Here is a 72,089-nt window from a genome sequence, read left to right as displayed (position 1 = left end):
AAAAGACAGATATTTACAGAAGGTGTGTGTGTGTGTGTGTGTGTGTGTGTCTGTGTGTGTCTGTGTGTGTCTGGCTACTGGCACCTGGATATCATTGGAATTACATAGATAAAAAGCTAATTGTGGAGGGGGGAAGCTATACTGCCAAAGAAACCACAGGCCTGGAAAAGAAAGTCTGTGACAGGTTGACATGACCGAGCAAAAGCAGATTGAGAAAAGTGCTCAAGGAGGGCATATTCTCCTATGCCTTTGTACATGAGGCCAAGAAGGATGACTAAGGCCTGTGAAGCAGAGTTGGGGCTGAATAATTACCATCCACCCGCCCCGCGACAGAAGCCCGCTCCACAACGTCCGCCCAGTAGAATCTCTGCAGACCAAGGTCTTCCACTTTTCCGATTTTTAAATAGGATTGTTATGCCTGTTAGCCTGCCTCTATTCTAGCATGTATGTTGTATACGTGGGGACACTTTTAAGTTTGGGTCCATAAGTCTCTGGTTCAAGGGCAATCTATCCAGAACTCATGTAGTCATCATTGCATATCACTCCTAGATGTAGAGACTACCATGTATCACCCAGAGATGCTGGACTTTGAGCTTGATGCCAAGACTGAATGGCATTTTTTAAATTTTGGCTACACCACGCGGCATACAGGATCTTAGTTCCCCGACCCAGGACTGAACCCATGCCCCCTGCAGTGGAAGTGTGGAGTCTTAACCACAGGACCCCCAGGGAAGTCCCTGAATGGCACTTTTGGATTGCCTCCTTTGGGGTAAGTATGAGTGTCTTCTGCATAAAAGGAGAGTAAACTGAACATTTAGTGATCAGAATGGCAGACTGTTAAAGGCATTAGGATTTTTCCCAACATTCTGTTCTCTCTCCTTCGAGGCACACGGTAGGGTTGTGTTTCCACCTGTGTGAAGTTAGGGGCAGCCATATGACTTACACTGGCCAGTGAAATGTGAGCTGAAGTGATGTGTATCACTCTCGGGCAGGAGCTCTGAGAGCCACTGCATACTTTGCCATGTTTTCAGAGGATGGCTGCCCTCAGTCTGAGTCCCAGAGTGTGGATGGCAACAGTGTGGAGTAAGATCCCCAGTCAGCCGTGAAGACCAGCAATAAATACACCCCTCTTGCTTGAAGTCACTGAGATTTAAGTATTGCTGGTTGCCACAGTATTGCCTTGCCTATCATGACTGATACAGGCTCTCTTACACAGTCCAGGACATTCTGGCAGGATCCTGTAATCTTCCCTGATGCTTAGTGTCCAATCCTGAGAGTGACCCCCAAATCTATATCTAAACTCTCAAGTTCATGTCTCTTAGCCTTCAACTCCTCTGGCCACCTCTTGATTTGTGGGGAAGGCCCCATGGACATCCACCATACTACATGGCACACCGTATGGGAAATTCTCTATCTAAAATAAACCCTCTGATCTTGGGGAAATGTTTCCTCTCAAACATCCATCTCCTCATCTGCCCAGCTCTGCTTCTCAGAGCCTGGCGTGTCTAAAACAAAAAGCTGGGTGGGGAGGCTTTCTTGGTACCTCAAAAATGATATCCTTAGCTTTACAGTACACAAATCAATAACAATTCCATGAGCAAAGAGCTCTGAACTCAGAAACCAAGACTTTTGAGTTTAGAGTAGGGGTGGGAATAATCCGCATACCTTTCACAGAAAGAGGACAAGAACAAAACATAAGCTAATATCTCAACAGATCATTCTGACACATGTGTCATTGATAAAACAAGGGATTCAACTCGGGAATTCAGACTCACAATGGGCAACAAACTATTCCCTTGTAAGAACTTAATATACATCCTTTTAATCAAAGGTCATTGAGAGTGGACAGAGGGAAAAAGGAAGGAACTAGCATTTTGGGGATCCTACTATGTTCTGGTACTTTACCACATTTAATCCTCTAAGTGGCCATATGAGGGAACTGTTATCATCTTTCTCAGTGAAGACAGTAAGGTTCAGTGAACTTAAGCCACTTGCCTAAGATCACAGAGTAAGTAAATGGCAGAGCTGGGATTCCAATCAGATGTCCCTAACTGCAAAGGGTTTACTTACGGTTGGAGTCTTCCTTCTCTACCTGCCGCCACATCTAAATAAAGTTAAAAGAGAGAAAATGTTTACTATAGTACAGTAAGAGAAACAGGATGCAAAAATAAATGATTTTTTTCTTAATATGAGTAAAATTCTCATTTCGAACACTGAAATATTTAATCCATTATAAAAGCTGCCCATTAAAGTGCCACTTAGGTAGTCACTATATTTAGATACTTTATTTAGGAAATCTTGTAAGATTGACCCTTTGGCTAGAAACAAAATCAATAGTGTCATCTTTCAGACATCAGATAAAGGACAGTGAGAGATTCCTTACAGCTAGAGTCTGGGAAATGCATCATGTCCCTTTTTGGCCATCAAATCTGAACCTTGAATCTGTGTCCATGTAGCTCTCACCTAACGGAAAATTGGGGAGAGCACATTCACAGAATTTAAAATTTACAGTAGAATGTTTCTTGGCTAAGACCAGTGTTTGATGTGCATAGAGGTATAGCTTTAATCCCTACAGGATGGACAAAGACAAAGAGGATGAGCTGGCGGAGTGCTGAATAAACTTATAGGAAAGAGGACAAAACATAAGCTAATATCTCAATAGAGATATTGAGATATCTCTATTATATCTACTATACCAATAGGTTTGTGAATTCCCAGAGAGTAGTGACTATGTTTAACTCCTTACTGTGTTCTCAGAGCTTAACACAAATCAAGACACAATAAAAGTTTAAATTAAGGGAACAGCATGGGCTTTTGAGTCATCACTAGGGTTCAAAGCTGGGTGGATTCTCCTATCCGTTGTTAGACAGAGTTTAAGACATCTACCTTTGTTGAGATGGAGCTCCACGTTTGTAAAATGGAGAAAATAATACCTCTCTTACAAGATTCTTATAAGCATGATTCAGGTGATTCTTATGCAAATCCTTCTTTAGAAGCTTAAAGCCCCTGACCCCTATCATGGAATTATTAGTTCTTCTGTCTCTCAAGAAAAAGATGGAAATAAAAAACTGTGTCTATTAACTATTCAAAAATGAGTCCAAAAAATTCTCAGTGTTCCTTTGGCAGAAAGATATATTTCATGCTATTGCAATGAATGGAACATGTAATGCTTGCACATTCTCTGACAGGTGTCTTTGTCCAAAGCTTATGCTAGCGAATGTTCAATATTGGTTCTAAAGTATAGGAAAAGGACTTTCCTGGTGGCACAGTGGTTAAGAATCTACCTGCCAATACAGGGGACATGGGTTCGAGCCCTGGTCTGGGAAGATCCCACATGCCACGGAACAACTAAGCCCATGCACCAAAACTACTGAGCCTGCGTGCCACAACTACTGAAGCCCGCACACCTAGAGCCTGTGCTCTGCAACAAGAGAAGCCACTGCAATGAGAAGCCCGCACACTGCAACGAAGAGTAGCCCCTGCTCACTGCAACGAAGACCAAATGCAGCCAAAAATAAAATATAAATAAATAAATAAATTTATAAAAAATAAAGTATAGGAAAAGACCTTCCTTGGGACCTAATGAAACTTAAAAGCTTTTGCACAGCAAAGGAGACCATAAACAAGACGAAAAGACAACCCTCAGAATGGGAGAAAATGTTTGCAAATGAAGCAACTGACAAAGGATTAACCTCCAAAATTTACAAGCAGCTCATGCAACACAATATCAAAAAAACAAACAACCCAATCCAAAAATGGGCAGACCTAAATAGACATTTCTCCGAAGAAGACATACAGATTGCCAACAGACACATGAAAGAATGCTCAACATCACTAATCATTAGCGAAATGCAAATCAACACTACAATGAGGTATCACCTCACACCAGTCAGAATGGCCATCATCAAAAAATCTACAAACAATAAATGCTGGAGAGGGTGTGGAGAAAAGGGAACCCTCTTGCCCTGTTGGTGGGAATGTAAATTGATACAGCCACTATGGAGAACAGTATGGAGGTTCCTTAAGAAACTACAAATAGAACTACCCTATGACCCAGCAATCCCACTACAGGGCATATACCCTGAGAAAACCAAAATTCAAAAAGAGTCATGTACCACAATGTTCATTGCAGCTCTATTTACAATCGCCAGGACATGGAAGCAACCTAAGTGTCCAGCGACAGATGAATGGATAAAGAAGATGTGGCACATACATAGAATGGAATATTACTCAGCCATAAAAAGAAATGAAATTGAGTTATCTGTAGTGAGGTGGATGGACCTAGAGTCTGTCATACAGAGTGAAGTAAGTCAGAAAGAGAAAAACAAATACCATATGCTAACACATATATATATAATCTAAAAAAAAAAATGGTCATGAAAAACCTAGGGGCAGGACAGGAATAAAGACGCAGACGTAGAGAATGGACTTGAGAACACGGGGAGGGGGAAGGGTAAGCTGGGACGAAGTGAGAGAGTGGCATGGACTTATAAATACTACCAAATGTAAAATAGCTAGTGGGAAGCATCTGCATAGCACAGGGAGATCAGCTCAGCTCGGTGCTTTGTGACCACCTAGAGGAGTGGGATAGGGAGGATGGAAGGGAGACACAAGAGGAAGGAGATATGGGGATATATGTATATGTATAGGTGATTCACTTTTTTTTTTTTTTTTTTTGTGGTACGCGGGCCTCTCACTGTTGTGGCCTCTCCTGTTGCGGAGCACAGACTCCGGATGCACAGGCTCCGCGGCCATGGCTCACGGGCCCAGCCGCTCTGCAGCATGTGGGATCTTCCCGGACCGGGGCACGAATCCGTGTCCCCTGCATCGGCAGGCGGACTCTCAACCACTGCGCCACCAGGGAAGCCCATGATTCACTTTTTTATAAAGCAGAAACTAACACATGACTGTAAAGCAATTACACTCCAATAAAGATGTTAAAAAAAATACCTTCCTGTTGATCCACCTCAATAAGGGCATGGAGTTTTAGTTGGATCTCACCATAGTCAATCATTTCTGTCCTAGAAGAAATTATAAAAGGATATTAATCCTGGTTTTGAAACAGATGCCCAGTATAAGGGTAAAACCTCCTATTCCTGTCCATCCACTCCACCCCTACCTCAGGATGGTGATTTCTTAGACACGTGAAAACTAGGAGAACTCTCACATGCAAAAGGCTGAAACCAGTAAGGGTCAGAACTGGCTGCTGTGTAATATTGTTCTAAGTAGATAATAAAAGAATAAAAACACCCATTACCTATTGCCGAGATTTTTGTTATCCTAAAATTTCTACCTCTTTGCTTATATGAAAAATGAGCCCAGACTTCCAGTCCAGACAAGATTCTATAGACCCCTTTTGCCTAGCTCCTCTCCACTAAGCACAACTATAAAGCCTGGAAATTATGAGAGAAACCACTGAAGGAGAAGTCTGAAAGGTGGTAAGAAGAAGATAAACTCTTTTGAGACCCCAGGATTGGAGGCACAACCCAGTAACACAGTGTCTTACGTGTTACTTCCTCCACCCAATGGAAGAAGACAACCTAAATTGAACCCTTCCTACCCGTGACCTAGCAACAGCAGACAGCCCAAGGCTCATTCTGTCCCCGGATTGAAACTGAATTCCATCTGACAACATCAGGCAAGACATCATTCACAAGAGGTACCAATAGGGAGCCTCACCAACAATAAGCAGCCTGGAGAAGTGCCCTCCATCTTGGTCGTGCCTTAGACTCCCCTATCCCACAGAGAGATACTGAGGCTGGTGGATGGAACCAGCAAGAGGCAACTTCACTACAGCAAGTGGCTACATCCAGGAAGCTTCTTTGTCCCCCTGAGGCTGAAACTCTCTTCTCTCACTCAGAAAGACCCTGTAGTTGAACTCTCAGGCATTTATTCTAGAGAAATGGACACTTATGTCCATAGGACAACATGTACATGAATGGCAATAACAGTTTTAATCATGAGAGCAAAGACTGGAATTAGCCTAGATATCCTTCAAAAATTGAATAGCTAGGGCTTCCCTGGTGGCGCAGTGGTTGAGAGTCCGCCTGCCAATGCAGGGGACACGGGTTCATGCCCCGACCCGGGAAGATCCCACATGCCGCGCAGCGGCTGGGCCCGTGAGCCATGGCCTCTGAGCCTGCACGTCCAGAGCCTGTGCTCCGCAACGGGAGAGGCCACAACAGTGAGAAGCCCGCGTACCGTAAAAAAAAAAAAAAAAAAATTGAATACCTAAACAAACTGTGGTATATGTATATATACACATGGAATACTATTCAGCAATAAAAAGGAATGAACTATTGATATATACAACAATTTGGATGAATCTCTGAAATTATACTGACTGAAAAAAGCCAATCCTAAAGGGTTATATGATGTATGATTCCACTAATATAAAATTTTTGAAATGACAAAATTTTAGAAATGGAGGTCAGATTAGTCATTGCCAGGGATTCAGGATAGGGAAGGAGCTGGACATGTTATGAAAGGAGAACACAAGGTATCCTTGTGTTGATGGAACTGTTTGTTCTGGGTCCTGACTGTGGTGGTGGACACAGAAACCTACACATAGGTTAAAATTGAATAGAACCAAGCACAAACACACAGACGGCTTACACTTTTTTTATTCCCACTCAAAATCATGGGACCTTGTCAAATTGTCCTTCTCCCAGTATGCTATAAAACCAAACCACAGAGTCCTGTACAAACTATAGCCTTAACACTGTTGCAGTGGGTTGACTTCCACTGTCTCCCAGGACTCTTCCATAACCAGCCTGAGGCGGTACAGGCCTTGCGGCTGAATAAGTCATTGTAGGCTCCAACAGCCCTTGCCCAAATAGCCCTAGAGGTCACCAAGGAGCTCACAGCCAGTGGATTAAAAAAAAAAAGACTCACATGCAATAGTTAGCGTAACCTGATGTAAATCCTATAAAAGAAGTAGATAAACTTTGAGAAGATGTGTATAAGAGAGATTAAGGGAATGAGCTGTGGATTAACTCAGAACTGGGATTCAGTTCTAAATCTACCTAAAAGTACAAGTGTAACTTTGTGCAAAGTAAATCTCAGTTTCCACATATGTAAAATGGGGAGGACAAGAGCATCTTCTTATGTAATGTAGTTGTTGAGAGGATTAAATGAGATTTGAATGTAAAGTGGGTAATGCACTGTTCTGGACTAAATCGTGTCCCTGCAAAATGCCTATGTTGTAGCCCTAACCCCCAGTGTGGATAATTTTGGAGATGGAGCCTTTAAGGAAGTTATTAAGGTTAAATGAGGTCATAAGGGTGGGGGCCTAATCCAGTAAGACTGTTATCTTTATAAGAAGGGGAAGAGACACCAGGGACATGCATGCACAGAGGAAAGGCCGTGTGAGGACACAGTGAGAAGGTGGCCATCCACAAGCCAAAGAGAGAGGCCTCAGAGGAGAAACTGAGCTGCTGATACCTTGATCTTGGACGTCCAGCCTCCAGAACTGTGAGAAATAAATTTCTGTTGTTTAAGCCACCCAGTCTATGGTATGCTGTTATGGAAGTCTATGCTGACTAATACATGCACCATCAGACATAGAGTTATGTGCTCAATAAATACGAGCTATAATAATGATGTTTATTGTTATAATTAATGTAAGTAAATTTACAGGCCCTGTGGCAAAAGATGTGTTTCCTACATTCTTAGGGGCCCAAGAGGCTTCTGTTGGTAGATATGGGGCTGTGATCAAAAGGGTAGAGCTCAAAGGACAGAGAACAAGCAAAGTGAAGCTGGGTGTGGGCTTTTCTGACATGTGCTCATGCAAAGAGGAGATGACCATAGAGCAACAGAAGGAGCTCAGTGGAAAGACAGACAGCGGGCGAAGCAGCCTCTAGCAGCAGGGAGGACTCACCCAGGAAGGGCAGCACTGCAGTTGGGTTCTGGGACCAGAGCCAATCTAGGGCTTCCTATGGGATAGCCATAAGCAGAAGGATGAAAAGGCCAACATGAGTCAAAATTCCTAGAGAATGCTGAGATTCAATACTTGGAAGATGACATCTAAATGTCAAATCCAAATTGCTGGGGCTGGGGGAAAAACATGAGAGACAGGGACAAGGTTCAACAACAAGGAGAAATTGGAACATGTGCCATAGGGAACTGTGGAGAACAGCACTGAACTACTTGCTGTTTGCTTTCATTTGTTAACTGTGTGCTGTATAGTGGGTATGACTAGTTGAAAGTTACAAGGTTAGTGAGAGAGGTCCCAAGTCCAGGTTTTATAATAAGAAGAAACAGCTAATACTCAAGGCATCACAAGAGACCTTGAAATGAGCAAAAGGGATCACAGAGAAGGTCAGAATTCAATAGATTCTTCAAACAAACCTGAACAAAACTGACCCTAAATGATTGCTCATCACCTGGTATCTCGCACGAACAATATTAGAGTAAGTAAATAGGCCAAAAGTACCACCAGCACTAATTGGGCATTCCACCAGGTGACCCTAGGCTATACTCCTCTGAGGTAAATGAGAGGTCAGCAAACTTTTTCTATAAGGACCAGCTAATAAATATTTTAGGCTTTGTGGGCCATATAATCTCTGTCACAATCATTCAACACTTGTAGACCAAAAGCAGACACTGACTATATGTAAACAAATGCACACGGCTATGTGCCAGTAAAACTTATACGTGGACACAAATTTGAATTTCATATAATTTTTATGTGTCATGAAATATTATTCTTGTTTTGAATTTTTTCAACCATTTAAAAATGCAAAAGCCATTCTTAGCTTGTGGGCCACAAGAAAGCATGCAGCAGGCCATATTTGTCTTGTGGGCTATAGTTTGCTGAACCCAGATATAAAGAGTGCATAGCCCACCAGTGCTAACTGTATTCCACCAGGTAACCAGGGATATTTGCTCCTGTGAGATAGACAAGCAATTTGGGTTATGAATGTAAGAGGTGGCTTGGTTTTATTAGTATTGTTATGCATTTTAAACAATACTTGTTCTCGTAAAATAGCCATGTTTTGAATCAACTCTTTTGTTTCTGATGCTAATTGTTGAGGCTTAGGCCCCTTTGATGGGCTAAAGAGCATTGCTTGATCCTTTGAAGCTCTGCCTTTAGAAAATATCCTGAACCCATTCATTTCTTATTTCTCTAGCTTAGGTCACCATCATCTCTTGCCTGGACCACAATACCTTCCCAATGTTCTCTCTTCTCCCCCTACAGTCTCTTTACACAGCAGCCAAGTAACCCCTTTAAAAGATAAGACTAATAGCATCACTCCTCTGCTTAGAACCCTACAGAATCTTTCCACAATACTTTTAATCACCTACACGAGTCCTTATCAAACTCTCTGTTGCAGGCTGGATTCCCCATCCGAGATGGAGTTTAGAGGGCAGGGTATTTATTAGGGAGTGCCCTTGGGATCAGCATGTGTGGAAAGGAGGGGAACAAAGCAAGCGTGGTAGAAGAAAGCATCCAACTGCAACGCAGGTTCAACAGTAGTCTTGGCCAATCTCATGGTGAGCTCTGGAGCTAGAAAGGCCCTTTAGAGTTGTTCCAAGTTAGGCCAAGATGCTGGGCCTTTACACTCCCTCAGCGATCACTCTTTGGATATAGGCAGCGCTGGGAAGAGGCATGGACTTAGTTGACACGGCTCTCAGTAGATGGGGCAGTCCCTTAAAGGTCTGTCCACAGCACTCCTAAAGCTGGGGCAACAGGTCCATTAAAGGGAATCTGGTCAGTGCATCACGCTGCCTAATACACTCTCCCACCTCATCTCCTATCATTCTTCCACTGGTCCGTCAGCTCCACGTGAAACAGCCTTCTAGCTGTTCCTCAAGTAAGTCAAGTACAATCATACCTCAGGAACCTTGCCCTTGCTCTTCCCTCTCCCTGGAGCACACTTATCTGCTTGGATTAATTCCTTACTTTATCTAAGTCTCTTCTCAAATGGAGCCACCTCAGAGAGAGAACTTCTCTAACAACCCTACCCAAAATAGCAACCCCTGTCACCCTCTATCTCGCTACCCTATTTAATTTTTCTTCATAGTACTTACTACTACCTGATAACTAGAATATATTTCTGTTTCCTTGATGGCTTATTATCTCTTATTAGAATATAAACTCCTGAACAGACTTGTGGTTGCCAAGTGGGAAGGGGGATGGGGGAGAGTTGGATTGGGAGTTTGGGGTTAGCAGATACAAACTATTATATATAGAATGGATAAGCAACAAGGTCTTATCATATAGCACAGAGAACTATATTCAATATCCTGTGATAACCGTAATGGAAAAGAAAAAATAAGTAAAATAAATAGAATATAAGCTCCTTGAATTCAGGATTTATCCATCTCATTCATTGCTCTATCTCTAGAGCCTAGAGCAACACATGACACAAAACAAGCCTTCAATAAATGATTATTGAATCAACACAAAAAGAATGAATTGCTTCACATTGATTCCTAACACTGGCATCCGTAGGATCAGCTTCTGATTATTTAAAGGCAGGTAATGGCTTCACTGATCTGACACTGGCAGTTCTCCACCCCCTCCCCTCACTGCTGGCCAGCAGATTCCCCTCCCTAGAACACAGAGTTCAGTCCCCAGGTCTATTTTCATAACCAACACGGTTTCAGAGCTTTCTCTTACCACATCCCCTCCCCCATCCTCCTTTCTTTAACCTCTTTGACACACAATCCCAAACCAACTTCCTCTGACTTTATTATATGAATATGCTTGGGGCAGGAGAGAAGAAGGAAAGGAAGGGGGAGAGCATGCACTATTAGTCTGACAATGACATTAGACCAATGATATTGAAAATCCATCCTTTCATTCTTATTTTATCTAATTTTTGCCTGAAGGCTGCACCTACAATCAGTCTCCATTTTAGAACTGTCTAGTTAGAAAAATGGATTTGACTAAATTAAATTCAAAGCAGTATGAATTCAGTAAAATCTTTTGTTCCTCTTCTATGACGCTGAATTTTAATTTTAAGCAACTCATGTACTTTCTACCTTGGCCCGGAAAGAATGACATCTTTTTATTGAGTTATGTATGCACTGTGCTAATCATTCTTGTTCTGATATTACTGAGATAATATCAATCAGTAAAATATTTATTCAGCATGTACTCTTTTTTAAGGACATTACTATGTCCCTGGGGTTAAAAAGTATAATATAATCTCTGCTTCAAGGACCTTATGATATCATAGGAGAATGTAACATATACAGCATATAAACAGTTAAAGATACAAAAGAATATAGAATTAGAATTGCTTGTGAGTGGGTCACAAAGTGATGTGTGGAAAATGAACCATAGGATGTTTACTTAATATCTATTGTGGAGGGCTAGAGGCCCAATGTATCAAGTAGGCTTCTTAACCTGGAAGCAACAGGAATTGCCCTGCAGGATTTAAGCAGGAGAAAAAAGTTCACTGAAAGCATATTGGGGCTGTAGAATTATTCAGAAAGCCGGAAAACCAGGCTTGTAAAACAGGCAGGCAAGATCTTGTTATAGGAATAAGAACTGTGAGGGTTGGGAGAGAGGATTCCTGCCACCTTCATGAACATTGGCCACCACAGCCTGCGTTGCTAATTGCACTATCACTGCCACTCCTGGAATGGCAAACATTGCTACTGCAAATGTGTTCTCCACAGTACCTGCTTCTTACCGCTATTAGCTTCTAATAGATCTAACTAGGTCACCTGCCACTGCTCAGGGGAGCCTGGGGAAACAAGTGTTTTTTGTTTCAGCTCTTATAGTGGGCAATTTTCCAAATCAAGACTGGTCCATCATGTGCTAAGCATGAAAAGCAAAAACGAACAGATGTTCACACACCTAAGAAATAGTAAATCCTGTCACTGCCCCTTAAGAAACTGGCAGTTTAGATGATGAAACAGGCCTTCACAATTTTATTGATTAATCAACATTTTAGCCTCTACTAGGTACAAGGCATTGTGTTAAGGGCTGTGAATATTCTAAATAAGAGAAACACAATTCTTGCCTTAACTTTTTCCTCTTGAGAGGGGAAAAATAGTGTCAAAATAACAGAATTCAGGAGCAGGGCTAACTCTTGCCCATTCTTAGATGCAATAAATATTGTTTTTTTAATTCTTGTTTGAGTAGTAACTGTGAGGCAGCCATATTTTGAACAGAATTTGATATATGTTTGATGTCCAATAAATACTTTTAATAATGAGTGCTTCTGGAGAAATAACATCCAAGAATATCCTGGCAGATGGTAAAACATTTTTTCAGATTTAATTTCTGCCAAAGCAACCATCTATCTTAACTTGTGAGTGGTAGAAAATCAAACAGAAAATTAGAGACAGCTAGACAAAGCATGAGAAATGTCTGGCCTGAGCTGTAGAGGAGGCTTATTCATTTGCCATGGTTAGATTAACTGTATCTTTCCTTTAGCTCTCATGAGGAGGGAGGAGGGAAAAATGCCAGTATAAACAAGGTTATACATTGTATTATCTCTTATTTGAGTCTACAGGATCAATGGGGAAAAAATAACGACAATCCCATATTTACAATAAACTTGTTTCTTGCATGTAAAACTAATAGCAAGGAATTTCTAACATGGTTAAATTTCCATCAGGAAGCGACTGGACTCTATCCTAATCATCCCCAATTTCTAATTTACTAAAAAAGTGTTGAGGCACAAAGAGTTTGAATCTTTGTGTGGCTGAACCACAGTGACTCCATTTTGTCAGCTCCATCTTGGGCCTGCACTCCTACCCCCTCCCCTTTTGGTGTTACTGAACTTTAGCCCACTCACAAGGAATGCACCCAAGTCAGATAAGTTCCCTATCAACTTCTACCCTTGCCTTCATCTGATATGAAAACTGGAAGAGTACCTTTTGCTGATGCAGATGGTTAATTGTCATGAGATGCCCGGGGGGAGAAAAAATCCCCTCTTCCAGTTGGTGTGGACTGCTTTTTCACTTGGTAGTCAGATTCTATTTTTAGCTTTGGCCCCTTTAAATTCCTGTGTACCCCTTTCGGTGGTGTGGAGTGCAGCTGCAAATGCCTCTGGATCTTCCATCTGCCTGATCCTTCCTGCCTGTAAGTTACCCACAATAAACTTCATAATTGCACTTTACAGAGTTGCCCGCTTCATTTTTCGGTCTCAAAGTTCCTTCTCAGTTTGGAGGATATTATTCTATATCTCCACTTCCCAAAAATCATTTACTAGAGACCAGAAATTAAAACTGAATTTTCCATTGGTCCAGTTCATGTCTTTTAGATTTGTTCTGGAAAATACATCCTGTTCAAACAATTCTAAAGGATGCTGTGGGGCATGAGAAGATGGGAAAGATTCTCTACTCTATAAGTCAAGCATTAGGACAGTTGAGATTCCACAGAATAGTCTATTTTGTTCTAGTTCTATTCAACATGGTGCTGAAAGCGTCTCAGCCAGTCAGTATGATGCAGATGAAAATAGAAAGGACCCTGTGTTCTTTCCAGGGTATGTGTCCACTAAATACAGTAAACTAAGATGATAACGTGTGTGTCTGTATACCTGTGAATATGCATATGTGTGTGCTGGAATACAATATAGTGAAAATAACCCAGACACAGTAAGCCTAATACTATCTTACACACCAAGAAGCATGCGTTGTTTGAACACTGGGAAAGAAAAGGAAACTTCCACCCTGTTAATCCTGTCATTCCTTTTCTGCTCTGAGTTGGCAGTTTCTGTGTACTTTTTGGCACTTAACAAACAGTATGTAGAGAGAGGGACTGACTCCAACCTCATGACCTCTGAGTTTAGGATTCCTCTTTTCCCATAAGAACAGTTACCCTTAGTACACTCCAGGATACTTATCTTTCTTTTCATATAAATCCTCTACTCCTTCATAATTGCTCCCTCTGATTCCCATTTGGGATAACTGATGCTCAAAGTCATCAACCCATTATCTATGAGTGTATTACCTCCTGACTTTTAAATTTCAGTTTATTTATCCAAAAAGTGGGAATAATAGTTCGTGCTCCACTTACCTTTTAGGATTATTTTGTTAAGAAAAATATCCAGGAAATTTCCTTTTCATTGTCAACTGTAAGACGTCATTTCATCTAAGTTGCTATAGGTTGCCCGATATATTTCAAGATCGTAGGCATTTCTGGTGACCAAAAAGAGGTGGGACTAGGGAATCCTGTTGCCTGTTGGCACAAAGAAGTGAGGAAACCAATGTGTGTATTTCATTTGAGCCCATTTTTTTCCAAATGAAGGAGAGATTGATTTCATCATTAGCTCCTCTGAGGCTCTCTGACTCAGAATGGTTAAAATCCTCCCATATCACTCTTTTTCCAAACTAACCTCTAAGCTCCTTAAAGGCAAGGGCTGTATGTTATGCTTTTCTTTGTCCCTTGCTAGTTTCTTAACAAACATCAGTCGCCTCTAGAAAAATTAACACAAGTCATTGGAGGGTGAGATGAAAGAGCTAGATCTTATGATATATCAGTTCAGGCCTGTCCCCCTCCCCCATTTTAGCATGTAAACCTTATTTTTTGCATTAAGGTTTAAATATACAATAAGTTAAATCTCTTAAAGTGACTGTCTTTAAAACCATACAGTTGAGGGAAACCTCTCCATATCTGATACGGTCTTAATCTGAAGAGAAAGGAAATTAAACCAAGAAATGACCCCAAAGAGCATGTGACACATACTCAGAAGTTGCAAATGACCTAGAGGCAGAGCAGTTGACGTGGATGACATGACTGACTTTAGTCTGTTTGGGGTCTGTTGGGATGCATAAAAGGATACTCAGTGTGTTGAGCCTCCCCTGCATTCACCCCTAAGCACCTGAAGTCCCATTCATCTCATCATTTCCATCTTCTCATATTTTGACAGTTTTTCTCAGTCCTTTAAAAGTCTCACTGATTTCACTAATGAACAGAGTGCTGAAAATTTGCTCGTTTGCAAACCTGTGGTTTCACGGCCAAGCTGCTGCTATCTTTTCCCAGATGACATTTCCAGAATTGAAAGCGCCCGCATACAGAGCAGTCCTCGTAGGATGCAAATGCATTCATGGATGAGAAATGAAATTGCAAGTTTATGGAGTGTCATTTCATATCTAGGCAGCCACGTTGTGCCTGGGTCTTTGGTTCAAACAACTAGTAGCATTATTGCTCTGATAGAAAAAAAATTAGTCAAATTTCGTGAATTTTGGGGTCTTTCACGGCAGGCTTTTCTTTTTCCCTGATGATGAAAAATATCTAATGCAGAATTCATAGAACTGTCATCAGGACTTGAGATACAGAATTGGGGACTACTCGCTCATTCAATAACTGTGTACTTGGAAAGAGTAATGAAGCCTGAGGCACATTGCTTTGACATTTATTTCAATTATCTATTGCTGTGTAGCAAACTACCGCAAAACTTAGCAGTTTAAAACAACATTCATTTTCTTTTCTCACAATTCTGTGGCCTGAGCTGTGCTCAGCTGGGGGGTTCTTCGATTAGCCCTCCCAGTGGTCACTAGTGTGTCTAAATTCAGCAGGCTGACCGGCTGGGGGCTCAGCCCAGCCAGGATTCTGGAAGGACTGGACTTTTCTCTCTCTCCATGTGGCCTCTCCACATGATCTCTCCCTGAAGATAGCTGCTCCGGCAGAATAGTCAGCCTTTCATGATATCCCAGGCTCCCCGAGAGTATAAAGCAGAAGATGGCAGGCCTTCTTAAGGCTTAGGCCCAGAAATGGCACAGCAGCAATCTCACTGCATTCTTTGGCTAATATAAATACAGGCTCAGCCTAGATATAAGGTGGAAGAACGTGCAAAGACATGACTACCAAGTGGTTCATTTGGGACCAGCAATGCCACAGACAAGCACAACATTAGCACCAGGGTCTCACACACACACACACACACACACACACACACACACCATGTACAGGTGAATATTTGAGCTCTGCAGGCAACTCGAGATGGTTTCCAATGGCCATTGTGTAATGAATATTAACATCTATGACCTGCAGAGAGAAAGAAAGAAAAACACCTACTCTGAAGACAGGAAAACTGAATTGAAGGTCTGACATTGCCATGTTACACAATCTCTCTGAGCCTCAGTACATTCATGTGAAAAATAGGAATAATGGTGCATATACACTTACTTCAAAGGATTATTATATTAAGAAAACATCTGTGAAATTGCATTTCAAAGTGTAAGGCATCATATAAATGTAAGTTGCTATTAGAGCTGTTGATGAATTTCATGACTGTCATTTTGTGTTTTGCTTTGAGTCCTCTGTGATTTTTGAATTATGTTTGTTTGGATGAGAATTCTTATAGCTAACTTTTAGGAAGACCAGAATATTATTAATGGTTCCACAGCTCTTATTATGTTTAGTTTCTTTTTTCAGCAACCAATTTGGATAATGGCTTTAAAATCATGATAGAATATTTGGTTATTACATTACCCTGCATTGATTTTAGGGATAAACATTGTGTATCTTGTGATGAAATAATTTTTCATGCCATCTCCCTAATAGTGGAAGATTAAGAAAGTTTCCTGCCCCAAGTATTAGGGAGCTACTAATAAGTTATTTATAGTGCTCTGACTTATTATTTTTCTACTATTCAAGCTTGTACTATTTAAAAATTGACAGTAAAAGTAAAAATGACAGAATTTTAGTAGGATCCACAGTATCAAACCAGATCTTTCTCTGACAACATTTCAGCCCTCAGACTACTAAAAGTGGGAGTAGGAAGTACAGAGGCTAATTTGGGTCTTTCTCATGTGTAGTGTGGACAGCTTGAAAAAAGCTCTGTAACCGGGAGACCAAATAAGAGAGGCGGAAAGGATGTCAGCCTCTGTCTACACTCCTCCTGACAACTAGCTGGGCAGTAGCTCCTGCTGGAATCATGCTAATGCAGTCCCGTTGGGATTCACTGCTGAGAACTGCAGGCCACTCCATTTGATGCCTTCTCCTGCTGCAGGTTTCTATAGTGGCTCCCAGTGAAGCCTTAGGTGCTGACAAGCTCTATGACTTGCTGGTGTCAGTTTTACCAAAGAGGAAATTTTTCAGTGTAATGTCTTTCCTAAATTTATATTGAATTATATATGTATTTATTTTATGTATTTTTTGAAATATAGTTGATTTACAATATCATATTAGTTTCTGGTGTACAGCACAGCGATTCAGATACATACACACACACACACACACACACACACACACATATATATATATATATATATATATAGAGAGAGAGAGAGAGAGAGAGAGAGAGAGAGTCTTTTACATATTCTTTTCCATTATGGTTTATTATAGGATATTAAATATACTTCCCTGTGCTATACAGTAGGACCTTGTTGTTTATATATTTTATATATAGTAGTTTATAGCGGCTATGTACTTTGAATAGCAACAGCTGGAGGAGTCAAATTTCTAAAAACTATGAAGGTATGGAAAAAATAATTTTTGTTTTGTTTCCTTCCTTCCTTCCTTCCCTCTTTTCTCCCTCCCTCCTTCCCTCCCTCTCTTCCTTTCTGCCTTTCTCTCCCTCTCTCTCAAGGCAGATGGAGGGTGGATGATAAGGAGGTGGAGGAAAAAAGAAAATGGGAAAATATACATTTATTTATCATTTTTTAAAGTCCTTTACGCCTCTTTTTTCTATGACTATGGTTAATATACATTTCTTCTGCAACTAAAAGAATAAGACAACAAAAAACTAGTAAGGGCAAAGATGAATTGAAAAAATCTTGACCTAGTTGACATAGATAGACATTGCAATCACAACTGCACAATACATATATTTTAAAGACACATGGAACATTTACAAAAAATGACGAAATTCTGGGCCATAAACCAAGTCGCAACAAATTTCACATGATTAAAATCATAAAGAATGGGGGATCAGTAACATTTTTCTTAAAGGGCTACACAGTTAATTATTTTAGGCTCATGGACTAAATGGCCTATATCATAACTATTCATTCTGTAAAATCCTTTACTTCTTAAAATCAATATACTGACTTAAGAATCTAAAATATATAAATTGAAGAAACTTTATTTGCTCATAAAATGAAAAGTTGCTAATTAGCAACAAGATAACATATCAAAGTATAAAACTCACTGGTAAAGAAAAAAATAGTTAAATTCAGAATACTCTAATGTTGTAATGGTGGGTAAATCACATAATTCTAGTATGAAGTTAAAAGACAGAAGTATTGTAAATTGCTATAACTATAATAATTCGTTAATGGATATACAATGTAAAAAGATGTAAATTGTGACATCAAAAAACATAAAATAGGGCTTCCCTGGTGGCGCAGTGGTTTTGAGTCTGCCTGCCAATGCAGGGGACACGGGTTTGTGCCCCGGTCCGGGAAGATCCCACATGCCACGGAGCGGCTGGGCCCGTGAGCCATGGCCACTGAGCCTGCGCGTCCAGAGCCTGTGCTCCGCAATGGGAGAGGCCACAACAGTGAGAGGCCCACATACAGCAAAACAAAAAACAAACCAAAAAAACCCATAAAATATGGGGAGGTAGCATATAAATGTAGAGCTTTTGTGTACTTTTGAAGTTAAGTGTTATCAGCTTAATATAGACTATTATAAATATGTTTTATGTTAAGTGCCATGGTAACCACAAAGCAAAAACCCATAGTAGATACACAAAAGAGGACAGAATCAAAACATACCACTGCAGAAAATCATCAAACCACAAAAGAAAAGAACAAGAGAGAAAAAAAGGATCAAAGGAATCATAAAGCAACCAGAAAACAATGAGTAAAATGTAAATAGTAAGTCCACACCTATCAATAATTCTTTCAAATGTAAATGGGTTAAATTCTCCAATTAAGAGATACAAAGTTTTGGCTGACTAGATTTTTAAAAATCCAACTATATACCACCTACAGGAGACTCAGTTTAGCTCTAAGAACACAAACACACTGAAAATAAAAGAATAAAAAACACATATTCTATACAAATGGAAGCCCCAAAAAAGCAGGGGTACTATGCTTATATCAGATAAAATAGACTTAAGCCAAAGACTGTAACAAGAGACAAAGGAGGGCATTACATAATGATAAAAGGAGGAATCCAACAAGAGGATATAACATTTGCATATACTTATGTACCCATCACTGGACAACCTAAATATATAAAGTAAATATTAACAGATCTGTAGGGAGAAATAGCAATACAATAATAGTAAAGGACTTCAGTACCCCATATTCAACAATGGAGAGATCATCCAGACAGAAAATCAATAAAGAAATATTGGCCTTAAACTACTCATTAGACTAGATGGACTTAACATGTGGTTACAGAACATTCCATCCAACATCAGCAGAATACGCATTCCTCTCAAGCACACATGGAACATTCTCCAGGATAGATCATATGTTAGAACACAAAACAAGTCTTAATAAATTCAAGAACATTTAAATCATATCAAGTAAATTTTCTGACAACAATGGTATAAAACCAGAAGTCAATCACAAGAAGAAAACTGGAAATTTCACAAATACATGGAAATTAAACACATTACTGAACAATCAGGGGGTCAAACAAGAAATCAAAAGAAAAAATTTAAAATATCTTGAGACAAAAGAAAATGGAAGCACAACATACCAAAACTTATGGGATGCAACAAAAGCATTTCTAAGAGGGAAGATTATAGTGATAAAGGCCCATATTGAGAAGAAAGATCTCAAATAAACAACCCAACTTGACACCTCAAGGCACTAGAAAAAGAAGAACAAACTAAGCCCAAAGTTAGCAGAAGGAAGAAAATACCAAAGATAGAATGGAAACAAATGAATAGAGACTAAAAAGATAATAGGAAAGATAAAAAAGAGATGGTTTTTTGAAAAGATAAACTAAGTAGACAGACCATTAGCTGGACTCACCAAGAAAAAAAGAGGAAGGATGGTAATAAAATTAGCAATAAAAGAGGATACCGTACAAATAATACCACACAAATACAAAGAATCATAAGAAACTACTATGAAAAATTTTACACCAAAAAATTGGATGACCTAGAAGAAATGGGTAAATTCCTAGAAACATACACCTTACTCAGACCGAATCATGAAAAAGTAGAAAATCTGGACAAACCAATTACTAGTAAGGAGATTGAATCAGTAATCAAAAATCTAACAATCAAAAGTTCAGAACAAGATGGCTTCACTGGTGAATTTTACCAAACACTTAAAGAATTAATGCCAATCCGCTTCAAACTCTTCTGGAAAGTAGAAGAGAAGGGAACACTTCCAAACTCATTTTACAAAGGCAACATTATCTTGATACCAAAACCAATCGAGGAAAAGAAAATTTTTAAAAGAAAAGAAAATTACAGGTCAATATCCCTGATAAATATAGATGCAAATGTCCACAGCAAAATATTCCAGGGATGCAATGATAGTTCAATATCCACAAATCAATCAATGTGATACACCACATTAACAAAATGAAGGATAAAAATCATATGATCATCTCAACAGATGTAGAAAAAGGATTTTACATAATTCAACAGCTTTTCTGACAAAAACTCTCAACAAACTGGATATAGAAGCAATGTACCTATATAATAAACTCTATATATGACAAGCTCACAGCTAGCATCATACTCAAGGGTGAAAAGCTGACAGCATTTCCTCTAAGATCAGGAACAAGACAAGGTTGTCCACTCTTACCATTTTAATTCAACATAAATATCCAAAGAAATTAGACTAGAAAAAGAAATAAAGTCATCCAAAACAGAAGGAAAGAAGTAAAATTATCTCTATTTGCAGGTGACATGATATTGTATATAGAAAACCCTAACTCCATCAAAAAACTGTTAGAATAAGTGATTTCAGTAAAGTTGCAGGATACAAAATTAACATACAAAAAATCAGTTGCGATTCTATACGCTAACAACAAATTATCAGAAAGAGAAATTAAGAAAATGATACTGTTTATAATAGCATCAAGAGGAGTAAAATACTAAGTAATAAATTTAACCAAGGACATTAAAGACCTTTATACTGAAAACTATAAGACATTTGTGAAAGAAATTGAAGAAGACACAAAGAAATGGAAAGATATTCCATACTTGTGGATTGGAGGAATTAATATTGTTAAAATGTCCATATTACCCAAAGTGATCTACAGATTCAATCAATCTGTATCAAAATTCCAATGGTATTTTTCACAAAAATAGAAAAAAAATCCGACAGTTCATATGGAACCACAAGATACTTGAAATAGCCAAAGCAATCTTGAGAAAAAAGAACAAAGTTGGAGGCATCACACGTTCTGATTTCAAACTATATTACAAAGCTATAGCAATCAAATCTGTATGGTATTGCATAAAAACAGACACATAGATCAATGGAACAGAACAGATAGCCCAGAAATAAACCCATGCACATGTGGTCAATTAATTTATGACAAAGGAGCCAAGAATATAAAATGGAGAAAGTATAGGCTCTTCAATAAACGGTGTTATATAAACTGGAAAGCCAAGGTAAAAGAATGAAACTGGACCTCTCTCTTACACGATACACAAAAACCAACTCAAAATGGATTGAAGACTTCAACGTATGACCTAAAAGCATAAAACTCCTAGAAAGAAAACACAGGGGATAAGCTCCTTGATATTGATGTTGACAATTATTTTTGGATTTGATACCAAAAGCAAAAGCAAGAAAAGCAAAAATAAGCAAGGGTACCACATCAAACTAAAAAGCTTCTGCACAGCAAAAGAAGCCACCAACAAAATGAAAAAGCAACCTACAGAATAGGAGAAAATATTTGCAAACTATATTGGATAAAGGGTTAATACAGAAAACATATAAAGAATCATACAACTCAATAGCAAACAATCAAACAATCGGATTAAAAAATGTGCAAAGGGGGCTTCCCTGGTGGCGCAGTGGTTGAGAGTCCGCCTGCCGATGCAGGGGACACGGGTTCGTGCCCCGGTCTGGGAAGATCCCACATGCCGCGGAGCGGCTGGGCCCGTGAGCCATGGCTGCTGAGCCTGCGCATCCGGAGCCTGTGCTCCGCAATGGGAGAGGCCACAGCAGTGAGAGGCCCGCATACCGCAAAAAAAAAAAAAAAAAAAAAATGTGCAAAGGGAGATTGACATATACACACTACTATATTTAAAATAGATAACCAACAAGGACCTACTATATAGCACAGGGAACTCTGCTCAATACTCTGTAATAACCTAATTGGGAAAAGAATTTGAAAAAGAATAGATACATGTATATGTAAAACGGAATCACTTTGTAGTACACCTGAAACTAACACAATATTGTTAATCAACTATACTTCAATATAAATTTTGAAAAAATTCTTAAATGTGCAAAGGAACTGAAAGGACTTTTTTTTTTTCCATAGAAGACATACAAACGGCCATCAGGTACATGAAAAGGTACTCAACATCATCAGGGAAATGCAAATCAAAACCACAATGAGATATCACCTCACACCTGTTAGAATGGCTACCATTACAAAGAAAAAAGATATCAAATGTTGGAGAGGGTGTGGAGAAAAGGGAACCCTCTTGCGCTGTTGGTGGGGATGTAAATTGGTGCAGCCACTATAGAAAACAGTATGGAGGCTCCTCAAAAAATTAAAAATAGAACTACCATACGATCCAGCTATTCCACCTCTGGGTATATATCCAAAGGAAATGAAAACAGGATATCAAAAGGTATCTGCACTTCCATGTTCACTGCAGCTTATTCACAATAGCCAAGATATGGAAATAACCTATATTTCCTTCACTTGATCAATAGATTTAAGAGATGTGATATAGATATAGATATAAATATTATTTGGCTTCGAGAAAGAAAGAAGATCATCCTGCCTTTTGTGACAACATGGATGAAACTTGAAGACATTAGGCTAAGGAAATAAGTCAGACAGAGAAGGATAAATATTGTATGATATCACTTATATATAAAATCTAAAAAAGCTGAACTCATAGTAACAGAGACTAGAATATTGGTTACTAGGGGCTGGGTGGTGGGGCAAAAGGGAAGATTAAAAAAAAAGAGTGGTGGCTCAGTGGCTGAAAGTCTGCCTGCCATTGCAGGGGACACGGGTTCGAGCCCTGGTCTGGGAGGATCCCACATGCCGCGGAGCAACTAGGCCCATGAGCCACAACTACTGAGCCTGCGTGTCTGGAGCTTGTGCTCCACAACAAGAGAGGCCGTGACAGTGAGAGGCCCGCACACCGCGATGAAGAGTGGCCCCCGCTTGCCGCAACTGGAGAAAGCCCTCGCACAGAAACGAAGACCCAACACAGCCAAAAATAAATAAATAAATAAAATTTAAAAAAAAAAAAAGGGTAACCAAACATGTTTTTACTCCCAACTGTTTCCATACTGCTTTTCATTATCCTTCCTTGATTTTAGGTTAAAGAACACTTGCTCTATTTTTATCAAGTCTTTTTTTTAGTTTCCCAATTTTATTTATATATGAAAATCAAATTTATCTTATCCACTGACCCAGATATAAATTAAATATTATTTCACAATTTGTTTATTTAAGTAGATTTCCCCCCCTAAATCTCCTTTTAAAAAAAGATTCTAGGTCTCCTGAAATGTCATTCAGTATTAAATCCATCTCTGTCAGCCCTTTTGTTCAGATACCCTGCGCAAAAATGATGTATCCTTAAATATGTATGTCAACTACATTTTCTGCCTCTCAGCTCAAATAATTAGGTCCATTTCCCATTAATTTTTTTTCAGAGTGCAAGATTATCTAGATAGATTTTTTAGTAATGTAATTTTAATACTTACACTTGGCAAATTTCTCAAATGGTCCAATTTATCCTGTCATTCCCTTTTAATGTGACCTTATTAAAAGCCATTATTACATTTCCTCTTAATTTCATTTACAGGGCACTTATCTACTCTCAGCCTCTAGTTTCACACATGGACCTGTGGAGATGCTTATCCTATTACATACATGGTCATTCCAAATCTTTTGCTTGCTAAGAAATGGAAGTAGAAATTGGTTGTAAAGTAGAAAGTATTTAAAAAAACCACATGTAAAGGTAGATTCTTTGTTTGGCAAATCAATGATCAAGCATATACACATACAAGTTTTACTTGGCCTTGAGAACACGCAGACCCAGAGGAGAACTTTAGCAGTGTGTTACTCCCCAGGACTCCCTGGAGATCCCTATCTGAACCCAGCTCTGAGAGCCTTGGCCAAGCCAAGAAGTTGAAATGTCCACAGAGCCCATGTTTGGAATGAAAAACTACCCTCAGGATTTGCTCACCATCCCCTGGCCTCTATTCTCTTTCCACACTGTGTGTGGGGCACTAGTGACACTGTAGCAGGACGCTTTGATCACATTCTGTTTATATGAACTTTCTTGTGCCTTTGGGCCATTGCCCTTTGGAGTCTATGTCTCAGACATCCTTGCCACGTCATGTTGCACTCAACAACTTCTATCACATACTTGAATGACTTCAACAAGACAAAATCTGGTTTATAGTTAGGAGAGTATACATACATTTGGATTTTTCTTTGATCTTTGTCAATAATCAATTTTTACTGTGTTTTAGCTCCAATTCCCTAAAAATCAGAACCAATGATAGAAGCTTAACACTTTAACCCTTTATTAGGGAGTGTAATCCCAGGTTAGCAAGAAGGAGGGGAAAAAATGGAAGTGAGGCAGGGAAGGAAAGAGAGCAAATAGAAGATGGTGCATTATGGGACTAGCCACAGCCTCACAGCAAAATACAACTCACTCACATAGAATGGGTCCAGAGAGGCTGTATGTCTTAGAACAGTCTATTAGGGAAAAAAAGAAGAACAATGGCTTCTTCCCACCTCCAGTTTCTTATTGGTCTACAAGATATTAGCTTACCTACACTTCTGGGTTGAGTTACCGGGGCCTCCTGGGAAACCCCTAGGAAAGCAGGTCTTCTGTGGGCCCAGTCCAGCCCATGTGCTGGCATGGTGGTCTCTCATCAGTCAGCTCTGCAGGTGGGGCAGCCAGGGTGTTAAAGACCCCAGGTAAAGCATGGGCCTTCCTTAGGGCCACTCCTACTGGCAAGCAAGGGATGTGACAAGGCCCAGGAAAGACCTGGTAGGTGAGAGGTAACATAAGCTGAGTGCAGTATACTGACCATCATATTGTATGTGACAATGAGCTAGACACGGCAAGAGGAGCCCACGGGGCCAATGGATCAAGGATAGGCTTATGCTTAGGCAAAACAGGCAGCTATCTTACATCATGCAGTTTGAGGAAAACCAAGAAATCTTCACCCGCCCCAAAATAGCTCCCCAATCAAGTTGCTCAACTAAACAAGACCACAGTTTGAACCTATTCTTTGCTTGAGGCTCTGAGAGATTCTGTTAAGATGTAAGCATATTAGATAAAGGACATCATTTTGAGTCAATGTTCCTTACTGCTTTATTTGGAAAGAGTAGGGCTCTGGGGGAACGAAATTCAGGAAGCCTAAAGTTTGATTAGGGTAAAAGGAAATGAAGGCTGAGGATGATAGTCAAATCCCACTTGGTACTGCCCAAGAAGGATATATCTGGTTAGGAAACAACTAACTGAGGAGTCCTGAGTAAGTGGAGGGCAGGCTGAGGTCAGAGGGCTTGAAGTTAGGAAGGGAGAGAAGGGAATGAATGGGAAATGTTAAAGACCAATTTTCCCTACCTCAGCTTTGGCCTTGGTTCATTCAATGGCCCTTTTTCCATGAGTCAAATTACAGAGACGTTGAACACTGTGTGGAACTCTGGCTTCAGGCCTCACTCTGCAAGTGCTTCTCTCAAACTTGATTAGCTCGGAATTCCATTAAGGGATCTTCTGCCCTCTGTCACATCTACATTACGTTGGCCTCTCCTACACTCTCCAAAAATCCCTGCCAAAGACTCCCTCTCCCCACACACCTGCCATGCTGGAAAACCAGGCCTCAAGCCTGAAGAGAAGCCAAGCATTCCTAAAATGTGAAATTCCTCTCTGAAGGAAATTCTCTAAAGGAGTCCCTTCAATCAAGCACCCCCTTTTCCATTCCCCAGCACGCGCGTGCACACACACACACACACACACACACACACACACACAATTTTTTCCATACATTTAAGGAGAAAAGCAAATAACTGTTGTTTGCATAGTTCTAGAAATCCTGGCGACCTCATTGTGGCCGATTTATTAATTGTTTGGGGGTGTGAAATTCAAGGTCATGTGAAGTGTGAATCTTTGGGACTATTTCTATTGCTGTCTCAAATGGTTTTCAGACTCTTCTGTTCATAGATTCAAGTCAGGTATTTCCTCCTAAGATCCTGACCCTGATTCACTGCACCACTCACGTTCTGCATTTAAAAGACATTTCCCTATGACACTGAAATGTTTGATGTTATTAAAATCATGCTATTGATATTCATATCAATTATGTCTTGAGTGTGATGCTTAGTATATCTATTAATAAAACTTGGAGTTCCTCTTGTTTGGGCTTCTGCAAAAATAATTTATAGAGACACAAATAGTAATATTAAAGCTATCAACCATAAAAGTCAATACTTGACAGCCTCATGTAATTTAAGAGTTACATACATACGAATTCAGATCTCGTGCTTTCTAAATGTACGTACATTAGCTGCACACCAGAAATTTAGAGCTCAAGAAGCAGCGAGCTGTCAAATGATAGAGCGTTGATGTTTTGAAAATGAACTTTACAGCAAAGCAGGTAAATTGGCAAAGCTGGGTTAGTACCAAAATTACATATGCCTCTTCGTTCCACTAGACTGTCCTTAGGTATATCCATTAACACTGTTTCTTTGTTGAACATTTCATTTTGTAAAAGGTTTTCATATTAGCTTTGCAGTGGAAATTTCCCAGAAAGGAGAAAAGTTTTGCTTATGATTTTGGAAGTTCATTTGCCAACAATACAAAGCATAATCTTCAATTAAAAAGTTCACAACTATATTAATAAGATGTATAATCATCTTGTCACTATATTTCTCAACTCCAAAATATTTTCACAGTAAAAAAGGATCAACAGAGAAGAATAATTTGCTATTTCAGGAAGTGGGTCTATTCAAAATGATCTGAATTTTTGGACCTATGTGAGAATTCAAGTTCAGTTATTTGTAATGTAAGTTTCCCCACAACTTGCCATCCAATGGATACAAATGTAGGGGGAACAGAGATGTTACTTTGATTGCAATAACACTTGCTTCATTGACTTTTTTTTTGCTTCTTGTTTTTTTTTTTAATTGAAGTATAGTTGATTTATAATGTTGTGTTAGTTTCCGGTGTACTGCAAAGTGATTCAGTTTTATTTATATATGTAAATATGTTATATGTATGTATTCTTTTTCAGATTCTTTTCCCTTATACATTATTATGAAATTTTGAGTATAGTTCCCTGTGCTATACAGTAGGTCCTTGTTGGTTATCTATCTTATATGTAGTAGTGTGTATATGTTAATCCCAAACTCCTAATTTATTCCTTCCCCCTTTCCCCTTGGGTAACCATAAGTTTGCTTTCTATGTCTGTGGATCTCTTTCTGTTTTGTATATAAGTTTATTTGTATGATTTTTTTTTTTTAGATTCCACATACAAGTGATATCATATGGTATTTGTCTTTCTCTATTTGGCCTATTTTACTTCATATGATAATCTCTAGGTCCATCCATATTGCTTCAAGTTTCATTGACTTTTGCTACCCACTGTACTCAAAGTACAACCCAGTTATTTCTGCTAATCCCTTAGGATGTTTCAAATGAAGGATGCCTCGTGTGTTTGTGTGTGTGTGTGTGTGTGTGTGTGTGTGTGTGTGTATTCTTCTGGTTTATGTCCACTATCCTCAACAAAACTACATTGTTTTCCACTTAGAAGTGGGGAAATGTCCTGCTTCCCCCAAACTGCATCATTTTTCCTCGCTTGGGCAAAAGCTTCAACATCTGCCACATTCCTTTCCCCCAGGACAGGCGAAAATCCCTTTCCTTCCCCTTCAGTGGAAAATCCTCATGATAATTGATAAATGCAGGTGCCTCCTAGCAGCACCATGACAGTTTATTACTCATAATAAGTATATACTAATTCTTTCTAGGCAAATCTCACTACATATAAATAAATTAAGGACTGTTTAAGGGAAACAAGACCTTTCAATATGGATAAGAAGTGGCAGATAATCTGGCAATATCTACAAAAATTTCAAATGCACGCACCCTTAGTAATTCCACTTTGAGGAATACATATGAATATTTGTATTAGGATGTTTACTACAGCATTGTTGAAAGAGGCTAAAAGCTGAAAGCAAATTGAATGTCCATCAATAAAGTAATGGTTGAATAAATTACAGTATATCCAAAGGACAATATTCCGCAACTATTAAAATAAATGAATTAGATCTATTTTGACCCAGGGGTGTCTATGACATATTACTAAGTAAATTGGCAAGTGGAAAAGGATGGTGCATAGTATAATCATTGCTTCATAAAGACAAAACCATAGCATGGGTACATGTGTATGTATATATAGTTTAAGGAAATGGAAAATACTGGAAAGCAAATGGTATGGTATTAACACTGGCTGCCTCAAAAGGTAAACGTGGAGGTAGGTAAGGAGATACTTACATTAAAAACAAAATATTTGGGGCTTCCCTGGTGGCGCAGTGGTTGAGAGTCCGCCTGCCGAGGCAGGGGACGCGGGTTCGTGCCCCGGTCCGGGAAGATCCCACATGCCGCGGAGCGGCTGGGCCCGTGAGCCATGGCCGCTGAGCCTGCGCGTCCGGAGCCTGTGCTCTGCAACGGGAGAGGCCACAACAGTGAGAGGCCCACGTACCGCAAAAAAAAACCCAAAAAACAAAATCTTTGGATTATTTCCCCAGTTGTGATGATCCCTTATTAATGTGTAATGAAAATATTTTAATGAAGGAAAATATGGAAAAAATCGATTGAAAAGAAGAAGCAAGTTCAGTAGAGTGCTACCTTCAAGGGTAAGAAATAGACATTACGTAATTATGGTAATCAATTCAAAAATATAGATATATATTGAGTGCCTATAATATGTTTAACCTGTTGCTCAGTATTGTGAGAAATACAAAAGAAAAGTAAGTCATGTTTCTTGCTCTTAAAAACCCAGCGGATCTACTAAGGGAAAAAATACACACATTATTCTTATCTTAAAGCCACTCCTTTGTTCGAGACTGGTGCATATAATTTATGTGTGCTGGTTAACAGGAAGGAGGTGAACTGGGACTGGATTAGCTAGAATAGAGTTTGTGGGTGTAGCTGAGGTTGCCGATGCCCCGCCCCCATCTCCTGGTTTTACCGCAGCAGTGCAAGCCAGCTCAACTTCCAAATGCCAGGATCTGCATCCCTTGGTCTGAGAGCTTTCTCTGACTCCCAGAAGTTGCTCTGCCCACACACAAGGCAGACCAGAAGTACCAGGGAATTAACACCCGAGGACTGATGGCAGTTGGTGTATAAATTCTCCAGCTCCTTTGCCCCTCAGGCCACCTACAACTCAGCCTTCACATTCTGCTTGTGCAGAGCCCAAGGATCAGCCAGAGGCGCAGGCCTAAGATTATCTCGGGTCTTTTGTGAGCATGCATCCTGACCCTGGGCATGCAAGTTGCATTCTGAATTCCCCAGTATACACAGTAGCCATTCAAATCCTTGTTTCCCTGAGAATCTGCTTTCTCAGTCTTCTTCTCAGAGGTTTTGGTCTGTTTTCTGCTTGTCCCATCTTCTGTCCCTTGCCCTTGCCCTGGGCAGCTATAGGCAGTGTATCTTTAAATGTTTTCAACAGATGACACTTAGCTGCTCTAGCCCAAGGATGTGGGGGCAAACAAAGATCTGTCTCTCAGGGAAACACTGGACTGGTCAAAAGACACAACCAAAATTGTTTGAGAACAAGATCTATATCACACCAGAAAATCACACCAGGAACATGGGCCACTGTCCCCACAGTCAATGCTGAGCTGGGGAAAGGGGGATGCTGGGCAAGTAAGAAAAAATACCATAATATTTTCTTACCAAAATCTAGCAGCATCTGTCTTCATTAAGCACTTCCCTAGTTTCTGTAAGATTTTGATTAGATTTCAGAGTTCCAACATAATTGATTCTGCTGGGTTTTGCCAGTTTAATGGTTGCTTCAGCAGAGGAACCAATTCTTGGAAATCCCTAATCTACCATTTCTGTGACATCATCTCTTTTTTTTATATATATATATATCGGGTTCTTATTAGTAATCAATTTTATACACATCAGTGTATACATGTCAACTCTTTCTTGCACAAATTAAGACATTCATTTTCTCCCCAAAGGAAATTCAAGGTCCTATTAGTCACTATATCCCTTTCTGGTGATGTTAGTTTCTCTTCTAGATCAGTAAAAAGTCCACTGGGGTATTTAATATCTTAAGACTAAATTGCAAAAGTTAACTATTACTACCATTTTTTATCTAAAATAGTAGAAGGGGAGAGAATGATAAAAACACACAAGTATATAAATCAAGCAAGAAACAAAATATACACAGTGCACAAAATATGCTACAGTTCTTCTTTCTATAATTGGACACCAAGCTCTAGCAGAAATTGAAGTTCTTTGTCCACTACTTATTCCACGTTCCTTTACCCTTAGCCTTCACCTCAGATGGTCAAATTTCTTTAGCTGGCTGGATGACTCAAACGTTCTGAGCCCTTAGTGGTTCAACCCATAGTGATTCTGCATTAATTGGGTCATCTTCAATTAACTTTATTTTTCTTACATGTGAATAGTTATTTTATTACTCAAATATTTCCACACAATTATGATTATTAAAACAAATAATTATGTAAAAACATTACTGAATTACTAACAGTTTTCTGTCAATATGTATTCTCTCAATCAATGAATACTGAGAATGCAACTAATATTGTTTGTACTCTGTGAAATTTTGAATATTTAAGTGAGCCCCTGTGAACTTCCTGGAGTTATGAAAATGTTCGCTATCATGATTTGGGTGTTGGCTATATGGGTGTATACATTTCAATTAACTTTATGACTGGGAATGGAAGCACATGGAATCCCCTGAGTTCTACACATAGTTCTCTCTGCCTGCATTATGTAGAGTAATCCAGTTTGTTAATCAGAATTAAGCACCCTGTCTAGTAGAGTAACCCCCTTCTTTGCCTGTGGTAAGCTTACCGACCTGAGGAACCCAACAAGATCAGGTAGCAGTCTCAGCTTCCCATTCAACAGAACTATTGCTATGTCCCCTGGTGGAAACATTTACCCCTTTGGGAATCAATACGTCTTAACAAGCAGAGGACATAGGGATTTTGAGGGATTTTTAACAAACTCTGGGGAATGGATTATAGGTAGAATAGTGAGAGAGGTCACTCTCAACTTCACCCCTATACATTTTGGCTATGGGAAAATGGTACCAATACTGGTCATTGGTAGAAGGCATATGTCACATCCTTGAGGACAGATCCCCAGCCTCATAGATATAATCTCCCACTGTAATAGGCACTACAGTCGTATCTTCAATAGGCTATTCAACCTTCTATGAGAGCAACTGCTTTTTGAGTAGGGGAGCACATGGCAAGAGGAGTGAATTTCATGGCCAAGAGGCCAAGCCACATTTCTTTTCCCCCAGATTAGATATTTGATAGAAAGCAATTTTATGTGAAATAATTTGATAGTGAATAATTCATTATATAAATCTATGAATGATGGTGGTACTGGCAATAGTATCCCAGGCAGGGATGGCAATCTATATTCAGAATACATGTATATTCCAAGAAGGACAAATTGCTGCTCTCTCCATGATGAAAGAGGTTGAAGGTAATCAATCTCCCACCAGGCAGCTGGCTGATCTCCCTTGCCTGCCCCCTCCACCTCAGGGGAATGATGTCATCAGGGCTCAGCATTGTTTCTAGTGTTGGCAGACAGGCCAATCAATAGTGATGGTAGCCAGAACAGCCTGAGGGAGACAAAGTCAATGCAGTCGAGCCCATGCCTAACCCCCATCCCTGCTGCCACAGCCACTCTGCACAATCTGTTACAAGGTAGCTTGGGAAAGAAGCTGACTAACATCCACAGGATGGCTATTTGGAGTGACCAGCTTTGCCTGAGAAAGTGAGAAAATTGATCAGATTTGCATGAGCAGATGGAAAGGAAGAGATGTTAGTTTAAGCAAAAGAATAATGACAGGGATAATCATAGTGTTTGGCAAAGCATGGAAAGCCCAGCCTGACTGGAGGCAAGTGTGTGCTATGATGAAGTTTTTGAGAGGAAAACCAAAAGGTTAGAAAGGAAGGGTGTGGTAAAGTTCTATTAATAACACCAACACATAGTAGTACTAACATACATTTACTAAGTCCTTACTGTATACTGTGCTGAGCACTCTATATGTATTATATTATTTAATCCTCAAAAATTTATGTGAGGTAAATACAATTTGCAATGGACTGCATGTTTCTGTCCCCCCGTCCCAGGTTCATATGCTGAAACCCTAATGCCAGTGTGATGGGGGTTTGAGGTGTGACCTTTGGTAAGTAATTCGATCAGGGTGGTGGAGCCTTCATGTATGGAATTAGTGCCCTTATAAGAAGAGGTCATAGAGCTACCTAGTGCTCTTTCTACCCTGTGAGTATACAAGAAGTTGGCACTTTGTAACTGGGAAGAGGACCCTTTCTAGAACGCAACCATGCTGGCAATCTGATCTTGTACTTCTAGCCTCCAGAACTGTGAGAAATAAATTTCTGTTGTACATCAGCCACCCAGTTTATGGCATCTTCTTATAGCATCCCAAACTGACTGAGACACGATTATTATGCCCATTTTAGAGAACAGTTTCACGAGGTTAAGTAAAAAGTTACAGAGCCCTCATTGGCAATGACACACAGAAGCCCACAGAAATTGTTTACCATTGGGCTATACTGCCTTGCTATTCAAGCTGAGTAGTATGGACTCTAATGTTAGATGAAGGGGCATGATTGGGGAGGTGTGAGCAAAAAGAAAGCTTTGAGAAAATTAATCTAGCAACATTATGCAGAATAGACTAGTTTCTTTCTCTATTGGGGAATGATTAAGAGGAAGTAAGATGGGAAAGATTTGGGCCTTGAAGATAGTCCCAGGTCTGTCTCATAATAACCTATGGCCTGCAAAATTCTTAACTTTATGTTCCTCTATTTCCTCATAATAAGACTGTTTTAAAGAATTAACGAGGTCAAGCGTATTATGCTTGGTACCTGATACAGAGTCAATACTCCGTAAATGTTGATCCTCTTCTTTCCATCCCCTTTTTTCTCCCCAGTAGTGAATATTGGAATAGGTTTCCAGAAGCTTTTCAAAATGGGACTCTCATTGTTCTAGAATTTGTTAAATGGGACTCTTTCAGAGAGTGGATAGCAGCTTGGACACAAATTCATTCAACAAACATTTATTACTAGTTTTGTGCCTTTCTCAATACTGGGCTCTAGAGGAATAAACACCAATGCGGTATGGTCTTTGGACAGTGCATAGATAAGTCGAAGCCAGTGAGATAAGGGCAACAGGAGAGTCTGTAGCAGGAAACAAAGGAAGACTGTTAGGGGAGTGTAGGAGTCTATGATCAGTTCCCACAGTGGAAATCAGTTTCCATTGATTATTTGAAGTTCAGAAAAATGACAGTATCACTCCTATAGAGCCTTACATCATCCTATTTTTTAAAAAAGTTAACAAATAATCTCTCCTCTCCTCCTCATAAAGAAGAGGATGATTGGAGAAATGAAGATCATTGGCTGAAAAGGTGGTAGTCTCAAGTTTCTCTATTGGCAGCTAAGAAAGTAGCTGGTACAAGACAAAAAGCTCAACAAGGGGCCTATTTATTTTTCCCAACAGTTCCAATGGTGAATAACTGGGGAGGAGGGGATGAAGAATAAAAAAGAGAACTTCAACACTCTTTGAATGTTAATGGAAAAAAATAATTTGGTTGAGAAGGAGAGAACTTAACACTTAGAGAGAAAATAGGAAGATACTTCCTTTTCTCCTTTTGAGAGCATGAACGGGGAAAAACAGGTCAGGAACAAGGATGGAGTTGATAACTTCCCTGTGAGAGGTTCAACTTACCAGGTTTTCTCCAAAAGAACTGTTGATAAAATCATGGTATAGCACTGAATTTTAAGTTGTCCCCATCTTAAATCAATCCGTCCCCCCATTCCTTCAGTAAAATTTATCCCACCCTTCTTGCCTTGTGTGGAGACATAGTAACAAACAGAAGCACAGGGTGTCAAAGGCAAGTGTGGCTGGTCCCATTGCAAACTGGCCCTGGCTTTCCTGAAGAAACAGCTCTGAGAAAATGAGCTTAGGGAGTTCAGATGTTGAGCCAGCAGTCACAGAGCCTCCAGGGAGGAGCAAATAGGTTTGCACTGTGGGCTGGCCAACTGGAACGGAAATGACATGAAACTTCCTCTTACCCCAGAAGAAGATGAACTTTGAAAGTTGAAGAGGCAACTCTGAAGAGGGTATTAAATCTTATGCTTCATCTTTGATATTATATTTATAATGAGATTCATCCATTGTTTTGTTTTTCTCTCTAAAAAGAATGTCTGTGCACTGTCAATGCTTCATTAACTTCCCTCAGAAGAATGTCATTTCTACTTCTATGACAATCCGGGTGACCAAGTCTAGCTCCTACACAAGGACTCTATATACTCAGCATTCCACGTACTCACACGACACAGAATACTCTATGCCAAGTTGTGCAAACCAGAAATGAAGATGTTTTAAATAAACCTCATCTGTTCACAGTTGACAGCCTTGTGCCCCATGGGAAATTCGAGCTAAGAACAGCGGTGACGTGGTGTAGCTGTTACTCAGCTTCCCAAAAGCTTCAAGGACTCACAGGAGTGGATTATCAGAGGTGACAGCTGTCTGTCCAGAATGAAGCATTTTCAAACCAGGGCAAATTGTAATGCACGTTCCCAACCTACTGATAACCTACCTTGTTAAAAATTTCAATCTTTTCTAAGGTTCAAATGAAACCTCACATGGGTATAATTGGCGGGGTACAAATGCATCTTGTGAAGTAGATGATACAATTTGGTATTTCTCCTCACTCCTACACACAAGTAAAAGGAAAATTCACATGAACCATCTTTAAGTTCACAGTTTAAGGCCTGTGAACACTTGCCCAATATTAAACTAGAAAAAGTAATATATATAATGTATACACAATTTATTTGAATATATTGTTAATGTACAATATATATTTATTATTGAAATAATCGGTTATTACACAGCCATATACAACTCTCCTTTCCCTTCCTCATCCACCCTCAACCCCTATCCCCGCACACTACAACCTGGGTTATTTGTTTTTTCTTGAACCCATCTGTCACATTTTCAAGTCTTGTGTCAGTAGTTCTTAACCTTTTCCTCAAAGCAACACATATAAGGAATGGCATCCCCATGTGCAAAAACACAACTCACATAGCCCTGTCTAGATGTTGACAAACCCCAAAATTCTGCCAGAGAAGTAAAACAGTGTCATAAGTCAAAGCAACCCAGATATTAACTAGAGGAAACAGGATGCTAGTGAGGCACGATTCCCTCTGAGCAAACTCTTGGGAGCTAAGTTCTCTCCCACTCAAAGCAAGGGAGTGAGAATGAATATTTATAGGGATAACCTTGGATTTTCTCTAATTTTAAAAATGTGAATCATTTTCAAACTTTGGTGCTTTATTATATTTGCCATGGACCACACAAATGCTGCCTTAGTCCTTCCTACTCTTGTATGCTAAAATGCTTACCCCCATATCACGACATCATCTAAGGTTCAATTTAAATACCGCCTCCTCCAGGGAAGCAGATGCCTCAGCCAAATTCTGTGCCCAAGTACCACTCAAGTTTATAACTCTTTGTCTGAGGCCTTTCAATGGCTGCACAGGAATGGACTCAGCCCATATGTGGGACAGCTCGAAAGTACTGGAAACACCCCTGGGCAGAGCCCTCAAACAGTGATGGACAGGATTCGGTAAATAAATATCTCATCTTCCTTCCTTCTCACGTAGAACAGCATTGAGATGTGTTCTTCACCATCTCCCAGGGGTCTCCAGTGGGACTGAGCCCCAATTGCCCATAACAAGTGACCTGCTTAGCACCCCCTTTGGCTTCCTGAGATCACCTCCCAAATAAACCTTGTGCTCAAATACTATTCTCAGTCTCTACTTCTCAGGGAATCTAACCCAAGATTTCTTGGAAATCCTTTTCCGGTGACCCCATAGAAAGTAACTCCTTCCCCTTCTGGGCTCCCTTAAGGCTTTGTTATAGGAGGGAATGTGGCAAATAGAATATAAACAAAGATACAGTGAATCACAGATATATCTGTCCCTCCCACTAGGCACTTGAAGATGAGAATTATGATTTCTCTATATATCCTCAAATCACTGAACACTGCACTTTGCACATTCTTAGTGCTTCATAAATATTTGTTAATTTGAATTAATATCAATAGAACTACAGCATCAAAGACAGCAATTCTTTTTTCTTTTTTGTTTAGTAGGAGATATCTGAAACTTCTGAAGGACTTTATTAAAGACAACAAAGAGGGACTTCCCTGGTGGCCCAGTGGTTAAGACTCCACGCTTCCAGTGCAGCGGGTGCGGGTTCAATCCCTGGTCGGGGAACTAATAAGATCCCACATGCTGCACCGCATGGCATGGCCAGAAAATAAACAAACAAAAAAAGACAACAGAGAAAAAAATAGGCATTAGGCACAAATCTTATATCTATAAAATAGAGGGATTCCAAAACTTACCATATCAAGCTTGCTCCCTAGATATATAAGGGCCACCCAAATTCAACTTACTCTCGAGATCAAACATTTCTATGGTAAGCTTGCAGTTGTGACACGAACTTAGAGTTCTCCTGCTCAGATTCTGTCCAAATCTGAGCCTACTTTCACATCTAGGATGTTATCCTGACGTGTACTAATTAGGATTTACATCTTAGCTGAAAGATAGCAATTCTTAACATTTTTTTCCTACAATATTATGAAAGAACGATCATTGAGAAGAAGTGAAGGTTTAGCATCAAAATGATAGTTAGCTAAAGTATTTGATGCAACTTCTTCTCAGATTCCTTTTAAAAATGTATAATAACTTAATAAAAGGGAAACATTATGGTTTCATGATAAACTAACTATGAGAATAAGATAGCACAATAAACCAGGGAGGAGTTTCCAACAGTGTGGAAGTAGGGAGAAACTTTCGTCAATTTCATCAGCTATGTGAGGATTAAGAAACACAACCAAGGGCTTCCCTGGTGGCACAGTGGTTAAGAATCCACCTGCCAACGCAGGGGACACAGGTTCGAGCCCTGGCCCAGGAAGATCCCACATGCCGCGGAGCATCTAGGCCTGTGTGCCACAGCTACTGAGCCCACGTGCCACAGTTACTGAAGCCCACATGCCTAGAGCCTGTTCTCCACAACAAGAGAAACCACCGCAGTGAGAAGCCCGTACACCGCAGCGAGGAGTGGTCCCACTCGCCACAACTGGAGAAAGCCCGTGGGCAGCAAAGAAGACCCAACACGGCCAAAAATAAATAAATAAATAATTTTTTAAAAAAAAGAAACAATCAATAACCAAGGCATGCTCAAACTCTGAACAGAATTGCAGAGCTTGGAAGTGAATGGAAGGAGGTTAGGGCCACCATGCTTTCTGCCTTTAGCGCAAAGCACAAAGCTGCAGTAGGACAAAAGCCAGTGTCACTCTCTTAACTATATAGGGACTATCTTTGGGTTCGGGGGAGGCATCATCCTCCCAACACCTTCTCCAGCCTCCTTTTATAGAGTTCCTTGTGCAATATGATGAGTGGTTCAAAGCAGTGAGGAGGATGAAAAAAGGACCAAGGAATCCTGGAGTACCCTCTAGGGCAAAGCACGCTATGTGCAGACAGAGGACAGGGTAGATTGGCATGAACCATCCTGGTCAAAAATAATTTCTATGGAATAAAGCATTGCATGATGGTCAAGAATGTAGACTGAAATCAGACAGACCTGAGGTAGAGTCCTACATCCTCTTACTGCTCTTCCCGATTTTGAATTACTTAATTTAGCCAAACCTTAGTGTCCTTATAAGTAACATGGGATAAGAATAGTAGCTCTCTCATAGAGTCCTTATGAGGAATAAATTAGATAATTAATGTAAAGATCTTAGAGAGGTGCCCAGTAGAGTAGCCAAGATTATTTCCTCCTGCTTCTCCTCGTCCTACTCCCCTCCTCCTCCTTCAACCCCATCATCACTCCCACATTCTGCAGAGTCAAAGAATGAGGCAATTGAAGAGGAAAAGTTTCCATTCCAGTTCAGCAGATCTATAAGAAATTAATGCTTACAGAGCAATGAATCTGGGGCTCAGGGTTATGCAAATCAAACTAGCATCTGGCTTTATAGCTGAGAAGGGAATTCTCTCAGCCTCCAAGTACATAGTCTAAGTGAATGAGGGTGATAAAGCCCCTACCTGTTACAAACATGGGACCAGTATAGATTTCTCTTCATTTGGTATGATTGGAAATAAAACAATTGAAAATGCAGAGCCTAGGAAATGTTCTGTCCTACTTATAAGAGAAGGGACAATTCAGAAAAAGGAACAAACTCAGTGAAATGTAATAAGCAAAACTTGAAAGAAAATTTTAGAAAATTTCTGCTCTGATCTCAATAAAATTCTTCTTAATGTTAATCTAGAAGAGATTTATGATAAGAAAAATGTAGGATGAAATAAAAAGGAAACAAGTGTTGCATATGAAAAGTTTACAAGCTACTCAAAAGGAGTAATAGAATTAAAATCTACAATGGAGACAATAACTAGCAAAGTTGACTCAACAGAAAATTGAATCCACAATACAATGGGAAAATTCAGATATTGTGGCAGAACACAAAGGGAAAGATATAAACAAATATGGTTGGAAGAAATAAGTACAGACATCAAGAAATAAAAGCCAAGGTCCAACATATAAATAAAAACTGCTCAGAACTGACAAGGTAATTCCCAGACTGGTAATGGGGATTTAATGGGCTTAGGAATATAGAGCTCACAGGGCATTGGACATTGTCTACTTCCCACTGCATGTAACCACCTCTGTTCTTTCTCCTGTCACATGCTATCGCTGTGCTACAATGGTTAAATACGTATATAAAAAATACATAAAGTGTCTCACACATAGGAATATAAAAAATCATAATGCTTATTCTTCAGGTCCTACCTAAAATTATAAAGTTACCCCAGGCTACAATACACAATCCCCTCCACAGAGCTGGGGGCCCTGCTCAAAGTTCCTAACCCTTCACCTACTCTGCATGGATGAGAAGACTGAGAAGAGAAGAAAGATCTACAGGCCTGTGGGGTTGCCCTGGCTGCTGTCTCTAGCCCTGGGCTGAAGCAGATTTCCTGTTACTGCTGCAGATCCTACCCGTGGCTGGCATGCTCAGTCCGCACCACCCAGCTCAAATATGGCAGATGTAGTGGCTGCATCCAACCTTAGTTATGTCTGGCTTTCTCTTTGATTGTATTACTATTTGGAGCAGTGATTATCAAACTTGAGCATGTACCTGCATCACCTGGAGGGCTTGTAAAAACAAAGGTCATTGAGTCAGAGGGTCTGGGGTAGGGCCTGAGAATATGCATTTCTAAACATGTCCCAGGGAATGTTAATGCTGCTAATCTGGGTGCCGCACTTTGATAACCACTGGTTCTAGAGGAGGGGTTGGTAAATGTTTTCTGTACAGGGCCAAATAGTAAATACTACAGGCTTACAGGCCATACATTCCCTGTCACTCTACTACTGTAGCTTAAAAACAACCATAAACAATACACAAACAAATGGGCACAGTTCCAATAGAACTTTATTTACAAAAACAGGTGGTTGGACTGTGGGTTCTAATTTGCCACCCGCTGGGCCACTGCTTGATCTAGAATACAAGAAGAGATTCTGAGACCCTTCTTGGAACTCAATATGTAATGACCAGGTAGAGGAGGATGATCTGCAAAGGAAACAAGAAAGGGCCAACGATGTAAGAAGAAAATCAGGAGTATTGAATCACGGAAGCCAAAGAAAAAGGGATTGGTCAATGTAGCAAATGCTCCTTCAATCAGTAAGCTGAGACTGAAAACTTCTATTGGATGCTGTGAGTCAGAATAAAGCTTTAACATCACTGTGAGGGCTGTTTTAGGGAAGGGATTGGGCAGAACTCAAACTAGAGAGGATGGAGGAGTTAGCTGGAATAAGAAAAACGCAAGGTGGGAGAATGTTGTCCCATCTCTGATCTCTGAAGTATGAGACATATGGTAGATTACAAATGGCCACAATTTCTTTGCTACTCCTCCCATTGAGAGGTGGAGTCTAATTTCTCTGCCTTTGAATCTGGGTGGGCTTTAGTGACTTGCTTGGCCAACAGAATATAGTTTGTTATGTTCTGGGCTGAACTGTAAGAAGCCTTGTGGCTTCTGCCTCAATCTCACGGAATACTCACTCTGGAGAAAGTTATGGACTGTGTCACAAAACTGTCTACTCTGTGACTACCATGATGTGAGGATGTGATAGAATTTGAGGAGCTAGAGATGCCAAGAAACACCGAGACACCAGAAATGTGAGTGAAGTAACCATCTTGGAAGTGGAGGCTCCAGCCTTAGATGCCCCAGCTGATGCCACGTAGATTAGAGAAAAAAATTCCCAACTAAGCCCTTCCTGAACTCCAGATCTACAATATCTTGAGCAAAATAAAATGGTGTCTTAGAGTTGAAGGTTCAGTATGGCAGAGGAGAAGGACATGAGCTCACTCCCTCTTGCGAGAGCACCGGAATCACAACTAACTGCTGAACGGTCATCGACAGGAAGATACTGGAACCCACAAAAAAAGATACCCCACATTCAAAGACAAAGGAGAAGCCACAATGAGATGGTAGGAGGGGTGCAATCACAATAAAATCAAATCCCATAACCGCTGTGGGGGGGACTCACAAACTGGAGAACAATTATAGCACAGAAGTCCAGGGTCTGGCAACGGGAGGAGGAATTCCCAGAGGATCAGACTTTGAAGGCTAGTGGGATTTGACTACAGGACTTCAACAGGACTGGGGGAAACAGAGACTCCACTCTTGGATGGCACACACAAAGTAGTGTGTGCATCGGGACCCAGAGGAAAGGAGCAGTGACCCCGTAGGAGACTGAACCAGACACACCAGCTAGTGCTGGAGGATCTCCTGCAGAGGTGGCGGGTGGCTGTGGCTCACCACGGGGACAAGGACACAGGCAGCAGAAGCTCTGGGAAGTACTCCTTGGCATGAGCCCTCCCGGAGTCCACCATTAGCCCCACCAAAGAGTCTGTAGCCTCCAGTGCTGGGTCTCCTCAGGCCAAACAACCAACAGGGAGGGAACTCAGCCCCACCTATCAGCAGACAAGCAGATTAAGTTTCACTGAGCTCTGCCCACCAGAGCAACACCCAGCTCTACACACCACCAGTCCCTCCCATCCGGAAGCTTGCACAAGCCTCTTAGATAGCCTCATCCACCAGAGGGCAGACAGCAGAAGCAAGAAGAACTACAATCCTGCAGCCTGTGGAACGAAAACCACATTCACAGAAAGACAGACAAGATGAAAAGGCAGAGGACTATGCACCGGATGAAGGAACAAGATAAAACCCCAGAAAAACAACTAAATGAAGTGGAGATAGGCAACCTTCTAGAAAAAGAATTCAGAATAATGATAGGGAAGATGACCCAGGACCTCGGAAAAAGAATGGAGGCAAAGATAGAGAAGATGCAAAAAAATGTTAACAAAGACCTAGAAGAATTAAAGAACGAGCACCTGGAAGAATTAAAGAATAAACAAACATAGATGAACAATTCAATAACTGAAATGAAAAATACACTAGAAGGAATCAATAGCAGAATAACTGAGGCAGAAGAACGGATACGTGACCTGGAAGACAGAATGGTGGAATTCACTGCTGTGGAACAGAATAAAGAAAAAAGAATGAAAAGAAATGAAGACAGCATAAGAGACTTCTGGGACAACATTAAATGCACCAACACTTGCATCATAGGGGTCCCAGAAGGAGAAGAGAGAAAGAAAGTACCCAAGAAAATATTTGAAGAAATTATAGTCGAAAACTTCCCTAACACGTGGGAAAGGAAATAGCCACCCAAGTCCAGGAAGTGCAGAGTCCCAGGCAGGATAAACCCAAGGAGAAACACGCCAAAACACATAGTAATCAAAATGACAAAAATTAAAGAAAAAGTATTAAAAGCAACAAGGGAAAAATGACAAATAACATACAAGGGAATTCTCTAAGGTTAACAGCTGATTTCTCAGCAGAAACTCTACAAGCCAGAAGGGAGGGGCACGATATATTTAAAGTGATGAAAGGGAAGAACCTACAACCAAGATTACTCTACCCAGCAAGGATCTCATTCAGATTCTACAGAGAAATCAAAAGCTTTACAGACAAGCAAAAGCTGAGAGAATTCAGCACCACCAAACCAGCTCTACAGTAAATGCTAAAGGAACTTCTCTAAGTGGGAAACACAAGAGAAGAAAAGGACCTACAAAAGCAAAGCCCAAAACAATTAAGAAAATGGTAACAGGAACATACATATCGATAATTACCTTAAATTTAAATGGATTAAATACTCCAACCAGAAGACACAGACTGGCTGAATGGATACAAAAGCAAGACCGGTATACATGCTGTCTACAAGAGACCCACTTCAGACCTAGGGACACATACAGACTGAAATTAAGGGGATGCAAAAAGATATTCCATGAAAATGGAAATCAAAAGAAGGCTGGAGTAGCAATTCTGATATCAGACAAACTAGACTTTCAAATAAAGACTATTACAAGAGACAAAGAAGGACACTACATAATGATTAAGGGATCAAACCAGGAGGAAGATATAACAATTATAAATATTTATGCACCCAACATAGGAGCACCTCAATACATAAAGCAAATGCTAACAGCCATAAAAGGGGAAATTGACAGTAACACAATCAGAGTAAGGAACTTTAACACCCCACTTTCACCAATGGAGAGATCAATCAAAATGAAAATAAATAAGAAAACACAAGCTTTAAATGATACATTAAACAAGATGGACTTAATTGACAATTATAGGACATTCCATCCAAAAACAACAGAATATACTTTCTTCTCAAGTGCTCATGGAACATTCTCCAGGATAGATCATATCTTGGGTCACAGATCAAGCCTTGGTAAATTTAAGAAAACTGAAATGGTATCAAGTATCTCTTTTGACCACATCGCTGTGAGACTTGATATCAATTACAGGAAAAAAAACTGTAAAAAATACAAACACATGGAGGCTAAACGATATGCTACTAAATAACCAAGACATCACTGAAGAAACCAAAGAGGAAATCAAAAAAAAACCTAGAGACAAATGACAATGAAAACATGATGATCCAAAACCTATGGGATGCTGCAAAAGCGGTTCTAAGAGGGAAGTTTATAGCAATACAATCCCAACTCAAGAAACAAGAAAAATCTCAAATAAACAATCTAACCTTACACCTAAAGGAATTAGAGAAAGAAGAACAAACAAAATCCAAAGTAAGAAGAAGGAAAGAAATCATAAAGATCAGAGCAGAAATAAAGGAAGTAGAAACAAAGAAAACAACAGCAAAGATCAATAAAACTAAAAGCTGGTTCTTTGAGAAGATAAAACAAAATTGATAAACCTTTTGCCAGACTCATCAAGAAAAAGAGGGAAAAGACTCAAATCAATAAAATTAGAAAAGAAAAAGGAGAAGTTACAGTGGACACTGCAGAAATACAAAGCATCCTAAGAGACTACTAAGAGCAACTCTATGCCAATAAAATGGACAAACTAGAAGAAATGGACAAATCCTTAGAAAGGTATAACCTTTCAAGACTGAACCAGGAAAAAACAGAAAATATGAACAAACCAATCACAAGTAATGACATTGAAACTGTGATTAAAAATCTTCCCAACAAATAAAAGTCCAGGACCAGATGGCTTCACAAGTGAATTCTATCAAACATTTAGAGAAGAGCTAACTCCCATCCTTCTCAAACTCTTCCAAAAAATGGCAGAGGAAGGAACACTCCCAAACTCATTCTACGAGGCCAGCATCACCCTGATACCAAAACCAGACAATGATACTACAAAAAAAGAAACTTACAGGCCAATATCATTTATGAATATAGATGCAAAAATCCTCAACAAAATACTAGCTGACAGAATCCAACAACACATTAAAAGCATTATACACCATGATCAAGTGGGATTTATCCCAGGGATGCAAGGATTCTTCAATATATGCAAATAAATCAATGTGATACACCATATTAACAAACTGAAGAATAAAAGCCATATGCTCATCTCAGTAGATGCAGAAAAAGCTTTTGACAAAATTCAACACACATTTATGATAAAAACTCTCCAGAGAGTGGGCACAGAGGGAACCTACCTCAAATAATAAAGGCCATATAAGACAAACCCACAGCAAACATCATTCTCAATGGTGAAAAACTGAAAGCATTTCCTCTAAGATCAGGAACAAGACAAGGATGTCCACTCTCACCACTATTATTCAACATAGTTTTGGAAGACTTAGCCATGGCAATCAGAGAAGAAAAAGAAATAAAAGGAATCCAAATTGGAAAAGAAGTACAACTGTCACCGTTTGTAGATGACATGATACTATACATAGATAATCCTAAAGATGCCAGTAGAAAACTACTAGAGCTAATCAATGAATTTGGTAAATTTGTAGGATACAAAATTAATGCACAGAAATCTCTTGCATTCCTATACACTAACAATGAATGATCAGAAAGAGAAATTAAGGAAACAATCCCATTTACCAGTGCAACAAAAAGAATAAAATGCCTAGGAATAAACCTACCTAAGGAGGTAAAAGACCTGTACTCAGAAAACTATAAGACACTGATGAAAGAAATCAAAGATGACACAAACAAATGGAGAGATATACCATGTTCTTGGATTGGAAGAATTAATACTGTGAAAATGACTATACTACCCAAAGCAATCTACATATTCAATGCAATCCCTATCAAATTACCACTGGCATATTTTACAGAACTAGAACAAAAAAATCTTAAAATTTGTATGGAGACACAAAAGACCCCAAATAGCCAATGCAATCTTGAGGGAAAAAAAATGGAGCTGGTGGAATCGGACTCCTTGACTTCAGACTATACTACAAAGCTACAGTAATCAACACAATATGGTACGGGCACAAAAACAGAAATATAGATCAATGGAATAGGATAGAAAGCCCAGAGATAAACTCACATGTCTATGGTCAACTAATCTATGCCAAAGGAGGCAAGGATATACAATGGAGAAAAGACAGTGTCTTCAATAAGTGGTGCTGGGAAAACTGGACAGCTACATGTAAAAGAATGAAATTAGAACACTCCCTAACACCATACACAAAAATAAACTCAAAATAGATTAAGGATCTAAATATAAGACCAGACACTATAAAACTCTTAGAGGAAAACATAGGAAGAACACACTTTGACATAAATCACAGCAAGATCTTTTTTGAACCACCTCCTAGAGTAATGGACATAAAAACAAAAATAAGCAAATGGGACCTAATGAAGCTTAAAAGCTTTTGCACAAGCAAAGGAAACTATAAACAAGATGAAAAGACAACCCTCAGAATGGGAGAAAATATTTGCAAACAAATCAACAAAGGATTAATCTCCAAAATATATAAACAGTTCATGCAGCTCAATATTAAAACATCAAACAACCCAATCCAAAAACGGGCAGAAGACCTAAATAGACATTTCTCCAAAGACATACAGATGGCCAAGAGGCACATGAAAAGCTGCTCAACATCACTAATTATTAGAGAAATGCAAATCAAAACTACAGTGGGATATCACCTCACACCGGTTAGAATGGGCATCACCAGAAAATCTACAAACAACAAATGCTGGAGAGGGTGTAGAGAAAAGGGAACCCTCTTGCACTGTTAGTGGGAATGTAAATTGATATGGCCACTATGGAGAACAGTATGGAGGTTCCTTAAAAAACTAAAAATAGAACTACCATATGACCCAGCAATCCCACTGCTGGGCATATACCAAGAGAAAACCATAATTCAAAAAGACACATGCACCCCAATGTTCATTGCAGCACTATTTACAATAGCCAGGTCATGGAAGCGACCTAAATTCCCATCAACAGACGAATGGATAAAGTAGATGTGGTACATACATACAATGGAATATTACTCAGCCATAAAAAGGAATGAAATTGATTCATTTGTACAGACGTGGATGGACCTAGAGACTGTCATACAGAGTAAAGTATGTCAGAAATAGAAAAACAAATATCATATATTAACACATATATGTGGAATCTAGAAAAATGTTACAGATGAACTGGTTTCCAACGCAAAAATAGAGACACAGATGTAGAGAACAAACGTATGGACACCAAGAGGGGAAAGCTGGCGGGAGGGGGTGGTGGGATGAATTGGGAGATTGGGATTGACATATATACACTAATGTGTATAAAATAGATAACTAATAATAACCTGCTGTATAAAATAATAAGAAAATAAAATTCAAAAGTAAATGGTGTTTTAAAGTCTTAAGTTTTGATAGTTTGTGATGCTGTAAGAGATAACTGTTAAAGAAATACGGAAGAACAACTGTCACCATTCAGGTAGGCTGCAAGAGAGCCCTTAGGAGATAACCATTTTTCAGCTGGAGTCAGGAGGTAAGGAATTCTGTGACAAGGCTAAAGACAGAATGGATCTCTACAACGGTGAAACAGGAGTTCTGTGCTCAGAGGGAAAAGCTGGGTGTAAGGAGGGCAGCAGCAAATAAAGGGTCATGAGAGAGGAATACACTGCAATATGAATACATGGGCAGACGGTACCAGAAGAGTTTACTTTTTAGGTGGTGGCTTGGGATGACTAGATGGGGTTACTTGGTCAATTTAACTGACCTCAATAGCTCAGTCATAGGTGAAAACTTTGGGATATGGCCCTGTCCAAGCTCTAAGTTGCTCGTGCATTGATATAGCACAAGAAGTCTTATGTGAGACACTATTAGGATCTTAACTCTCAAGAATGGGGCAGCACATGGTTGGTAGATAAAAAAAAAAAAAAAAAAAAGAGGTCAACTCAGAGTAATAGAAAACTCCTCCCAAATCCTGCATCTCAAATTTCGAATCTTCCCTCTGTCACTGGCTGATCTACAGTGCTCTCTCCAGAGGTGTTTGGAATTTGTGTGAAATTACATCACAGTATTTTTCTTCCTTCCTTTTTTTTTTTTTTTTGAGTCAGCAAAAGGATCCAGAGACAACAGGACAAAGCGTGCTGCATTATTAATAGAAAAAGCATTTCCTATTTTATTAAGAGCACGTGCACTCTTAAAGCTCCACCGAATGCTGTTTCGCCAGGTGAAAGACTGAATAAACCACCCAGCTTTTCACCACAGCTGTGGGCTGGATTTCCAGACTAGTCTTGCTAAATGTGAAATTAACAGGAACACGGTTTCCAGAGCCATTCCAACTTGTGTCCAAATTGCACAAAGGACGTCTCAGGAACTCTGTGGTGATGAAGAACATATCTAATAGCAGAGTAGTCCCTGGTTCCACTTGAGGAACCCAATATACGAAAGAGTGGAATCAGAATGCAGAGTCTTTCAACTCTCATTTGTCATGAAAGTATAAACTAGAGAACCGAGTCAATAACCAATGACACCGGGCTTCCCTGGTGGCGCAGTGTTTGGGAGTCTGCCTGCCAATGCAGGGGAGACGGGTTCGAGCCCTGGTCCGGGAAGATCCCACATGCCGTGGAGCAACTAAGCCCATGCGCCACAACTACTGAGTCTGCGCTCTCGAGCCTGCAAGCCACAACTACTGAAGCCCGCAAACCTAGAGCCCGTGCCGCGCATCAAGAGAAGCCACTGCAACAAGAAGCCTGCGCACCGCAACTAAGAGTAGCCCCTGCTCACTGCAACTAGAGAAAGCCCGCACGCAGCAACAAAGACCCAACTTAGCCAAAAATAAATAAATTTATTTTTTAAAAAAACAATAACACCATTAGAACCATTTTATAGTTAGGATAAACAAGACAGCTCTATGGGAGCAGATATTGTAAGTAGGGAGGTTGGAAATGAAACCAAATTCCAGGTGTTGTTTGTTTGCCATGGCGGGAAAAATCTTGTGACTAGAGGAAGTTCCAAAGAAAAGGGCCAAGAACAATTTCTTCCTAACTCCTGGCTTTGAAAGCAGATGAATTTAACAATTAAATGCCAACTGACTCACCCAAGTTAATAAATACACTGGTATTTAATTTCTAGGAATATTCCCCCATGAAAAGGTCTCTGCTCACTGAAATCTTAATCTTTTGTTATGAGATATCAGATAGAAATTTTGTCTTTTGCTCTTCTTCTGAACATTACTTTAAGATTCTACACTCTAATTCCATCAGTCAGTTTAACAAGCCAAGAGGCTTTGGAAAGAACTGGAGACAACATAACAGCAAAGAATAGGGTTCAAATTAGACCACATTTTCAGGTAGCTCACATACTTACAGTGTCAAACACAAGCACAGTCTGAGGCCCGGTTGCTAATTTATTTCTAACTGTAAGTTGAAAAAAATCATCATCGTCCTAGATGGAATATGCTAGGTTGCTATAGAAACAGACCCCTCTCCTACCTCGTATTTTACTCTTCACAGCTTTCCATGTGAAGCTGCACTATGTCGCTTCTTTGACTGATGAAAGAGGCAGTTTCTACAATTTTTTCCTACCACTCATATTACCCCTTGCGAAGTCTATAGAGGTTGATATTTTCTCTTTCTTCTGGGTAAAAGGGAGATAATTCAAAAGAGTAATTATAATAAACTATTTATCCCATTCAGGTTTACTGTCTCATCCTTGCTTTCTTTTCCTAGAGCATTAGAAATGCATCACTGTTTTGAGATCTCTTTAAAAATGCATGAAGGGAAGAGAATTGGCAGCACAGTTAAATGAATTTAATTCAGCCAGATTTTACATTATTAACTCACTTCCGAAGAGCTGAATGAGGGGAATGATGGAAGAAGAAAGTAGAACTAAAATTGGACCATTGATCCTGGCAGTCTTGGTGCCAAGCAGACGTGGGAAACAAGCTAGGAAAACTGTAAATGTCTTTTGATACCAGTTAGAGATACAGAGCATTCATTTATTTTAATCAGTGTGAGGTATGTATTAGGTGGATTGTCCCTCCCGACTCACTACCCAATGCACCCTGATCCTGACTTAACTGATGCCTGAGTTGGCAGCCTCACAGTCCAGCATTGTTTGAAATAACATATTAAAGCAACAGGATTTCCCTCTCCTCTGTTGTTAAAAAGTAACAGTGGATGCCTAAAAACTAATAGAAGAGGACACTCAGCATTCAAGTGATTACACCCATGCTCTGAGATTGAGATTCTGTCTTTGGAAGGAAGAAGAAGTCAATGTACATAATAAAGTATTCAGGCAATGAAAAAAGTTCTGAATGCATTGCTTTACAGTTGTTCCACAGATAAAACAGCAGAGACATTTATCCCCTTCAATCTCCATCTGAATACCAAATGCCGAAATATAGACCTTCCAGTATCAAAGACATAACTTCTATTTTATTTGGTCTTTGCCTTTAAAAATAGATTGCTTTTCTACAAGGATTAACACCTTTCTGGCTTCTAATGCACTACTCACTTGTTAAGTGATTCAGTCTATTTATTGTAAATGATTAAGAAGCCAGGTGACCAACATTTTTTAAAAGTCACTGAAATGAGACTTTTAAAATGTGAATGTGTGCTAGTCATTCGGGACATTCACAAATAGCTTGCTCTCCTTCTGGCATATGATGGGATTATACTTCCCTCCCCCGTTTGAAATCAGGTAAGGCTGTATGACTTGCTTTGGTCAATGAAACAGTGTTAGAATGATATTTCTGTGTGGAAGCTTTAAGAGTCAGAATGTGATTCACCACATTTCTTTTCCCTGCTGCAGTGATAATGCAAGCAGTGATGAGACGGAATCTCCTTAAGCCTACAACAATGAGATTCCTCGAGATGACTTGTATTGGACAAACAATAAGAATAAAAAATAAACTTGTCTTGTATAAATCTCTTGAAATCTGGGGATTGATTGTTACTGCAGCAGTACTTAGCCTGTCCTGACCCATGTTTCCATTAAAATGCTCATAAAAGAGCAGAATAAGATACAGAGCCGTAACAATGAAAATGTGAGTAATACCTAATTATTGGCTGAATCCTACAAGGAATTTCCACGAAATGCACTGGAGATGATACTAAATTTAGAAAAACATTATGGATCGCTCCTCTGAAATAACAGTAGAGTTTGAAGGACAGAATATTGGCTGGGCCTTTGACCCACCCTCACTGTCTTCCCCTAGAGATTACAAGGTCTGTGGGAAAAGTACACCTAGGCAGCCACTGCAATTCTGCACTTCAACTTCTTCCTAAAGCAGATGGGGGTGAGTCTCTCCAACTCAGTTTCCATCAAAACCCTTCTTTTCATAGTCAGTCAGAGATGACCATCATGGCCACAGCTGAAGTAGTTTGATGCCAGGTTGTATGGTGGTTGATGACTAGAGCAGCCATCAAGAATAACTTTACTCAAGACAATGTGAACAACACATATGAAGAGACTGACTAAACTTTATTGATAGATTTTTAAATGACTCATATAAATGAAGGAATGCATCATTTTGGATATAAATTCTAAATATCTTGAAGATTCTGCTTATTTCCAGGTGATTGTGTTGTTTCAACATAATTGCCAGTCAAATTCCAAATGGAATTAAATTTTGAAACCTAAAATAATTCTGAAGTTCAATTGGAAAGAAGTGAATAGATAAGAATATGGTTTTGAAAAAGGGTATTACAGGAATTGCCTACCAGATGTTAAAATATATTGTAAACCTGTAATAATGATAACATTTTAATTCTGGCACAAGGATGGACAAATCGATTAATGCCACAGTAGAGACAGAAACAACTGTACATGTGTGTACATGTATGTGTGAATTAATTCATCATAAAGGAAGAATTGATAATTAACAGCAAAATTAAGGACTATTCAGTGACAGGGGCTGACAAAATTAACGTAGACATCCTTCTCATACTGTATAAAAAAATAAGTTCCTGGTTCGATCAAAGAATAAAATTTTAAAAATTATAAATACACTCACAGATACAAAGACAAGAGAGAGAAATAGGTGGGTAAAGACATTCTAAGCTTAGAGATCATTGTGGAAAATCAGAAAAGAATGATAGTTTTGACTATGTATAAAAAATAATTCTACAGAAGTTTGGCATAAATTAAATTAAATGAAAAGAAGCATGACAAAGATTTAATGATATTCATATATAGAGAAAATATACAATTGATTTTTAACAAGAATCCTAAAGAATAATAAACAATTCACAAAAGAGAAAATAAAAATCACTAAAAAACATAAGAAATAAAACTACTCATAATCAAATAACTGCAAACTGAAATGAGATGCCATTAATACCTGTAAACTAATTCTGACAATAGTGAAATTTGCATATAGTATGATTGCAAAAAATTATACATATGCACATATATTTGCATATCTATATGCATGTTTAATATTAATACTTACATAGACATATTTAGAAAAAGACTGGAAGTAAATTTATCCAAATACTAACTGTAATTATTTCTGGGTGGTGAGATTATAGTGGAGATTATTTTCTTTTTGATTCTTTTTTAAATTATTTTTTCTTGACCTTTTTCTTGTATTTTCTAAATGTTCCACAATGAATATGAATTATTTTCATAATCAAGGAAAAATTTAAGTCACTTGAATCAAGGTGCAGAATCAAAGATTACCAAATGAGCTCTCGTGAAATTTCTTGATAGAAATGAGTTGCATATTAGTAACCCGCACCTGGTAGTCTGACTTAAATGTATACGTCCAGATAGAAATATAGACAGGACAAAATAATCTAATTCCAGGAAGAATTAAAAATAATCAGAACTCTCAGAGATGCCAGAAGCTCTGAACCGAGTTTATTGGTTTCATTATGATCTTTGGATTTCAGGTGCAGAAAGTTACATTCATCATACCTTTCAGTTCATGGTATAATCTTTGGTTTGCGCAAGGCTTCTCTTATTCTATTTACTTATTTATTCCCTATTCATCTCTTACTCATTTCCAGTACCCTGTCCTTCAGCAACTATTCTCTCGATGGTTCATTTAAGCTCTTATAAAATGTGGATTATTTTGTACTGATGAGATTGTAATTTATGAAACTGATACTTTGTTATCTATCTCTTTTGTTCTCACTTCTTTGACTTTGCACTCCTTTTAGGATTCATACATGTTCTGAATTCTTGCTTCCACTTGCTGTATAATACTCCATGATGAATATCCACTACATTTCTTTTCTCCAGTCTCCCAGTTAATGGACGTCCAAGTAGTGTCAACTCATTATGACTGCAATAAAGTAATTAACAACCTCATGCATTTCCCTTTATGGAGTTGTGTGAGGACTTATTACAGATTACTCCCAGATGAAGAACTGACAGGTCACAGTGTATTCATATTGCTGCTTAGCCTAAGGAGTACCAAATTGTTCTCCAACAGAGTGGCTGCTCTGGTCCTCACTCTCATCAGCAATATATCCCCACATTCCCAACAATACTTGACATTACCAAATTTCCTCAATTTTTTCCCAGTCAGGTGTAAAGTGGATTCTCATTATTGTTTTAATATTCATTTCTCTGATTACTCTTGATTTTGAGTACCTTCACATATGCTTGTTGGCTTTTTGAGTTTATCCTGTACATCTCTTATTCATATTTTTTCCCAGTTTTCTATGAAGATTATCATCTCTTCTTGCTTATTTGCTGGAATTGCTTGTATATTCTAGATACTAATCCCATGTCAGTTTCAGGCAAATGCCTTCTCTCATTTTTAACCTGCTATCAACTTTGTCCATAGTGTCTCTAATTTTGGTGTCGTTTTCCACGTGTTTGTGTTTTATAAGAAGTCCATTCCTGTCCCTAAGTCACAAAGATATTTGTGGCCAATATTTTCGTCACCCTCATCTAGCCCATATACCTCAAAGAACTAATATAACTCCAAATGTCAGTAAATTCAATGAGGCTCAATTAAAATATGGTACAGTAGCTCATGAATCACATTTTCTGCCTGGTTTCCCAATCTCTGAACTAGATTCCATAGAGGTGGAGATGTCTCTTATGCAAAGCACCACTAGAGCTTCCAGGATGATCGCTGCTTCCTAGTTCTCTCTACATTCCATCTGTTCCAAGTATCTATTGCTGTGTAACAAACTACCCCAAACTTAGTGGTGTGAAACAAGCATTTTCTACACTCATGGATTCTGCGGATCAGGGATTTGAAGAGGGCAGAGTGGGGATGAATTTATCTGCTTAATGATATATGTGGCCTCAGCAGAAAAGACTTGAAGGCTGGGGATGATTTAACAGCTGGAGGCTGGAATCATATGAAGACTTGTTTACTCATGAGCCTGGCACCTGGGCTAGAATAACTCGAATACTGGGTGGAGTTGGAACTGTTGGTCGGAGAGCCCACAGGTAGCCTCTTTTTGTGGCTTGAGTTTTCTCAAAAATTGGCAGCCTGAGGATTGGATTTCTCAGATGGTATTTCAAAGATCCAAGAAAAACAGTGGAGGAAGCTATATGGCCTTTTATGACCTAGTCTTACCAATTTTGTTGTACTCTCTTGGATAATTCAAGGGACGTAGACTCCACTTCTTGGTTGGAAGAATGTCACTGATTTTGTGAACATGTTTTTAAAACCATTAACCATTTGCTTTACACCTAGTCCTGAAGTAATTCATTAAAGTTCAGCTTAGGTAATATTACCTTTCTCAACAAACTTCCAATGGCTTATTGCCTTACTGACTCATTGCTATCAGTTGAGGAGATATGCCCAAACTCCTCAAACCAAAGCCCTTTACAACTGGACCTCAATTCATCTTTCAGCCATTCTTCCTCACTACTTTCTAGTATGTAGTCGTTAAACCCCAACAAAACTAGACTTCTAAATGCTGACTTCCTTATTCAATCCATACTTTCCGACCTCCCTACATATTTATTCCTCTGCCTGGAATATTCTCTCCTCCCTCTTTTTTCATGTCTATTTCAAAATTCAGACTTCATGAGGATTTTTTCATGACAGCACTCACTCATCACTTCCCTACTCTCCATACACTCATATGCATGACACACTGGATTTCTCCAATACTGTGCCTGCCCTAGTTCAGGCTGCTATAACAGAATACCATAGATTGGGTAGCTCATAAACAACAGAAATTTATTTCTTATAGTTCTGGAGGTTGGGAAATTCAATATCAAGGTGCTGGCCAACTCAGTGTCCAGTAAGGGCCTGCTTTCTGATATGTAGATGGTTATCTTGTCCAGTAACCTGTCATGGCAGAAGAGGTAAGGGAGTCTCTGAGACCTCTTTTTTTTTTGCCAATATAACACTTTATTCATGCCATCATTTGGAGACTTCATCTAATTAGAATTTTATTTTTAAATTCTATACTTTTTAAAAATTTATTTTTTATTGAAGTATAGTCAATTTACAATGTTGTGTTAGTTTCTGGTGTACAGCAAAGTGATTCAGTTATACACACACACACACACACATATGTGTGTGTGTATATATATATATATATATATATATTCTTTTTCATGGTGGTTTATCATAGGATATTGAATATAGTTAGTTCCCTGTGCTATAGAGTAGGACCTTGTTGTTTACTCATTCTATATATAATAGTTTGCATCTGCTAATCCCAAACTCCCAATCCATCCTTCCCCCACCCCCTCTCCCCTTTGGCAACCACAAGTCTGCTCTCTAGGTCTGAGTCTGTTTCTGTTTCATAAATAAGTTCATTTATGTCATATTTTAGATTCCACATATAAATGATATCAATGGTATTTGTCTTTCTGTTTCTGAATTACTTCACTTAGTATGATAATCTCTAGGTCCATCCATGTTGTTGCAAATGGCATTATTTCATTCTTTTTTATGAATGAGTAATATTCCATTGTGTATATATATCACATCTTCTTTATCCATTCATCTGTCGATGGACACTGAGGTTGCTTCTGTGTCTTGGCTATTGGAAAGAGTGCTGCTACGAGCGTAGGGGTGCATGTATGTTTTGAATTAGAGTTTTGTCCAAAAATATGTCCAGGAGTGGGATTGCTGGATCACATGGCAGCTCTATTTTTAGTTTTGTGAGGAACCTCCATAACTGTTTTACAGAGTGGCTGCACCAATTTACATTCTCAGACATCTTTATAAGGGCATTAATCCCATTCATGAGCACTCCATCCTCATGAACTGATGATCATGAAGAGGCCCTCCACCTCCTAATACCATGATACTGGGGATTAAGTTTCAACATACGAATTTTGAGGGGGACACAATCAGTCTACAGCAGCCCCTCAGATCAGGCCTCAAATTTGTGTCCTGATTTTATTCCATTGCATTAGTTTTTTTGAATTCTATTTTTTTTTTTTTTTTTTTTTTTTGTGGTACGCGGGCCTCTCACTCTTGTGGCCTCTCCCGTTGCGGAGCACAGGCTCCGGACGCGCAGGCTCAACGGCCATGGCTCACGGGCGCAGCCGCTCCGCAGCATGTGGGATCTTCCCGGACCGGGGCACGAACCCGTGTCCCCTGCATCGGCAGGCGGACTCTCAACCACTGCGCCACCAGGGAAGCCCAGTTTTTTTGAATTCTTGATGGCAGCAACTGTACCTTATTCAGCTTGCATTGTTTTAAGTAATGGTTTCCAGACCTGCCTCTCTTAGGACAGCAGAATTAAGAAAAAAGGCATGCATGGGACCAAAAATAGAGCTACAGGTTTTTTATTTTGCCAGTTAAGAGTATTTTAAAAGAACTGTCTTTTCACAGCTTACCCTTCCCCCTCCCCATATCCTCAAGTCCATTCTCTAGTAGGTCTGTGTCTTTATTCCTGTCTTACCCCTAGACATGGACATATATACACTACCAAACGTAAGGGAGATAGCTAGTGGGAAGCAGCCGCATAGCACAGGGAGATCAGCTCGGTGCTTTGTGACCGCCTGGAGGGGTGGGATAGGGAGGGTGGGAGGGAGGGAGACGCAAGAGGGAAGAGATAAGGGAACATAGGTATATATATAACTGATTCATTTTGTTGTAAAGCAGAAACTAACACACCATTGTAAAGCAATTATACTCCAATGAAGATGTTTAAAAAAAAAAGAACTGCCATTTACTATCACTGTTTTTATATTTAATGGGGACATTCTACCATACACAGGGATATAATATCAAAATAAAGGTCAGTCGGGGCTTCCCTGGTGGCGCAGTGGTTGAGAGTCCACCTGCCGATGCAGGGGACACAGGTTCGTGCCCCGGTCCGGGAAGATCCCACATGCCGCGGAGCGGCTGGGCCCATGAGCCATGGCCGCTGAGCCTGCGTGTCCGGAGCCTGTGCTCCGCAACGGGAGAGGCCACAAGAGTGAGAGGCCCGCGTACCGCAAAAAATAAATAAATAAAAAATAAAGGTCAGTCCTTTCTAAGAAAGTAGTTTTTACTTAAAGTAGAGTCTTATATCTAAACACTACATTGTCTTTTCTCATTTGGTCACAAATTCATGACGGTATCTTCTCTGACCAACACTAGCCCAAATTTTAGAGATTTTCTGCCCTATAACATCTGTCTCAGGAATGAGCATCTCTAAAGGACAAGAGCTTGTACTAAACACTGTGTACAGAGTGGTAAATAAAACAGTTATAATCTCTGCCATCATCGAGTTTACAGTCTAGAAAGGGAAACAAGTAAATATATAGTCAAACAGATAGTATCAAATAGTGATCCAGATCAAGGAAAATTAGAACAGGGTGATGAGTAGAGATTGTTTCAAATTTTGTTTCCAAATACAGAGATGTTTATTGCATTTTGAAAGTATCCAAAATCTTAAACATCCTGTTGCAAATTCCTCCAAAATCCCTTTATAGCACACAACATCAAATATATATTGAAATAGTGTTCTCACAATATTACACTTGAAAATACCAATTAGGAACAATATTTTAGGAAATAGAGAGTTTAAGGCAAGACATTCATTTGGAAAAGTTGATTTCTCTCTATCACCCAGATTGGCACAATTAATTTTCCACCTTTTCAATGTCTTGGGTTACACAACGTACATTCAGCAACAGGGCATGCATGAATAGAGTCAGACAAAGAAGACTTCTCTGAGGAGGAGGCTATTGAAGTTGAAAAGAAGGAGCAAAGTTTGGAGGTGGGAAGCAGCTGGGCAAATTCAAGCGAATGAAAAAAGTCCCATGTGGCTTGGACCACAGACGGCAAGTGGGATGGTCAAAAAAGATGAGATGGGAGAGGAGTCTACAGTCAATTCATGCAGGGTCTGTTAGGCCATTAGAAAGATTTTTCATTTTTTCCTAAGAGAAGTGGAAAACAATTGAAGAGTTTTAAGCAGAAGAATGAAATAATCATATTTGCCATTGTAGAGGGTTTCTTCTCGCTGAGATGTAGAGAATGAATAGGCAGTGGGCAGGAACAGAAGCATGAAAGCTAGTTAAGAAGCTATGGCCCTGGTTCAGGTTAATAAATGATGGTGACTTGGATCCGGGCAATGGCAATGGGGATGAAGACAAGTGGAGGGTTTTTCAAAGATATATTGGAGGTAAAAACAACATTTATAGTTGAATTAGATGTAGGGAGGTGATGAAGTAGGAAGAATCAAGAATAATAATTTGGAGAGGGTGTGGAGAAAAGGAACCCTCTTGCACTGTTGGTGGAATGTAAATTGATACAGCCACTGTGGAGAACAGTATGGAGGTTCCTTAAACAACTACAAATAGAACTACCATATGACCCAGCAATCCCACTACTGGGCATATACCCTGAGAAAACCATAATTCAAAAAGAGTCATGTACCACAATGTTAACTGCAGCTCTATTTACAATAGCCAGGACATGGAAGCAACCTAAGTGTCCATCGACAGATGAATGGATAAAGCAGATGTGGCACATATATACAATGGAATATTACTCGGCCATAAAAAGAAACAAAATTGAGTTATTTGTAGCAAGGTGGATGGACCTAGAGTCTGTCATACAGAGTGAAGTAAGTCAGAAAGAGAAAAACAAATAGTGTATGCTAACACATATATATGGAATCTAAAAAAAAATGGTTCTGATGAACCTAGGAGCAGGACAGGAATAAAGATGCAGACATAGAGAATGGACTTGAGGACATGGGGAGGGCGAAGGGTAAGCTGGGACGAAGTGAGAGAATAGAATTGACATATATACACTACCAAATGTAAAACAGATAGCTAGTGGGAAGCAGCTGCATGGCACAGGGAGATCAGCTTGGTGCTTTGTGACCCCCTAGAGGGATGGGATAGGGAGGGTGGGAGGAAGACGCAAGAGGGAGGGGATATGGGGATATATGTATACGTATAGCTGATTCACTTTGTTATACAGCAGCAACTAACACAAGAATGTAAAGCAATTATACCTCAATAAAGATATTTTTTAAAAAAAGAAGAAGAATGCTAAAATTCCTGACTTGAGAACCTGGTAGAACATGGCAATGATTACTGAAATGGGGCAGCCTGGGGAAGAGGAGGTTTGAGTCGAGGGATCGAAGTTGCATGTTGCACATTAAAGTGTTACATTTGAAGAATATATGACATTCAAGTGAGGATTTCAGGTAATCAGTTGGATATATGAGCCTATACTCAGGAGAAAGGTTTTTTTTCTTTGCGGGGGGGGGTTTGCTATTTTCCTGGTTACTTTACACACACCTGAAATCTGCTCAATCCCCAGCTTCACCACTTCAGTACATATAAACTCCATTTATTCAGGCCAACAACCTTGGAATCATCATGCCTCCTCTCTTTCTGTCATATTCCATAGGCATTCCATCAGCAAATCTCTTTCTTCAAAATTTATCCAATATATTAATCACTTTTCTCCACCTTCATCACTACTATCTTGGGTCAGGCCATCATTATCTCTACCCTGAGTTATTGCAAAATCCTCCTAATAGGTCTCCTCACTTCTGCCCTCGTCCCCCACTGTCTATTTTACACAGAGCATCCAGATTCATTTAAACTGAAATAAGTCACATCTTTTCTCCATTCAAAACCTTCTAATGGTTTTCTAGCTTATTCTGACTTAAAGGCCAATGTCCTTGTAACAGAATACAAGACCCTAAATGATCTGATGCCCACCCCCGCCTCACACACAGACGCACATACACACAACTTCTCTGATCTCATCTCCTTCCACCTTTTCCCTCATTCACCTTTCTCCAGCCCCTCTGACCTTACTATTTTCATTCATGCCAAGAACACTCCCACCTTGGATCTTGTTCTGAAGTGATCTTTTCCCTCCTCATAGGTAACCCCATCCTCATTCTCCATCTCTGCTTATCTCTCTTACCCCATATCTTAGTCCATTTGGGCTGCCATAAAAAAATACCACAGACAAGGTGACTTAAAAATAAGACATTGGGCTTCCCTGGTGGCGCAGTGGTTGAGAGTCCGCCTGCCGATGCGGGGGACACGGGTTCGTGCCCCGGTCCGGGAGGATCCCACATGCCACGGAGCGGCTGGGCCCGTGAGCCATGGCCGCTGAGCCTGCGAGTCCGGAGCCTGTGCTCCGCAACGGGAGAGGCCGCAACAGTGAGAGGCCCACGTACCGCAAAAATAATAATAATAAGACATTTATTTCTCATAGTTCTGGAGGCTGGAAGTCCAAGATCTAGGTGCCAGCAGATTAGGTGCCTGCTGAGGATCCACTCTCTGATTCGCAGATGGCCATCTTTTCCCTGTGTCCTCACATGGCAGAAGGGGTGAGGAAGCTCTTTGGGGGTCTCTGTTACAAGCGCACTAATCTCATTCATGAGGGCTCCACCCTCATAACTTAATCACCTCTCAAAATCCCACCTCCTAATACCGTCACATTGGGGTTTAGGCTTTAACATGTGAATTTGGGGAATTCCCTGGAAGTCCAGTGGTTAGGACTCCATGCTTCCACTGCCGGGGCCTGGGTTCAATCCCTTGTCAGGGAACTATGATCCCACAAGCCGCATGGTGTGGCCAAAAATATATATATATATGAATTTGGGGGGCCGGACACAAACATTCATACCATAGCACCCTGCTTCATTTTTCTCCTTGGCATTTGACACCATCTGATATGCTTAAACTTTACTTACATTTTTGTTTATTGTTTGCCTCCTTCCACTAATGTAAACTTCTTGGGATTAGGGACTTTGTTTTATCCACTACCGTAGCTTCAGCATCTGAAACACTGCTTGGCATGTGGTAAGCATTTACTAAATATTTGTCAAATAAATTAATGAATAAATGAATAAGATATATATTGGGGAGTTATCAGAATATTGACTGTTTCCAACTGTTTTTACCAGGCTAGGAATCTCTTTGACCCAAAAAGGAATGGTAACACAGGGAAGTTAAATTCTATTGTCTCTCTTCCAGAAGCATAACTCAGGGTCAATTATCATCATAGATTTCTTTACATTTTAGTCCCCCACACCACAGGCTTCTCTACACTATACTTCAGTCTCAAAGGGGAAGATGCAAGAAGGGGCAATGAAGCACTTGGAAATCTTCTAGCTTTTTGAGCAAGAACTGTGTGGAAACTGTCAACTCTCATTGACTCTTAGTCTTTCTTCCTATATTGGGGGATCTCTCTCCCTCTCTCTCTCTCTCTCTCTGGAACAGGGAACGTTCAAAACAGCTTTAAACAAAGCATGCTCACACAAAATTACTGCCTTTGTCCAAAACACTTCAGGGTTTAATAAATCCTGCTCTAGTTTTGAAGATAATCATTTTAGGTGGATTCGATGAAATCTCTAAAAATGCTGCAAAAAGGCAGGGACAGTGGGACAGACATATGTCTTTATCTACAAATACAAAAAGAAAGGGTGTCTCCTCTCTCGACTTTAAATAAATAAATCTGCAGGGTTGGTCCCCTTTCTGAGTTTAATTTGGTTTTAATGTTTTATGAAGCTTACATGAAGGAATATTAAAGCCGTATGCCAGAACAAGTCACTTGAGCCTTTCACACACAGGGAAAATTTTTCATCTGATCTGAGAGATAATTTTTCTAAACAATATCAACATAGTCAATAGAAGTTATAATTAATTCATACATTGAGAATGTAATTAGCATTCAAATGAGAGAAATGATTGCTGTACAGCTTTATATGACCAAAAAACCCCCCTCATTATTATATTTGATACAAATACAAAATGCTGAAAATTTTTCCTTATTAGCTATTGGCACAACATGATCGTTCCTTTTTCCAGACTTCCTTCAGTTTAAAAACAATAGATCAATAGAAGCAAATGGTATGGCTTTGATCGCAAGCTTGTCCTTTAATATTTAGCGTTGAATTGCAACCTGTCCTCCCTGCCTTCATGTCTTTCTAAGCAATCAAGTTCATATTGCATCTTTCACTGATTTATGGGTAGGAAATGTGAATAGCTGAAAGAGACTAACAGGAACACCTTTATTTATATCAATTAATATGTCATCGACTAAAGCAGGATTGTCCTCTAGTGATAAGAATGTTTGTTTAGGAAAAAGAAGCAATATCCTGAAGCTTAGTGTCACCCCATTCCCTGTGAAATATTTCTGCAATAAGCATCGGGAGAAAACAGAAAGCTACCCAGAGACCATGTTTGGGAAAAAGCAAAATCAGACACTCAAGGCCAAAGACTTTATTGATTCACCAACCACTTATTTGCTGCTTGATAAAAACAAAAAGGCAATCACTGATGTGCTATAAAACTGGAAAGAGAGGGGAAAAAATATGAGGGACATAAAATCGCAAATATCGTGTGAGCCACCGTATTTTTAAGTGAATATTTCTTACATTATCATTCTTTCAGAACCTCTGAAAACATTTCACAATTTCATACAAGTGTTTATTTCTTTTAATTTTAAAAACACTTTCATATGCATTATTCCACTCACCCCTCCCACCCAATAACTCTACAAAGTAGGTTGACCTGATAGCACTGATCTTAATTATCAGATGAAGGAACTGAAGAATAGAGTATATATGACTTGCTTAAGCTCACTCAAATAATTTGTACCCAAATCAGGATTAAAATCCATTTTCCCATCTTCCTAGAAAGAAAGTTTTCAAAGTATGGTCCTTGAAGAAACAGCCTCAGCATCACTTGGAACTTGTTAGAAATGCAAATTCCTTGGCCCACCTTAGACCTACAGAATCAGAAACTCTGCAGATGGGGCCCAGCACTTTGTGTGTTAACAAATCCTCCAGGGTATTTCTGATACAAGCTCAAGTTTGAGAACCACTGACCTAGAGATACATTCTCTACTTACATGAGAAAGACAAAGCATTCATATGTTGTAAATTTCAGGTGAATTATAAAACACAAAACTGTTATGACATTACTTTTCACACCCTACTTTGTGAACATGGGTTATGTATCACCCTAAACTGAGAAGTAAAAACTCACTCAACTTAAAACAAAGAGACAGAAGGAAAAAGAAAAAAAAGGCCAAAATATTTATTGCCAAATTGTAAAACTGAGGGACTAATTTTATAGTAAGTCTGATTTCAAACTACGTAAGTGGCTAATAAAATTAATCATAAGTAGGCATTACCAAATCTCAGGGAAATGAAAGGCTGTGGAAACATCTATCAACCGAAACTATTCATCAGCAAATATAGCCTTGGAAACCCAAAGTGGTACAGAAGTGTGTGCACGCGAGCATACACACACACACCCCTCTCAGGCAGTCTAGCATTGTACTGGCAGAACTAATTCTAAAGCTGAGTGTTAAAAAGAAAAATGTGGTTTGAATAAAGACTTCAGGGCATTTTAGTAATCATTTCCAGTGGATGACCTAATACACCACAAGAACAGGCAGAAGCTTGATAAGAGACAGTGAGGATAAGAGCTGCTCCTTACTGTCACTTGGTTCTTATGAATGGGCACACAACACAATGTTGTGCCCATAAGCCATGGATTTTTCTGGAGGTTTTTTTTTTTTTTTTTTTTTTTTTTTTGCGGTACGCGGGCCTTTACTGTTGTGGCCTCTCCGGTTGCGGAGCACAGGCTCCGGACCGCAGGCTCAGCGGCCATGGCTCACGGGCCCAGCCGCTTCGCGGCATGTGGGATCTTCCCGGACTGGGGCACGAACCCGTGTCCCCTGCATTGGCAAGCGGACTCTCAATCACTGCACCACCAGGGAAGCCCTCTGGAGTGTTTTAATTTCAAATATTCTATTCTAGAAAATCCATAAGCCTTCTAAATGTGTCAGACATTCAAAATTTTGATCTCCAAATAATTCATCTATATTGGCTTTTCACATCCAGAAACAGTCCAAATTCTTTTGTCAAATCCTATGTTCTAGAAAATTCTGGGAAAAGTAATCAGTAATAATGAATAGGTATATTGGCTTTACACATTAGATATGCTGCTGAAAAGACTGAAAACTGATTTGCCCCTCAATATTATAAAATAAAAACATTAAATTTAAGTGTACTAGAAAACTTACTAAAGGAACTCAATCCTTTTGGAAAATGAATAATTTCCTCTAATTTATCCTCCCCAAATTTGGGTGTTCAGGTATCAGTGCATTTAAAACTGGGTAGAAAAATTACATGATAATATCAATTGACACAGAAAAGGATTTGACAAAATCTAATAGCCATTCATGACAAAAATTCTCAGCAAACTAGAAATAAGGGGAACTTCCTAAATTTGATAAAGAGTTTCTACAAAAGCTCCTACCGAAAACATCAGTCTTAATGATTAAAGACTGAATGCCTTTAACAAGGAACAAGGCAAGGATACCCACTTTCACCACTCTTATTTAACATAGTACTGGAAGTTCAAGCCAGCTCAACAAGGCAAGAAAAGGAAATAAAGGGCATTCAAATTGGAAAGAAAGAAATAAAACCATCCCTCTTCACAGATGACATGATGGTCTCTATCGAAAATCCCGAGGACTGTACCAAAACCCAAGAAACAAACAAACAAAAAAACCTCCTACAACTAATAAGTGGACTCAGCAAGATCAAAGGACCAAGATAAACATACAAAACTCAAATGTATTTCTATACACTAGCAATGAACACACGGAAACAAAAATTTTAAACACAGCATCATTTACATTAACTCAAAAACTGAAACAGGTATAAATCTTACAAAAAATATATAGGACTTGTGTGCTGAAAACTACAAAATGCCGATGAAAGAAATCAAAGAAGATCTAATAAAACAGTGAGACATATTGTGCTCATGGATTGGAACACTGAACATAGTAAAGATGTCACTTCTCCCCAAGTGATCTATAGACAATGCAATTTCTATCAAAATCCTAGCAAGACACTTTGCACATATATAAAAGGTTATTTTAAAGTATAAAAATTAAATTTAAACCACTTGAACTAAAACCTGGCAGGTAGTATAAGACATATAAATGTTAGATATTAGTACTAAATATTATTAATAGTAGTACCAGTACTATACTTACATGAAAGTTGCTAGGATAGTTCATAGACTATAAGTTACAGATTGCATTAATGAAATGAGAAGAAGAGAGAAAGAGATATAACAAAGATACCGTCTCAAAATGGATTTACAAAACAAAATTCCAAAATCAATAAAACTTTTGGCAGTAAAGAAAACCAACACACTCAACAATTAGCAAATGAATATCACATTACAGGTCATTTCAACAAATACTTTAACATGAGTATGATAAAAAAGGTAAATGAGGTTCTCTTTTTGACATGGCAACCTAATCCCAATAACAGACCATCTCTCCCGCTGATTACAACTGAAAACAGGACAACACACACACACACACACACACACACACACACACACACACACACACACACACCTATCTGAAGACTCCAAAGAATAAAGAGCAGGCAAATTATGTAGGGAAGTCAAAAATTGGAGAAATGACCTGCAGGGAGAAGAGTTTCTGAATTTTTAAAATCTCCTTTCTTACATGGATTTGTCCCCAAAGTAGGTCTAATTTCTTGAATTGCCCGAATGAATTTTACTGGCCAGAGAAATCAAGAAAGAGAACTTTGTGGGCCATAGAGTGAAGAAAACCCTGGAAATAAGAGAGGCAAAGAAAGGGATCCCCCTAATTCTGTGTATGAACCCAAATAATCTCAGGCTCACTCTTGGGCTATGCATGTGTGGACTTCACATCCAAACCAGCATAGCAAAGGTCCAGGAAACAGAACTGAGACTGAAACCACCACCAACAGCAGGTAATGCAGACATTGTGGTTTAAACCTAACTGGGTTGAACAACTCCTATAGAACACCTACTGAACGCTGGCAGAAGACCACAGACCTCCCAAAAGGCAAGAAACCCCCCCACATACCTGGGTAGGGCAAAAGAAAAAAGAATAAACAGAGACAAAAGAATAGGGACGGTACCTGCACCAGTGGGAGGGAGCTGTGAAGGAGGAAAGGATTCCACACACTAGGAAGCTCCTTCGCGGGCGGAGACTGCGGGTGGCGGAGGGGGAAAGCTTCGGAGCCGCGGAGGAGAGCGCAGCCACAGGGGTGTGGAGGGCAAAGCAGGGAGATTCCCGCACAGAGGATCAGGGCCGACCGGCACTCACCAGCCCGAGAGGCTTGTCTGCTCACCCGCCGGGGCGGGCGGGGCTGGGAGCTGAGGCTTGGGCTTCGGTCGCAGCGCAGGGAGAGGACTCGGTCTGGCGGCGTGAACACAGCCTGCAGGGGGTTAGTGCGCCACGGAGAGCCGGGAGGGAGTCCGGGAACAAGTCTGGACTTGCGAAAGAGGCCAGAGGCTTTTTCTTCCCTCTTTGTTTCCTGGTACGCGAGGAGAGGGGATTAAGAGCGCCGCTTAAAGGAGCTCCAGAGACAGGCGCGAGCCGCGGCTAGAAGCGCGGACCCCAGAGACGGGCATGAGACGCTAAGGCTGCTGCTGCCGCCACCAAGAAGCCTGTGTGCGAGCACAGCTCACTCTCCACACCCCCGTTCCGGGGAGCCTGTGCAGCCCGCCACTGCCAGGGTCCCGGGATCCAGGGACAACTTCCCCGGGAGAACGCACGGCGCGCCTCACGCTGCTGCAACGTGACGTCGGCTTCTGCCGCCGCAGGCCCGCCCCGCACTCCGTGCCCCTCCCTCCCCCCCCCCCCCGGCCTGAGTGAGCCAGAGCCCCTGAATCAGCGGCTCCTTTAACCCCGTCCTGTCTGAGCGAAAAACAGACGCCCTTCGGCTACCTACACGCAGAGGCGGGGCCAAATCCAAAGCTGAACCCCGGGAGGTGTGAGAACAAAGAGAAAGGGTAGTCTCTACCAGCAGCCTCCGAAGCAGCGAATTAAAGCTCCACAATCAACTTGATGTACCCTGCATCTGTGGAATACTTGAACAGACAACCAATCATCCCAAATTAAGGAGGTGGACTTTGAGAGCAAGATTTATGATTTTTTTCCCCTTTTCCTCTTTTTGTGAGTGTGCATGTCTATGCCTCTGTGTGAGATTTTGTCTGTATAGCTTTGCTTCCACCATTTGTCCTAGGGTTCTATCTGTCCGTTTTTTAAAAAAATTTTTCTTAATAATTATTTTTTTATTTTAATAACTTTATTATATTTTATCTTACTTTATTTTATTTTATCTTCTTTCTTTCTTTTTTTCTTCCTTCCCTCCTTCCTTCCTTCCTTCCTCACTCCCTCCCTCCTTTCTCTCTTTCTTTCTTTCTTTCTTTCTTCTTCTACTAATTTTTTCTTTCTACTTTTTCTCCCTTTTATTCTGAGCCGTGTGGATGAAAGGCTCTTGGTGCTGCATCCAGGAGTCAGTGCTGTGCCTCTGAGGTGGGAGAGCCAACTTCAGGACACTGGTCCACAAGAGACCTCCCAGCTCCACATAATATCAAACAGCGAAAATCTCCCAGAGATCTCCATCTCAACACAGCACCCAGCTTCCCTTAACGACCAGCAAGCTACAGTGCTGCACACCCTATGCCAAACAACTAGCAAGACAGGAACACAACACCAGCCATTAGCAGAGAGGCTGCCTAAAATCATAATAAGTCCACAGACACCCCAAAACACACCAACACACATGGACCTGCCCACCAGAAAGACAAGATCCAGCCTCATCCACCAGAACACAGGCACTAGTCCCCTCCACCAGGAAGCCTACACAACCCACTGAACCAACCTTAGCCACTGAGGACAGACACCAAAAACAATGGAAACTACGAACCTGCAGCCTGCAAAAAGGAGACCCCAAACACAGTAAGATAAGCAAAATGAGAAGACAGAAAAACACACAGCAGTTGAAGGAGCAAGATAAAAACCCACGAGACCTAACAAATGAAGAGGAAATAGGCAGTCTACCTGAAAAAGAATTCAGAATAATGAAAGAAAAGATGATCCAAAATCTTGGAAATAGAATAGACAAAATGCAAGAAACATTTAACAAGGACCTAGAAGAACTAAAGATGAAACAAACAACGATGAACAACACAATAAATGAAATTAAAAATACTCTAGATGGGATCAATAGCAGAATAACTGAGGCAGAAGAACGGATAAGTGACCTGGAAGATAAAACAGTGGAAATAACTACTGCAGAGCAGAATAAAGAAAAAAGAATGAAAAGTACTGAGGACAGTCTCAGAGACCTCTGGGACATTAAACGCACCAACATTCGAATTATAGGGGTTCCAGAAGAAGAAGAGAAAAAGAAAGGGACTGAGAAAATATTTGAAGAGATTATAGTTGAAAACTTCCCTAATATGGGAAAGGAAATAGTTAATCAAGTCCAGGAAGCACAGAGAGTCCCGTACAGGATAAATGCAAGGAGAAATACGCCAAGACACATATTAATCAAACTGTCAAAAAATAAATACAAAGAAAACATTAAAAGCAGCAAGGGAAAAACAACAAATAACACACAAGGGAATCCCCATAAGGTTAACAGCTGATCTTTCAGCAGAAACTCTGCAAGCCAGAAGGGACTGGCAGGACATATTTAAAGTGATGAAAGGGGAAAACCTACAACCAAGATTACTCTACCCAGCAAAGATCTCATTCAGATTCGACAGAGACATTAAAACCTTTACAGACAAGCAAAAGCTAAGATAATTCAGGACCACCAAACCAGCTTTACAACAAATGCTAAAGGAACTTCTCTAGGCAGGAACACAAGAGAAGGAGAAGACCCAAAATAACAAACCCAAAACAATTAAGAAAATGGTAATAGGATCTTATATATCAATAATCACCTTAAATGCAAATGGATTAAATGCTCCTAACAAAAGACATAGACTGGCTGAATGGATACAAAAACAAGACCCGTACATGTGCTGTCTACAACAGACCCACTTCAGACCTAGGGACACATACAGACTGAAAGTGAGGGGATGCAAAAAGAAATTCCATGCAAATGGAAATCAAAAGAAAGCTGGAGTAGCAATTCTCATATCAGACAAAATAGACTTTAAAATAAAGACTATTACAGGAGACAAGGAAGGACACTACATAATGATCAAGGGATCAATCCAAGAAGAAGATATCACAATTTAAATATTTATGCACCCAACATAGGAGCACCTCGATACATAAGGCAAATACTAACAGCCATAAAACAGGAAATCGACAGTAGCACAATCATAGTAGGGGACTTCAACACCCTACTTTCACCAATGGACAGATCATCCAAAATGAAAATAAATAAGGAAACACAAGCTTTAAATGATACATTAGTGGTTGAGAGTCCTCCTGACAATGCAGGGGACACGGGTTCGTGCCCCGGTCCGGGAAGATCCCACATGCCGCAGAGCAGCTAGGCCCGTGAGCCATGGCCGCTGAGCCTGCGCGTCCGGAGCCTGTGTTCTGCAGTGGGAGAGGCCACAACAGTGAGAGGCCCACGTACCGCAAAAAAAAAAAAAAAGATACATTAAACAAGATGGACGTAAATGATATTTATAGGACATTCCATCCAAAAACGACAGAATACACTTTCTTCTCAAGTGCTCATGGAACATAGCATAGCACAGGGAGATCACCTCAGTGGTTTGTGACCGCCTGGAGGGGTGGGATAGGGAGGGTGGGAGGGAGGGAGATGCAAGAGGAAGAATATATGTATAAGTATAGCTTATTCACTTTGTTATAAAGCAGAAACTAACACACCATTGTAAAGCAATTATACCCCAATAAAGGTGTTAAAAAAAAGTGATCAGAAACAGCAAATATAGTTTTGATAAAAAATTATTAAACATAAAATATAATCTTAATGGAAATGCACTTCTTAATAAGATAGGTAAAATTATTTTTACACAATCAGTTTATGTATGCATGAATGAATGGTCCTTATCCTGAGGATGAAACAGGATGCAACATAAATTCACTTCCTCTGTTCTATTTGTATTCTAAGAATACCTGTCACTTAAATAAGAGGGGAACAGAAGTAGCTTTGTTATAAAACTGCCACCCAATTCTTAGAACACTTTCTAAGTTATATGACAAAATCCAAATAGTGATCTATTGTCAAAAATTATTTTTAATAGTCTATCACTTGGTAATGTGTTTAGGTCCTCCTTCACTTTTATCAATGGCAAAAATTAGAAACCCCTGAAATATAAAGAATATTGTCGCCCAGTCTTAAAAGTTATTCACTTTCTCAACACTTTTACCAATACTTTAGTCTTTGGTTGGCACTCTGGAGTGTGTTAGACCCCAGGGCAATGAGCCATAATAAGATTCAGTATGAGGGCCTTTCTTCTGTAAAAAGAGAAAAGGGCTATTACAAAGGGAACCAGCCCCAATTACAGGTTTGCTTGAGGCAGTCCACTTTTAGGAAAGAGAGCTCAGTGAAGCTGAGAGTCTGGAAATTAGTCCCCTAAAACTTTGCTTGAATTTTCAGTACCTCCCATCTGCCATAGTACACATGCATAATGGGGACTATCTTAGTTCAAATCCTAGCTCATCCACTTTCTAGCTGTTAGATTTTGGGCAAATTACTTAACCTTTACGTAAAATGGAGATTAAAATGGTATATATCTCAGTTACTGTGAAGAGTAACTGAATTAACACGTGTAAAGTGCTTAGAATAATGTTCACTACCGTCATTATCATCATTATTACTATCATCATCATCACTATCCTAGAAATGACTGGTGATCTGGAAAGAAGAGGGAAAAATATGATGAAAATAGGAAGAAAGGAAAATGGCAGATGTGAATGTGTGTTTGTGCACGTGTACTGTGATGTAGGTGCATATCAGAACGTAGAAATAACTAGAAAAGTTCCATTATTCAAATGCAAGCTCCTTGAAGGTAGCTGATACTGTCCCCACAGCCTAACCCCACTTTGTCCTCCTTCATATTTCTTAGCTCATTGCTGTATCCACAATAGACTCTCAATAAATATTCAATACATTGGTAACAGAATGAGGAGAGAAAATCAATGCTGGTTAAGTCACAAGTTATGAAAACAAATTGTTAAAAGTAGTGCAAGTCTATCCGTTGATAGTCATGGTCCTGGAAGACTGGTGTTTTCTCCTAAAACTGATTTTCAGGATCCTGCCTCACTCCATCCATTTATTCTTGCCAATCCATTTCTCTGACCTAAGCCTCACTGCATAATTTGCAGGCCCCAGTGCAAAATGAAAATGCAGAGCCCCCTGTTCAAAACGCAAGAAAAAATGCTGTGCTAAACAGTAAAGCCTTTTCCTTTCTTCTGCAGTTTCTCTCTAGGCTTGCCATGATTTTTTTTTAATCAGTCATTTAATGTCATTCTAAGCAAAGAAAAATTAAAATTTTAAACTATTAGCATAAATGTTACTATTCATGTTTATATTGTGCAATGTTAGTATTAAATGCAAATATAAGAGGAGTTAACTCATGTAGAATCACTGAAATCGCAATTTGTATTTCATAGTCTGTACATTCATGTATATTTCTGTTCTTACCAGAAAAATGGAAACACTGTAAAAACTAACTCAACTGTTTTCATTTCATTTCTTGATACACATACATTCTACCAACACTCTCCCTTCTGCTTACTGATGAGTTTGGAAGGTCTGAGGGAAGAGAACAAATAACTATGGGTTGTCTCATCTTTCCCTTTCTATGTCATCATTTTCAGCATAAGTGGTTGGCTAATGCAGGGAAATAACGTGAGTAAAAAAGGATATGGTAGAGTTCCTTGGTCATTTGTATTTCTTAGGATGCCAATTGCATCAATAGTCTCTACAGGCACCTGCAAGATACTCCCAGGCTCTTCCAGGCCTGCTTTGTTGTTCAATTTCTCCCTTTGCCTAATCCTGCTCCCTTCGCTTTTTAAACAAATACCTCCCATGCCAAATCCTATCTCAAAGTCTGCTTCTAGAGAATCCAATGTATATCAACATTGATATCTAAACCTTGACAAAGGCATCTTGTTGTGATCTCTTGAGAAGGTTGCTCAGTCAAATCTGAGCACAAATACAGGATCATTCACCACCTACTGGTGCCTAGAAGCTCCTGGGACAGATATTGAAGCTACCCAGAAGAAAGGCTTCAGAACAAAGATAAGAGGTTTCACAATTGGATTTTATGACTTTCACATCACTATGAATACTTATTTACACACACACACACACACACGTCCATTTGTAACAGAAGTTAGCAAAAGATGTTTAAATAAAGTTTTAGCCTAAAGCAATTGATAGCTGTACTTTTCCTGCTTTCTCAAGGTTTTAAAAAAATTAGGCAGGAAGTATAAATAAATGAAGACACATTACCTTAAAAAGCAGATATATGAACCTTTACATTTCTATGTATTTTTGGTTAGGAATCAATAAATGATCATGATTAAGAATTTGGCTTCTGAAGTTAGATGGAGATGAATATATCCTGAGTTTGCCACTTACCAGCTGTAAGACTTCTGGCAAGTTATAACTTTTCTGAGCCTCATTTGTTTTTGTTTCTGTTTTTTTGCGGTACGCGGGCCTCTCACTGTTGTGGCCTCTCCCGTTGCGGAGCAACAGGCTCCGGACGCGCAGGCTCATCGGCCATGG

This window comes from Phocoena phocoena, chromosome X (assembly GCF_963924675.1).
Source record: "Phocoena phocoena chromosome X, mPhoPho1.1, whole genome shotgun sequence".
NCBI classification, from domain to species: domain Eukaryota; kingdom Metazoa; phylum Chordata; class Mammalia; order Artiodactyla; family Phocoenidae; genus Phocoena; species Phocoena phocoena.
The sequence above is the reverse complement of the archived record's forward strand: the minus strand, read 5'-3'. Positions refer to the sequence as shown.